The sequence below is a fragment of the Chiloscyllium plagiosum genome, chromosome 34, assembly GCF_004010195.1.
Source record: "Chiloscyllium plagiosum isolate BGI_BamShark_2017 chromosome 34, ASM401019v2, whole genome shotgun sequence".
Lineage (NCBI taxonomy): Eukaryota > Metazoa > Chordata > Chondrichthyes > Orectolobiformes > Hemiscylliidae > Chiloscyllium > Chiloscyllium plagiosum.
The window spans coordinates 731,470-803,558 of NC_057743.1; the positions used below are offsets into that span (position 1 = coordinate 731,470).

General features: G+C 42.5%; 1 protein-coding gene across 2 annotated transcripts; it reads right to left on the reverse strand.

Moving 5' to 3' along the window:
• Window positions 1-23,695: 23,695 nt before the first annotated feature.
• LOC122540172 (zinc finger protein 501-like) lies at window positions 23,696-55,957 on the reverse strand. Of its 2 annotated transcripts, none has more exons than XM_043675505.1 (6): window positions 55,910-55,957; window positions 54,817-54,914; window positions 43,237-44,553; window positions 28,073-28,183; window positions 25,823-26,569; window positions 23,696-24,324 (listed from the first exon to the last, which is right to left on the reverse strand). In XM_043675505.1, the coding sequence occupies exons 3-5, from the start codon at window positions 44,436-44,438 to the stop codon at window positions 26,557-26,559; spliced, it is 1,326 nt and encodes a 441-aa protein (XP_043531440.1). In that variant the 5' UTR covers window positions 44,439-44,553; window positions 54,817-54,914; window positions 55,910-55,957; the 3' UTR covers window positions 23,696-24,324; window positions 25,823-26,556. The 2 variants fall into 2 exon arrangements, with proteins under 2 accessions (XP_043531440.1, XP_043531439.1); XM_043675504.1 differs by having other exon boundaries at window positions 25,665-26,569.
• Window positions 55,958-72,089: the final 16,132 nt, after the last annotated feature.

Here is a 72,089-nt window from a genome sequence, read left to right on the forward strand (position 1 = left end):
GCCTGTTTATCAGAGAGAACAGCAGTCCCTGTTTACAATAAAGAGAATAGTTGTCCTGTGCATAATATAGCGAAGAGCAGTTCTTGCTCAAAGATTGTGAGAAGATTTGTAGCTCGGGTGCTCGTTGTTGTGGTTCTGTTCGCCGAGCTGGGAATTTGTGTTGCAGATGTTGCAACTATACATAAGGACTGCTGCCCTCTATATTATACACATTGACTGCTGATACAGGGACTGCTTTTCCTGATATGAGACGTAGGGACTGTTGTACTCTTTATTAAACACAGGGACTGGTGTTCTCTATATTAGAAGGACTCATGCCCGAAATGTCGATTCTTCTGCTCCTTGGATGCTGCCTGACCTGCTGCGCTTTTCCAGGCACACATTTTCAGCTTTCTTCTCTATATTATACGCAGGGATAGCTGTTTTCTGTATTATACACAGGGTCTCATGTTCTCTATATTAAACACAGCAACTGCCGTTCTCTGTTTCATAGACAGGTACTACTGTTCTCTATATTATCAAAAGGAACTGCTGTTCTCTATATTTTCACGGGGATGTCTGTTCTCTGTATTAAACACAGGGACAACTGTTCTGTTTATTGTATACAGAGACTTCTGTTTTTTTATTTAACACTATGGGCAATTTAGCATGGTCAGGTTAGCACTGCTGCCTCACAGCGCCAGAGACCCGGGTTCAATTCCCGACTCAGGCGACTGACTGTGGAGTTTGCACATTCTCCCCGTGTCTGCGTGGGTTTCCTTCGGGTGCTCCGGTTTCCTCCCACAGTCACAAAGATGTGCGGGTCAGGTGAATTGGCCATGCTAAATTGCCCGTAGCGTTAGGTTAAAGGGGTAAATTGGGTTGCGCTTCGGCGGGTCGGTGTGGACTTGTTGGGCCGAAGGGCCTGTTTCCACACTGTAAGTATTCTAAGTAATCTAAGTAATTCGGGAATAGACACAGCGACAGCTATAATACATATTAAACAGAGCGACTGCTGTTCTCAATATTATACACAGGGACAGCTGTTGTCCATATTATACACAGGGACTGCTGTTCTCTTTCTCATACACAAGGACAGCTGATGTCTATATTATACACAGGGCATGCTACTCTCTATATGATACACAGGGACAGCTGTTGTCTATATTATAAGCAGGGACGGCTGTTCTCTACATTTTACACATTGGCTGTTTTTCTCTATATTATACAGTGACTGTTGTTCTCTGTGTTATACAGGTACTGCTATTCTCTATCTTCTACACAGTGGCTGATGTTCTCTGTACTACACATAGTGACTGCTGTTCTCTGTACTACACACAGGGACTCCTGTTCTCTACATTATACGTGGTGACTGCTGTTCTCTTTAATGTACGCAGGGACTGCTGTTTTCTATATTAGACACAGGGACTGCTGTACTCTTTGTAAAACACAGGGATGCTTTTCTCTACATTATACACAGAGACAGCTGTTCTCTGCATTTTGCACAGGGACTGCTGTTCTCGATAGTGAACGCAGGAACTGCTGTACTCTTTATTATACACAAGGGCTGCAGTTCTCTATATTATACACATGGACAGCTGTTCTCTGTATGAAACACAAGATCTCATGTTCTCTATATTAAACACAGCATCTGCCGTTCTCTGTTTCATAGACAGATACTGCTGTTCTCTATATCATACGCAGTGACTGCTGTTCTCTATATTAGACACAGGGACGCCTAAACTCTATAGTATACACAGGGACTGCTGTTCCCTATATTGGATACAGGAACTGTTGTTCTCTGTATTATACACAGGCAGTGCTGTTCTCGAAATTAATCACAGGGACTGCTGGTCTCTATATTATACACAGGGACTCGTTCTCTGCATTATACTAAGTGACTGCTGTTCTCTACATTTTCACAGGGACTGCTGTTGTCTGTATTAAACATCGGGACAACTGTTCTGTTTATTGTACACAGAGACTGCTGTTCTCTATACTATTGCTGTTCTCTGTTGTTCTCGAGAATAGACACAGCGACTGCTGCTCTCTACATTATACACAAGGACTGCAGTTCTATATATTATACATGCTGTTCTATAGATTATACACAGGGTCCGCTGTTCTCTGTATTATATACAGGTACTTATGTTTTCTATAATAGACAGAGGGACTGCTGTTCTCTATGTTACACATCAGGACTACTATTCTCCTTTTTCTACACAGGTACTGCTGCTCTGTATATTATACAGAAGACAGCTGCTCTCTTTATTATACACGTGGACTCATGTTCAGAGAGTGCTTCCCCAAAGATTGCTCACAGTGACTAGACAAGTGAGTAGACTAGTTAAGAAGACATAGGGGACAGTGTGCATAGCCTTTATTCATTAAAGCATAGATTATATGATCAAAGCACGACTTACTGATGGAATACTGTGTGTGGTTCTGGGTGTCACATGATAGTGATTGCAGTGGAGGGAGTACAGAGGAGATTTGGCAGGATTTTCCTTGGGCTGGAGCATATGAACTTTGAAGAGAGGCTGGATAAATTTAGCTTGTTTGTTTTGAGCAGAGAAGACTGAGGGGGACATAATTCAGATGTACAAGATTATGAGGGACATGGACAAGATGGATTTACAGCAGCTGTTCCTTTTTTGTCAAAGTGCTAAGAAAAAAGGCAGCACATTTTAAAAGTGAAAGTTTTGAGGTTTAGAGAAAACATGAGTTTTATTTTTCAGCCAGAGTGTGTTGGAATTCTGGGATGCACTTCCTCAGAGGATAGTTGTGGTGGGTAACCTCACAAACATTAAAAAGTACTTGGACAAGTGCTGGAAATGTCTTAACTTTTACGGCTACGGGCATCATGGTGGAAAATGGGATGCATGCAGACTGTGCTGTATTGTAGACAGTATAGAGTCTCTGCTTCTGTGATTGTGTGTTTGTGGAGCGTCAATAATTGAGTGGCTTATGGTAGGAAATGATGGTTTTCTGAAGAGTATAGTAACAACGGTTATAAAAGTGAATTTTTAAAAATTAATTAATGGAATGAGGGCATTGCTGGCTAGGCAGAAGTGCCCATTTCTCTTTCCCCAGGTGGCAGTTAAGCGTCAATTACATTGCAGGGTATCTGTAGTCATTAGCAGGCCAGACAAAAGTGGCACCTTCCTTCTTAGAAGGTCATTACTGAGCCACATGTTTTTCCTTTTCAGCAATCAATTTACGACCAGCATTAGATTCTTAATTCCACGTTCCTTAAATTCAACCATTTCCCTTGGTGGGATTTTCACCTGCAGCTCTAGAATCTTATTATGATTAATAAGTCAGCGATAACATCGCTATGCCATCATCTCCCTTCCGCTGTAAGAGCTTCTAAAGGTATGCCAGTCACAAACTGTAGAATTGAGCTTGGAGAACAGGGAGAACTATTTAGCAACAACATCAGTTCTTTCTTTACAGGAGAAAACAAACCAAAACAAAGCAAAATCTTCTCAGTAATTCTAGAAACCCAAGTCTGGTGAAAAAAAAAGAATATACTCAGCTAATAAACGGCTTTGAAGAAATTACTGGGACTGAAAGTAATGGACAAAGTCAATGTAGATTTTTAAATGAGAAGCACATTTGAGACATAGTCTGGTAGATAATTAATGGTGAAGTAATGGATTCAAAAAGGTTTTTGATAAAGTCCCAACCCTAGTGTGCAAAATGAAATCTTCTGTGATTGGTGCTAAAATATGGACATGGTTTTAGAATTGGAGAGCTAACAGGAATGTGTGAGTAAGTATAAAAACAATGTTCTTGATGGAGTGGAAACCTCGAGTGGTGTTGCAGGGATCTGTGCTTGGCCCCAGCTGTTCACAATATATTTCAAAATTTTGATTGAGGGATGCAAATGTAATATTTCCAAGCCTGTTGATGGCACTGAACTATGCAGAATTGTGAATGCTGAGCATGGTGTAAAAAAGCTCTAAGGTGATTGAGCCAAGTGGAGTGAATGGACAAATACATGGCAATCAAACCAAAGTGTGGTTAGACATGATTTTGTGCACTTTTGAGGAAAAAATAGAATGGAAGTGTATAATTTTTAAAAGATACTGTTTTAAAAATGTTGATGTCTAAAGGGACTTACGCTTTTTTTTCAGTTTAATTCTGTGCAGACCTCCGAGGTCCATGCAGGATAGCGACTACTGATGCCAAAACTCAATACTGGGAATTGTAAAGACAAACTCATCAGTGTACATGGAAGCAATAGCGACTCTTGAGAGGAAATAAATTTTGTGATACAAGCAGATTTCAGTCACATGGTCATTTGTCCAAGCATGACCCAGTGGATTGCAGGGAAAAGGCAAAGACCATCCAGAATCTAGCCTCAGCATAAGTGTTCAATTATCCCTTTAAACTTTAGCTCTGATCAGAACAATAGGCAATGACGCTGTAATTTTAACTGCAAGCAAAGTTTGTTTTATACATTTTCTTGTTACTTTAACAAGGCAGCACAGACTCACTCTCTTGTAAGCAATGTTTCATTAGTGCTGGGATGTCCAAAAAGTATTGGGTTTTTAGTCTGTCACTCCTTATTAGTAACTGCTCGTTGCAATGATCTGATTGAGCCATGTTAGTATGTGAATAGTTGAACTCTGCCTGATTATTAGTGGCCATTATCCCTCAGCTCTGATGTCTTTGTTTGTTTATTAAGCTAGCTGTTTTCCTTTCTAAAAGAGAAAGGAACCTTTTTCGTATTTAGTTCTAAATTTTTCTTTCTAATTTTGTTTTAGCTATATATATCTACTTTGGAATCAATATCTATGATTATCTTGAAGAATCTTAAGTAAATCCTGTATGTAATATTATAGCTGATTGATTTGAAAAAAAAAGAGGGACAACTAATCATTGTGAAATGTTCTGATCTTTAGGTTAGCAGAAAATACTGCACGTCCAATCGTATAAAAAAAAGATAGCGATTGTTCATTGTACCGAGACCATATAAAGAAAGTGTTTTCCACACTCCATAATTTCTGTTAAGCATGTACTGCAAAGCTTCTTAGGGCTTTCATCGGCTGTTTTATGTGGTTTGTCATGGACAGCCCAAACAATAGACCCCATCAAGTGGGTATCTGTATTATTGAAACAGATCTGGATCACCTAGTACACCCGTCATTGAAAGCAATATTGCCGGACCAGAAAGTGGTTAGGGAGTCATACAGTCATAGATGTACAGCATGGAAACAGACCCTTCGGTCCAATCCGTCGATGCCGACCAGATATCCCAACCCAATCTAGTCCCACCTGCCAGCACCCGGCCCATACCCCTCCAAACCAAACCTATTCGTATACCCATCCAAATGCCTCTTAAATGTTGCAATTGTACTGAATTTATTACATGGGGATTGGAGTACAGGAAGAATGTTTTTATATTTCAGCTGTGCAGGACCTCGTCGAAAGCTCATCTTGAACATTGTGCAGTATTGTGAGCAGTTTTGGTCTCTTTACTGAATAAAGAACAAACCTGACACTGAAAGCGTGCAGCTAAGGATCGCAGAACTCTAGCATGATAGGCTTTTTGTGAGAGTAGATTTTGGGTCAATGGGGCCTGCATTCCATGATGTTGAGGAAAATGAGTGCAGAGCTCAGTGAAATATATAAAGCCCTGACTGGGCGAGACAGATTAGAAACAGGGCTGACATGCCCCCTAGGACGATGTAAATGAGGGAACACAGTATTACATACAGGCAGCCCACTCTGCATTGACAGGACAATAAATGTCAGCACTGAGACACTAGTGAACATGAGGAATTCTAACCCACATAAGGCCGTGAAAGCCAGGGCACTGAATATTCATAAAGATTTCTAGAGAACAAATGATTCGGGAGAGACCAGGAATATAGAGTAATAGAGTCAAAGAATAAAGCACAGCACAGAAACAGACCCTTCGGTCTAACCTGTCCATGCCAAACAAATATCCCAACCCAATCTAGTCCCAACTGCCAGCACCCGACCTATATCTCCCCAAACCCTTCCTATTCATATACCCATCCCAAATGCCTTTTAAATGTTGCAATTGTACCAGCATCCACCACTTCCTCTGGCAGCTCATTCCATACACGTACCACCCTCTGTGTGAAAAAGTTGCCCCTTCAGTCTCTTTTATATCTTTTCCCTCTCACCCTAAACCTATTCCCCTCTAGTTCTGGACTCATCCACACCAGGGAAATGACTTTGTCTATTTAGGTAAAAACAAGGACTGAATATGCTGGAAACCAGAGTCTAGAATGGTGCTGGAAAAGCACAGCAGGTCAGGCAGCATCCGAGGAGCAGGAAATTCGACATTTCGGGCAAAAGCCCTACAGCAGGAATAGAGGCAGGGTGCCTGCAGATTCTACCCATGACTCTCATAATTTTGTAAACCTCTATAAGGTCACCCCTCAGCCTCCGACGCACAGCCTGTTGAGCTTCTCCCTGTAGTTCAGATCCTCCAACCCTGGCAACGTCCTTGTAAATCTTTTCTGAACTCTTTCAAGTTTCACAACATCTTTCCGATGGGAAGGAGACCAGAATTGCAGGCAAATACAGTGGCTGAACCAATAGCCTGTACAGCTGAAACGTGACCTCCCAACTCTTTTACTCAATACTCTGAGTAAAGGAAAACATACCAAATGCCTTCTTCACTATTCCATCTACCTACCATTTTGAAGGAGCTATGAACCTGCACTCCAAAGTCTTTTTGTTCAGCAACACTCCTGAGTGTACACTATTAAGTGTATAAGTCCTGCTAAGATTTGCTTTTCCAAAATGCAGCACCTCATATTTATCTGAATTAAACTCCATCTGCCACTTCTCAGCCCATTGGCCCCATCTCATCAAGATCCTGTTGCAATCTGAGGTAACCCTCTTTGTTGTCCACTATACCTCCAATTTTGGTGTCATCTGCAAACTTACTAACTATATCTGTTATGCTCACATCCAAATCATTTACATAAATGATGAAAAGTAGTGGACCCAGCACCGATCCTTGTGGCATTCCACTGGTCGCAGGCCTCCAGTCTGAAAAACACCCTCCAACACCACCCTCTGTCTTCTACCTTTGAGCCAGTTCTGCATTCAAATGGCTAGTTCTTCCTGTATTCCGTGAGATCTAACTTTGCTCACCAGTCTCCCATGGGGAACCTTGTCGAATGTCTTGCTGAAGTCCATACAGATCACATCTACTGCTCTACCCTCATCAATCCTCTTTGTTACTTCTTCAAAAACTCAATCAAATTTGTGATACATGATTTCCCACACACAAAGCCATGATGACTATCCCTAATCAGTCCTTGCCTTTCCAAATAGATGTACATCCTGTCACTCAGGATTCCCTCCAACAACTTGCCCACCACTGATGTCAGGCTGACTCGTTTATAGTTCCCTAACTTGTCCTTACCGCCCTTCTTAAACAGTGGCACCACGTTAGCCAACCTCCAGTCTTCTGGCACCTCACCTGTCACTGTCGATGATACAAATACCTCAGTAAGAGGCCCAGCAATCACTTCCCAGCTTCCCACAGAGTTCTAGGGTATACCTGATCAGGTCCGGGGGATTTATCTACCTTCATGCATTTCAAGACATCCAGCATTTCCTCCTCTGTAATATGGACATTTTGCAAGATGTCACCATCTATTTCCCTACATTCTATATCTTCCATGTCCTTTTCCACAGTAAATACTGATGCAAAATACTCATTTAGTATCTCTCCCCAATTTTCTGCGGCTCCACACAAAGGCCGCCTTGCTGATTTCTGAGGGGCCCTATTCTCTCCCTAGTTACCCTATTGTCCTTAATGTATTTGTAAAAACCCTTTGGATTCTCCTTAATTCTATTTGCTGAAGCTATCTCATGTCCCCCTTTTGCCCCCCTGATTTCCCTCTTAAGTATACTCCTACTGATAGAAGATCAGCCGTCATTATATTGAATGGGGGTGCAAAATCGATGGACCAAAAGGACGGTTGCACTTCCTATTCTATATTATTCCAAGTATGCCGAACCTGCGGGAGGTCAGGCCACATGGCGGTGGATTGTAAGGTGATCGTCTGCCGAAACTGCAAGCAGGAAGGCCACCCGACCAAGGAATGTAAGGAGGCCAAGAACTGTAATCTGTGTGGAGAGGCCGGCCACATGTACAAGGCCTGCCCAAGACAAGGGGCCACCACCTACGCACAGATGGCTGGAGGTGGCAACACGAACATGCCTAAGACCAGCAAGGTACCATAAAACAGCACGGGAACGGTATCTGGAGGCACCCAGAAGGAAGGGCAGGCTGTAGCGGAGCAGACGGCAGACAGCGGGGAGATGCAGCAGCTAATCCAAGCTCCTTCAAGACAGATGGAGGAAATGGAAGAGGAGGGATCAAAGGAGGCAGAGGATTGGATTACTGTCAAAAGCAGGAAGAGGAAATCTCTTAAGGCCCCCAAAGCCACCCAGCGAAGGGGAAGCGACACTTACACGACGAGGATACAGGCAGCTCTTCCGACGGTGAGGACGGGCGCAAGGAGGGTCGTCACCAGAGGAAGAGACAGAGCGCCGTGGGGAAAAAGAAGGGCACCGCCCAAAGCAGGAAAAGACGATCCCTCTGAGGGGATGGGTAGAGGCCTCCCGCCACCCGGTGAGAACCAAGAGGTACCCACCGGCCCACAGCTCCAGGTAACTGGGAGCAGGGGTCCTGTGACAGCCCCGCTGTCAGATGGAGAACTGGACTGTGCGGACCCTGGGCCCGACCCGAAGACACCAGAGCGGGGAAATGGCTCCAGCGTGGAGCCGGACAGCTACCTCAGCCCTGGGATGATCCAGCAGTTTGCCGTCACCACAGGGATGCACACAGCTACCCCAGAGGGGCAAGACCAGCAGCAAATGGACACTGTTAACCTCGTAAACTGTTAAAATGGGGTTAAAAATTGCCAGCATCAATGTGCGTAGCATCAAATCGGCTACGTGATGTGTTTCTACGATGGCCTTCCTGGCCAACGTTAAAGCCGACGTCCTGTTTCTGCAGGAGTGTGGGATACTGCACCTCAGCAGCTACAGGTGATGGTCGAGCCTGTGGGCCCATGGGCCGTCAGTTTGGTCGGGGGACAACGATAGCCGCGCCTCCGGCCTGGGTATCCTGTTGCGAGGAGGCAACTTCACCATCTCCGAGGTTAAGGAGGTGGTGGGCAGGCGCCTCCTCATCATCTTGAGACTGATTAATGTGCACGACCCAGTGGGTAAGAGCAAATGGTTGGCTGTCCTGTAGCAGCTTCCACTGTTGCTGGCTACGTCATTCTAGCCGGAGACTTCAACTGTATCATTGACGCAGATGGACGATCCGGCGGGGGGGGACAGTAAACTGGATGCCACGTCCAGAGCCCTGATGGACACGGTAAAAGATGCCAAGCTGCACGACGTCTTCAGCACCCCTGCAGATGGAGCGCAGCGTAGATACACCTGGTCACGGGCAGACGGGTCTATCCGCTCAAGGATAGATTACCTGTTTGTGTCCCGAACGCTCTCGGTCAGATCCACCGACATCTAGCCGGTGTTCTTCTCTGACCACTACCTCCTGCTGGCCGACTGTCACCTACAGTACGAGCAGCGGGCTGGTAAGGGAACGTGGAAGCTGAACACAAAGCTGTTGACCCCGGGAAACATTGAGGAGCTCAAGAAGGACTACGCAGGTTGGAGAACCGTGAAGCCCCTCTTTGAGTCCCCAGCGGACTGGTGGGAAACAGTAAAAGGGATCATCAAGAGGTTCTTCATCCTCAAAGGTGTTCAGGAGGCTAGAGAGAGGCGGGGAAAACTGTCCCAGCTCCAGGAAAGTATGCAGAACCTGCTCCTGCTGCAGAGTCCCAGCTCCAGGAAAGTATGCAGAACCTGCTCCTGCTGCAGACGATGCGGGTCGATGTCACAGAGGACCTCAAGGAGGTGAAGGGCCAGCAGGCCTTGCTCTTTGCCTCGGAGGCCTCCAAGATAATCTTCCGGTCCAGGGTCCGCTTGGTGGAGCAGGACGAGACGTGCTCACATTTCTTCTTCCAGAAGGTGACAAAGAGAGCTCCGTGCTCAGCAGCCTGAAGGAAGAAGACATCTCAGGCTGACGTCATGAGGATCAGTAAATCCTTCTATGCCAGTCTGTATGACGCGAAGCCGACTGACAGCGCAGCCTCCCAGTCATCCCTGTCCTCTATCATGGAGGTCTTAGATGACAGAACATGCGAGAGGCTGGACTAGCCGCTATCTCTGGACGAGCTGACCAAGACCCTCTAGTCCTTCGAAAAGAATAAAACTCCCGGAAGCTTACGCTCTATTCCGCTCTGGGGGACTTGATTGGCCAGGACCTGCTGGAGGTGTATGTCAGTATGCTTTGGGCAGGTACCATGAGTGAATCCATGAGGAGAGGCATCATCACCCTCATCTACATGCGGAAGGGGGAGAGAGAGGAACTCAAAGATTGGAGACCAATCTCACTGTTGAATGCGGATTACAAAATTCTGTCAAAGGTAATCGCCAACCGGGTCAGGTCTGCTCTGGGGTCAGTGATTCACCCTGACCAAACCTGTGCTGTACCGGGCAGGAAGATTGCTGACAGTCTCACACTCCTCAGGGATACGATCACCTACATGCAGGACAGAGAGTTGGAACCTGCCTGATCAGCCTGGACCAGGAGAAAGCCTTTGACAGGATATCACACAGGTATATGAGAGATGTTCTCTCCAAAATGGGCTTTGGGGAGGGAATCTGCAATTGGATCAGACTGCTCTACACCAACATTGTCAGTGCAGTCTCAATCAATGGGTGGGAATCAGATAGCTTCCCAGTCAGATCTGGAGTCAGGCAGGGCTGCCCTCTCTCTCCTGCCTTGTTTGTGTGCTGCACAGAGCCATTTGCCGAGTCCATCAGGAAGGATGGACTCAGGAAGGAAGGAATTCCATCGCCGTTTTCTGCTCGGATCCATTGTCCGTGCGCAGACTCATGTGCAAATGTGACCAGTTCGAACGGGCCTCGGGGGCCAAGGTAAACCGAGGAAAGAGCAAGGCCATGGGCCGACCTCGATCCCCTTTACCGTCAGGACCGACCACCTGAAGGTGCTGGGTATTTGGTTCGGGGGGGTTGGGGCGTGCGCCAAGTCTTGGGAGGAGCATATCAGCAAAGTGAGGCAGAAACCTGGTCATCAGGTGTGAGGCACTGTCATTGCTATTATACATGGCACAGGTCTGGCTGATTCCCAGAACCTGTGCCGCTGCAGTCACCCGGGCCATCTTCCAGTTTATATGGAGGTCAAAGATGGACCGGGTCCGAAGGGACTCGCTGTACAAAGATCTGGGCAACGGGTGAAAAAATACACCCAATGCCACCCTCACCATGATGGCCACCTTTGTATGTGGCTGCATCAGGCTGTGCGGGGATCCCTGGTACGCAAACACCAAGTGTTGCTAAGTACTGAGGTTCTACCTGTCCCCGGTATTGCGAAGGATGGGCCTGGCCTCGCTGCCGCGGAATGCTCCGAGTAGTTGGACCGTTCCGTATCACCTGTCCTTCGTGGAGAAGTTTATGAAGAAAAACACCTTTGACTACAAGTCCATCAGGAAATGGTCAGCACGTAGTGTCCTTGAAACCCTTCGGGAAAAGGAGAGGGCGGATCCTATCGAGCGGTTCACTGAGCAGACTGTCAAAGCCATTTGGCAGAATGCCTGATCGCCAGAAATTTCCAACAAGCACCAAGAATTGGCTTGGCTGGTGGTGAGAAGGGCACGCTGCCCTCGAAGCGGCTGCAGGGGGGACGAGACTGTCACACACCTCCTTCTGGAATGTGCCTATACAGAAGAAGTCTGGAGAGGAATGCATTGGTGTTTGTCGAGGTTCGTCCCGAGCAGCGCCGTGACGCGGGACTCCGTGCTCTATGGTCTGTTCCCCGGGACGCATACCGAGACGAACATCAACTGCGCCTGGAGGATCATCAACTCGGTGAAGGACGCTCTCTGTCCGAAACCTGTTGATCTTCCAGCTGAAGGAGTTGACCCCAACTGAATGTTGCAGACTGGCACATTCCAAGGTCCAGGACTACGTTTGAGGGATGTGCCGAAGCTTGGGGCAGCTGCTGCCAAGGCATGGTGGGGAAAGACCACCGTGTAACATCTGCCTGCCTAAAGAAGAACAGTCATTTGGGCTCTGCTGACGCCTCAGCTAAAAATGTAATCGTACAGACCTGTAAATAGGAATTATTACTCTGTTTCGGTATGCAAAGAAATGGAATGTTTACTTATGTATGGCATGTCCAACTGTACAGACCATCAAATTATTTTATGAATAAAGTATATTTTTGAAATTAAAAAAATGGTGCCTCCATTGCAGCCTGGAAACAGTCACCTGCACTGAAGAGTGGATTGTTGTGGGTCTGGTACGAAGAAGTGCTTAAGATCCAAATGCAACATCTTTCTGTCCTTCCCTCCTTCTCCTCTAAGCAAAAAAAAGGATGTTAGAGAGGTGTACAATTGCAAACTCTGTTGCTAGTAGAGTAAAGGCTTTGGCTCAAAAGGCTTCAGAGGGCTGCGGTTTAGCAAAACGTGCAGGGTAGCTCAGGTAAAGTCAGGCTTTTTTCTTTCATCTCACAGCAATTAATATAGCAGTTAGGGCAGTCACATGTTCCTCCTGCAGGTTATGAGAGCTGAAGGAGACTTCCGTTGTTCCTGATGACGACACCTGTGGGAAGAACACCCAGCTGCAGCTCCTGAGAGACTGTGTTAGGGAGCTCGAACTGAATGCAGTCAGGATCATCTGAGATGCTGAGCATACCAATAGGTAAGAGTGTTAGTGAGGTTAGCAACATCTAAGCTGCAGGCAAAGAGTGTCTGGGTGACCACCAGAAAAGGGAAAAGGAGTAGAGTGACAGTGCAGGAAGCCCCTGTGGCAATTCTCCTCGGAAATAAGTGGACAGCTTTGGATACAGTTGGCGGGGGGTGACCGTTCAGGGGAAGCATCAGTAGCTAATTTGGTGGCGCTACGCCTGGATTTAGCGCACAGTGGGAAAAGGTGAACTTAAACAGGATCTCAGTGATAGGAGACTGGATAGTCAGGGGGATAGATGGGACGTTATGTGGCAGCTAATGGGAATGCAGGATGGCGTACTGCTTCCTGGCTGCCAAGATCTAGAATGTCTCAGACCGATCGCAGGATTTTCTCACGAGGGAAGGTGAGAAGCCAAGAGTCATTGTGCATATTGGCACAAATGATATCGGTAGAAGTAGGGATGAGGTCCTGCAGAGTGAGTATACAGAGCTAGGGAAAAAATATAAACACCAGTACCTCGAGCATGTTAATCTCTGGATTGCTTTCAGTGCCACTTTCTAATGAGGGTATGAACAGGAAGATGTGGCAGGTGAATGTGTGGTTAAAGAGTAGGTGCAGGGAACAGGGATTCAGAATTTTGGATGTAGGTTTGCTCGCTGAGCTGAAAGGTTCATTTCCAGACTTTTCGTTACCTTACTAGGTAACATCTTTAGTAGACCTCATGCAAAGCAATACTGAAAATTCCTGCTTTCTATTTATAGTAAGGTAACAAAACCTCTGGAAATGAACCTTTCAGCTCAGTGAACAAACCTACATCCAAAACCTCAACCTGAGCAACAAATCTTCTCAAAACATAGAACATTACAGCACGGTACAGGCCCTTCGGCCCTCGATGTTGCGCCGACCTGTCATACCAATCTGAAGCCAATCTAACCCACACTATTCCATGTACGTCCATATGCTTGTCCAATGACAACTTAAATGTACTTAAAGTTGGCGAATCTACTACCGTTGCAGGCAAACCACTCCTTACTACTCTTTGAGTAAAGAAACTACCTCTGACATCTGTCCTATACCTATCACACCTCAATTTAAAGCTATGCCCCCTTGTGCTCGCCATCACCATACTTGAAAAAAGGCCACCGTATCTAACCCTCTGATTATCTTATGTTTCTATTAAGTCACCTCTCAATCTTCTGACCTGTTCAAGAGGGATGGCATCTGAAATGGAGGGGGGAACAATATCTTGCCGTCCAGGTTTACAAGTTACAAAGGAGGGTTTAAACAAGATTGGCGCGGGGTGAGATCCTCAACAGTGGGAAGGCTAGTGTGAAGCTGGAAGGAGATACAGTAAGCAGAAATAGTAAAGTGAAGAGACAGGTCAGGCTGGAACACAACAAGGAGCAAGCAATGTCAGTTGCATTAAATTGCATGGCCGATGAACTCAGGGCATGGATAGGTACATGGGACTGGGATATTACAGCATTCCAGAAACATGGTTAAGGCAGGGACAGGACTGGCAGCTTGATGTATCACGGTACAGATACTTCAGTCAGGACAGAGGTGATGGAAAGAAGGGAGAGTGAGTTGCGTTTTTGAGTAAGAGGGGTATTGCAGCAGTATTCCAAGATGAAATAACTGAAGGATTATCTGGTGAGTCCTTGTGCGTGGAGCTAAGAATTAAGAAGGCATGGTGATGTTATTGGGTTTGTACTTTCAGCCCCAAGTAATCAATGGGAATTAGAGAAACAAGTATGAAGGAAAAGTGGGGAGACTTGCGGGAGCAATAGGTTTGTTATAATAGGGATTTCAATTTTCCTGATGTGGATGGGAACTGGCAGATCGTTCGGAGCTTAGAAGGAGTGGAATTTATTAAGTGCATTCAGGAAAGCTTTTCAAGCAATGTATTGAGGGTTCCACTGGGAAGGGGCAAAACTCGATGTACTCTTGAGAAATAGGGCAGTACAGATGACCAAGGTGACAGTGGGGAGCACTTTTGGATCAATGACCATAACTCTATTGAATTTACAATACCTATGGACAGGGACAGACTTGTTCTAAATTGAAGCAAGTCAAATTTTGATGAAATTAGACATCAGCTTGCATAGGTTTACTGGAGCAGTTTGTTTGCACGCAAAGAGATCTCCAGCAAGTAGTGGGTCTTTAAAAGTGAAACAGCTAGAGTTCGAGATCTATGTATTCCTGTCAAGTTGAAAGGCAAGGTTGACAGATATAGGGAATGCTGGCGAAGAAGAGATATTGAGGCTTAAAAAAAAACCAAGTAGATGTAGCACAGGTACTGTTAGCTGGGATAAAGGGAATCTTTCGAGACATTTAGGAGATTCAGTAGTTTGCTGAAGTAGGAAATCAGCAGGAAGAAAAGGGTGCATGAGCTGGCCTTGGCTCAAAACATTAGGGTGAATTGAAAGAGGTTCTTTATGTTTCTTTAAAAAAATTGAACAACTAGAGAATAAAGTGGACATGTATGAGCAGAACTATAGGAGATGGACAAGGTCCTCAATTAATAGAACTCCTCTGTGTTTAAAGTGGAGAACACATGACGACTCGGAATTTGAGAAAGTTAGTAGTCATATATTGCGGACAGTTCATATCACTGTAGAGGAGGTGTGGGACTATTAGAAAGTACGAAAGTGGATAATCCTCCTGCTCATGACCAGATATATAGAAGAAAACTGCAGGAGGCTTGAGACAAAACCGCAGGAGCCCTGGCTGATATTTTTGCTTTATTGTTAGACATGGTTGAGGTCCTGGAAGATGAGAGCCAAAGTTTTTCTCTTATTCAAGAAGTGTTGGAAAAAAAAATCTGTGAACTTTCGACGAGTAAATTTAACATTGTGGTAGATAAGTTACTTCAGAAACTTCTGAGAAATAAGATATACATGGGTGTGGAAAGGCAGGGTTTAATTGGGAATAGTTAGCATGGTTTTGTGTGTGGGAGATCATGTCTCACAAATTTGTTACAGTATTTTGAGAAAGTGACCAGGAGGGTTAATGGGAGCAGTGTCGTTGATGTAATCCTTGCATTCATTGGCATTTAGAAGATGAGAGATGATCTTACTGAAATATATAACTTCACGTAGGAACTTGATCTGGTGTTTAATGAAAGCATACTTCTCATTGTGAGACAGACTAGAACTAGAGGACAATTTTGAAAATAAGGGGTCTCCTATCTAAGATGGAGATGAGAAATCGCTGTCCTGATAGTCAGGGTGTACATTCCTACCAGTGCCAATGCTAAGAAAGCACTCTGTAAACTGTATGGGTTTATTAATGGACTGCAGAATGTACAGCCTGATGGACTGTTTATTTTTGCTGGTGATTTCAACCATGCAAATCTCCAGACTGTGCTCCCTAAATTCCAGCAGCATGTGTGGACTTTGTGACAGCAGGGGGAAACACCCTGAAATCTTGTTTATACAAACATCCCTGAAACATATGGGTGAGGACCCGCCCTCACCTCAGCTCCTCAAATCACATCTCTATTATGCTAATCACAGCATACAGACCGCTCATCAGACATGTCTAACCATTCTGAAGCAGGTGAAAACCTGGCTGGCACAAGCCATTTCTGCTCTTTAGCACACTGACTGGCATGTGTTCAGGGCAGCAGCAACTGATGGCGATTCCATCAACTTTGAGGAGTACATGGCGTGAGTGATTTGCTGCATTAGCAAGTGTATTGACGATGTCACTGTGCCCAAGACCATCAATTCTCTCCCAAACCTGAAACCATGGACAACTGCAAAGGCGTGTTCACTGCTCAGGACCTGTCACTCAGCCTTCAGAGTAGTTGACAAGACAGCCCTAACAACAGTGAGGGTCAATCTGACCTGGGTCATTAAAGAGGCAAAGTGAACCATTTTCAGGACAGTGGTGGTATGTGGAGCATGCGGAAGGACATTCAGGCCATTACCAATCACATAACAGCATTTCCTGCTTCTGCTAGTGATGCCTCCCTCCTGGATGAGTTGAACACATTCTATGCATGGTTTGAGGCACAAAATGAAGTGGCAACGAGGCTGACCACCCCCGCCATGACCAGGTGCTGTGTCTTACCACGACTGACGTGAGGAAAATCCTATGCAGAGTCAACCCACGAAAGGCTGCTGGACCAGATAACATGCCTGGCAGAGTACTCAGAGGATGCTCTGACGTACTGACAGATGTTCACACAGACATCTTGAACATCTACCTGAGCTGCGCCATAGCTCCAACATGCTTCAAACTACCAGCGTCCTGTCTTACCACCCTGTTGTGCTAACATTCATCATCATCATCATCATCATGAAGTACTTTGAGAGGCTTGTGATGAGGCATATTCAGATCCCGCTGCCCCCCACCCCTGACATCACTGGACTCTTGACTACTTTCGACTGTTAACACTTCTTCCGAACTGAAAAGGATTGGAGATGGGTTTTTAAGTCCCTTAACAGAGGTGGAGGAGGGGTTATGGGAAACAAGGGGTTAGAGGCGCAGTGCAGAAGACAAATGCCCATTTAATCATTGTGAGAGAGGAACAAATGCATAATGGGTGTAAATTAAGGTGTGAATGGGGGAAGTGGATTCTCACTATTGATTGCAAGATAAATAAGACATAAATTGATAAGTTCATAGGGAGATCAGAAAGAAAAAAATGGAGAGCAGTCATGATGGAGTCAGGCTGTAATTTCTGGGACTGAATGTTAAGTAGTGCCAACTGTAACATACCAAAGCGTAAAATGATGTGTTACTCCAGCTTGGGTTCTGCTTCATTGAAACATTGCAGCAGCCCAAGAGCAAAATGTTAACATGAGAGTAAGTTTGGTTATTGAAATGAGAATTAAATAGAAGTTCAGGGTTGTTCCTAGAGTGGAAATAATTGGGGCTCTTTCTGGGGTAGGTGGGATGTCTACAAACAGGATGGTCTTCACCTGAAATGGGCTAGTACCAACATCCTGGGGCAGGGTGGTGGGGGTTGACATTTGCTAATGCTCTTCAGGAGGGTTTAAACTAATTCAGCAGAGGGATGGGGACCTAAATTGTAGTTCCAGTCTCCAGGAGGCTGGGAGTAGTGAGGTCAGAAATTAGGTTTCAAGGTCGAAAGAAGGCACTAACAAGCAAGAAGTTAGTTTGAAGTGTTTTACTCAAAAGAATACGTCAGGAGATGGAAAGGGAACCAATAGGCAGAGCAGGGATCCTTTGCAACTGTTGCTCTCAACAAAAAGGATACTTTTTTTGGATAATTTTGCGTGGGACGACATACTAGGGACAAGCAAAAGGACATGGGTCTCTTACACACAGTCTGTCCCTTTTGCTCAGAAGGAAAGCGGGAATAGGAGTAGAGCATTGGGAACTCCACAGTTAGGGGTACAGACAGGAGATTCTAAGGGAGCGAGAGAGACTCATGGGATCAGTCCAAAGTCTTGTTCCACACAGGTAACAACAACATAGGTAAGAAGATAGATTTAACAGATCCAAGTCAGATGCCATATCACCTGCCCTTCACTCCTCCCTTGACACCAAGAACAGCTACGTAAGAATTCCACTCATTGACTACAGTTCAGCCTTCAAAACATAGAACACAGAACATAGAACAATACAATGCAGAACAAGCCCTTCAGCTCTCAATGTTGTGTTGACCTGTGAACTATTCTCAGCTCATCCCCCTACACTATCCCAAAATCATCCATGTGCTTATCTAAGGATTGTTTAAATTTCCCTAATGTGGCTGAGTTGACTACATTCCACACTGCAGGTAGGGCATTCCACGCCCTTTACTGCGTAAAGAACTGCCTCTGACATCTGTCTTAAAATCTATTACCACTCAATTTGTAGTTATCCCCTCTCGTACAAGCTGATGTCATCATCCTAGGAAACAGACTTTCGCTGTCTACCCTATCTAATCCTCTGATCATCTTGTATGTCTCTATCAAATCCCCTCTTAGCCTTCTTCTTTCCAATGAGAACAGACCCAAGTCTCTCAGTCTTTCTTCATAAGATCTTCCCTCCAGACCAGGCAACATCCTGGTAAATCTCCTCTGCACCTTTTCCATTGCTTCCACAATCTTCCCGAAATATGGGGACCAGAACTGTACACAATATTCCAAGTGTGGCCGCACTAGCATTGTGTATAGTTGCAAGATGATATTGTGGCTCCGGAACTCAATCTCTCTACAAATGAAACCTAACATACCATATGCCTTGTTAACAGCACTATCTACCTGGGTGGCAACTTTTAGGGATCTATGTACATGGGCTCCAAGATCCCTCTGCACATCCATACTACCAAGAACCTTTCCATTGACCCAGTACATTGCATTTGCCTACCTAACTGCTAAGTGAACTTACATGTTAATCTTAACCAAATCTTGAACTAGGACTCTAACATCACTTTGTGCTTCAGATTTCCAAAACCTTTCCCCATTTAGAAAATATTTCACACCTATATTCTTCTTACCGAAGTTTGAAACTTCAGTTTCCCCACACTGTACTGCACCTGCCACTTCTTTGCCCAACCAGCTGTGTTCTTTCTTCCAGATTATTAATACAATACCATTAATGGTTGTGGCTCCAAACAGTGACCCTCTCATCTGATCTCTACTTGTCACCAGCTGCCATACTGAAAAAAAAACCTTTATCCCCACTCTGCCTTCTTCCAATCAGCCAATCCTCTACCCATTTCAATACCTTGCCTCGAACACCATTTGCTCTAATGTTATTTAGCAGCTTCCTGCATGATGCCTTGTCATAGGCCTTATGGAAATTCAAATAGCTGACATCCCCTCGCTCTCCCTTCTCAATCTCACTCATTACCTCCTCAAAGATGCTGACAGATTTGTCAGGTATGACCTCTCCTGGACAAAGCCATGTTGATTCAGTCTTATTTTAACATAAGGTAATGCTAATTGGCTTGTAAATTCTCATGTTCTACCTTCCTCTCTTCTTAAACATGGGGATTACATTTGTCATTTTCCAGTCCTCGGGGAGCCTCCCTCAAGCCAGTGATTCCTGAAAGATCACCACCAATGATTCTACAATGGCTGCAGCTATCTCCTTCGGAATCACATCCAGTCCATGTGATTTATCCACCTTCAGTTTCCCCAGCATCTTCTCCTTAGTGATGGCCACTACCTCATCTCTGTCCCAAACTCTGTTCATGTTCTGGCATGCTTCTGGTGTCTTCCACTGTGAAGTCTGATACAAAGTCCATATTCTTTTCTTCTTTCATTTCTTTGTTCCCCATTACTACTTCTCCATCCTCATTTTCCAGTGGTCCAATGCCCCTCTCAATTCTTGCCTCTCTCAACTTTTTATGTACCTATATCTCTTGCAATATTATTTTCTGCTACTAGCTCACTTAAATCTTATTTTTCATTTTCTCCCCCCACTTATTGCTTGTTTAAGTCACCATCTGCTGTATCTTTTAAAGGACTCTCAATCCTCTGGCTTCCCACCAGTCTTCACCACTGTATCACTTTCCTTTTGTTTTTGTGCTGTCCCTGACTTTCCTTGTCAGACTCTGTTATCTTGTCCTCCCTTTAGTAGATTTCTTCTTCCTTGGGATGAATTTCTTCTAAGTCTCCTGAATTACTCCCAGAATTCCATGCCATTGTTGCTCCACTGTCTTCCTTGCTATGTTCCCCTTCCAATGAACTCTGGCCAGCTCTTCCTTCCTGTATTTGCTCAAATGTAATGCTATTACAGCTAATTCAAGCTTCCCCCTGTCAAACTGCAGAATGAATTCCATTGTATTATAGTCATTGTCCCCAAGGGTTCTTTCACCTTAACTTCCCAAATCAAGTCTACAGCTCCATAGATCAAGTCCAGACTTGCCTGTTTCCTCGTGTGCTTGACAAGCTGCTCCAAAAATAAATCTCGTAGACATTCACAAATTCATTTTTATTGTATCCACTACCAATATAATTTTCCCCGTCTACCTGCATATTCAAGTCCCCCGTGATTATTGTAGTAGTATCTTTCTTGTGTGCCTTTTCTACCTTCCGATTTATTTTTGGCTCCACATCCAGACTACTGCTGGAAGGCCTGTACATCTGAATGTCATTGGTCTTTGTGGAATGAAAAAAGGTTTGTCTGTTTTGTCTTTGGTAAAATAGCTCAGGTATAGGTCTGAGCATAAAAGCATTGAGATATTCATTATCATTACCCTGGTATTCAGTATTGGCACCACACCTGAGGAAGAATAGTCTGTATTGGTCACGAGTGAATGCAGAGCAGATTTATCTGAACAATTTCTCAAAACTGGGCAGGATAAGATTAAGAAGAATCGTTCATCAATGATTCATAAATTCCTTTTGTCAAGAGGCCTTTTCACTCTTCAAATCCATGTCAGCTCTCTGTACAACAATTTGTCTTGTGTCATTAACTGAAAATATTGAAATCAGGCCCAAGACGTTGAGGCTTGGTCAGTAACATATATATCAGGAAAAGATAGATCCTAACACGCAGTTCCTTTAGATCCCTTCCACTTGACAGTCATTAACCAGTCACCTGTTTCCTTTCAGTCAGTCTATTTCAAAACCATTTTGCTGGTGTCCCTTCAAATCCATGGGAACAAATGTTTGCGCACAATTCTCTCATGTGGTACCTTAGTAAGTTTGACTTTTTCATTTCAATTCCCTTTCTTACAATATCCACTCAACAAATGTACTCAATGAAATACTAATTGATGAGAAAACATTGCATAGCCAGTGTACTGCTCTGTTGTGCCAATGATGATTCAGTGGGATGTATTTGGAGACAGCCCATTTTTCCAGCTGATCAAGGTCCTGCTGCAATTTCTGATAACCAAAAGACCATAAGACATAGGAGTGGAAGTAAGGCTGTTTGGCCCATCGGGTCCACTCCGCCATTTCAACTCCACTTACCCGCACTCTCCCTTAATTCCTTGTGAGATCAAGAATTTATCAACCTCTGCCTTGAAGACATTTAACATTCCGGCCTCCACTGCATTTTGTGGCAACGAATTCCACGGGCCCACCACTCTCTGGTTGAAGAACTGCCTCCTCATTTCCGTTCTCAATTGACGCCCTCTAATTCTAAGGCTGTGCCCACAGGTCCTAGTCTCCCCGCCTAATGGAAACAACTTCCCAGCATCCACTCTTTCTAAGCCATGTATTATCTTGCAAGTTACTGTCAGATCTCCCCTCAACCTTCCTCTGTACACCATACCACCTATTTTCTTATCATCAGCAAACTTACTATTCACGCTTTGTTCCATCTACTAACAATTTGATTCCTCTGCACCTTATCCTTCATTCCTGTTTACATTTTTTTTCAATTTAGGAAATCTAACACATTTTTATTTTTGTGTTTAATTTCCCTCAATTTATTACCTTTCCATTTGAATTAAAGAATGGTGATGGGTGAACAAGACTTGGTGTGAGTTCACAGACGGACATCAGTGTTTTAGATGAGCTCAAGTTTACAAGGAGATTGAATGTGGGTGGCCGGATAGGAATGCGTCATAATAGTTAAGTCTAGACATAACAAATGAATAGGTGAGTGTTTCAGCAACAGATAAGCTGAGACTAGGGTGGGGCTGGATGTTACTGAGGTGGACAATGGACTTTGTGGTGTTGAACTATTTCCCGATGGTTGTGAACAGTCTGGGTCAACCTCAAAGTTATCAATAGGATGATGAGATGAAGTCACTGCTGAGGTTGTGGAGACCAGAGATAATGGCTTCAAGCTTCCCAATATTTAATTGGGAGGAAATGTCTACTCACCCAGTACTGAATATTGGACAAGTCGCCATGACTGGGATGTCATTGAGTTCACTTGGTCCTTCTTGTTGGCAAAGGTGAAGGTTTGGGAGAATTTTGTCAAAAATATAGTTGAGTTGTTGAAATAAAAACTTTTAGAAACAATCATTTGGAACATTATTGACATCCACATGGACAATTACTGTTTAATTAAGGAAGTTAGCATTAATTTCTTCAGGCAAAATCATGTTCAACTAATTTGTTGGAGAGCTTTGAAGAGCTAACAGATTGTGTTGGAGTGAGTGCTAATGTGGTGCACATTAACTTACAAAATTTAATGCCCAACCTCTTCACCACCACAACCACCACCTAATCTATTAATTTCTCTCTGTCCTTCCATTGAGGTTCCTGCCTTGTGTAAATCCAGACCATGTGGCATCTTCATTGCTGGAAGGATATTCATGAACTAGTTGGGTTTTACTCTAAGCCAACAGCTTGTATTACCATGTTTTCCCAACTTCAGCCCCACAAATTACTTAATTCATTCAGCTCAGCTTCACAACCTATCATTATGTTTTTATGGACTCTCTCTGACTGCCTTCTGTTCCATTTTCGTTTCATTTCACATGATATAAGAAGAGGTAGATTTGCAATCAGGAAACTGAAATCAAACATCACATAAGTACCTAGCAGAGTTGCCCAATTTTATGTGAACAGAATATCATCAGATTTTCAATAATGAATGGAAAAAAACCACTGTTCCCAGTAGGCAGAAACCGTACATGTGGTGTGTGTGGATCAGAATTCAGCTGCCCATCTGATCTGTCAAAACACAAACTCAGTCACCAACTGGAAAATCCATGGAAAAACAGGGACTGTGGGAATGGATTAAATTCCCATTGAATCCAGAAATTCATCTGTGTATTCACACTGAGGAGAGACCATTTATCCACTCCAAGTGTGGGAAGAGATTCACTCAGGCATCCACCCTAATGGGCACACCAGCATATTCACACTGAGGAGACAGCACTCAAGTGCTCTCACTGTGACACTGGGTTCAAGGTCTCATCTCACCACACTATAAACCTGAGGGTTCACACTGGGGAGTGGCCATTCAACTGCTCCTCATATGGAAAGGGACATACTTAGTTAGCCCACCTGCAAATTCACAAATAACCACAGTGATTGTACACTTAATTGCTGGGTTTATCATTTATTATTAGGAGGTATTGGATAGGTTGTCCATCCTTTAATAAGGCGTTGACTGGTTGAGATGCAGCCCAACTGAGGAAAGGGGGAGCTGAAATTGCACATTATGTTTGTCATAATATATCAATGTTCTTTAATTTCAGGGTGGTGTTGGAGGATTGAAGGATTGAAAAACACTATGCCTTAGTTGTGAAATAATAGTGCAAAGATTACCCTCGCTGCTACAAGCCAGTCAGGTTCACTTGGGTTGAGAAACTTTTAGAAACACACAATAATTCCAAACATTATTAACACCCGCATGGACAATTGCAGTTTAATTAAGGGAATTTATTTCGGCAAAATCAATTTCATCTAATTTGCTTGAGCGCTTTGAAGAGCCAACAGAAAGTGTTGCAGTGAGTGCTAATGTAGCACATACCAACTTCCAAAAAGCATGAGACAGTGCCACACAACAGACTTGTGAACAAGGTCAGAATTCCTGAAACAAAAGAGACAGCAACAACATAAATATAGAAGTGACCGAATGACAGGAAGAAGTCAAAAATTGATGTTTTACAGGTGGAAGAATATTTGTCGTGGAGTCTTCTGGAAATCAGCATTGGTGCAGTTTCTTTCTGCATATACACTGTCAAAAATAGATCGTAAAAAAAATTAATACAGAGATACTCAGTGATTGTTGAACATTATATCATCATACACGTCTTCTATACTTATAGGACTGGACCTAATGACAACTTTTCAGAAATGTTTTCTGAAGTTAAAGTTAGCTGGAATACTTACATCTCATCTCAGTCCAAAGGGACTGGAATGTTGAACTATTGTGTTATAAACTGCCACAGACAGATGGTCAAGTTTTAATGGCTCTATTCCCACCACCACACCAACCAAAAAGCAAACTTTTCCATGACTCCAATAGTGTTGACCTCAACTCCCTTCAACAATTTTGAAATAGCTCGTGGTTAAGTGGACAGTGAGACTTCAAACAACATCTGCAGTCGAAACCTAAATCTCCAACTCCAAGCAATGACCATGAAGCTTCTTGCCTGTAAACAGCAGCAGGAAATCTGTACAAGCAATCAACATCCTTACATGGAAACAGTGAAATTGAATGCATATTTCTCAGATGTCATTCGAGGGAAATTTAATGGGACTCCCACAAAGGAATTCCAGACTGCTAACTCCAGTTTTGTAATTTTGAACACTACATCAAAAGCACAGATGTTTTGAAGCTGATGGTCTTGCAAATTGAATAATGGTTTCATTCTTTAGATTTGTATTTATTCTGGCATATATGTGAGTGTACCATCAATTTAAACAATTCCTTGAGTATCTAAGAGTGTGCTGCATGAACCACATTTCTAGGTTAACTTTACAAGTGTCATTGCAGTCCTGACAAAGTCAGTGCCTACAAACAGAGAGAAAGGGGAATTACAAGGAATTTCATCAGCATTTCCTGACTGGAGATTCTAAACTGCTACAGATCCAGAAGATTAAACTCCAGCCTAGTGATAGGAATCACTAGCATCATGCCTAGCAAACGGGAGAATTCCCGGCGCTGTGAATCTGCCCGTTAATTCTGGCCATCACACTGTCCGTTGTCAGTCTGGAGGCAGTAGGATCAATAGGGAAGTGACTCAGGAACAATGGAGGAGGTCACCAGCTCCCAAGTAGGCCGGGACAGACAGCATGTCCTGCATTCCAAGACCATGACCAAAAATTAAATGAAGCAATAAAACAGAAACCATGCTGAATCACTCACCCCATTATTTTGCCTGCACTCCATCCATGTCACGCAATACCTAGTTGATTTTAACCCTCTCCCTACCCACATTCATCCTCATCTGCTACACCAATGTAACGCTTACATCCATTTAGCATCATTTCCCCATCACCTACCATGCCAGCTCATCCAGTCTTCACAAATACCCCCATGCACACAACAGAAAACAAATTCAGTTCAATTACTCAAGGTTCAACATTGCAGGTGGCATACTGTTGAGGAACGTGCTCTCATTGATAGAAACACTTCTTGATAGGTCTTGGCATGTTTGCAGGATTTGACAGTTGTAAGTATTTTGTGCATCTTGTATCTTCATGGTGAGCAATTCCATGTGGTATCTTACCCTCCTATCAACAGCAGAATCCAGTGCTGAGTGTCACTGGTGAGCTCGCTGGTGTCTCCGCAGGTGGGATGAAGTAGTGAATCCCTTCCAACACATGGAGCAGATGAATGGCCTCTCCCCAGTGTGGACTCGTTGGTGTGTCAGCAGGGTACCTAACTGACTGAAACCCTTTTCACAGTCAGAGCAAGAGAATGGCCTCTCTCCAGTGTGAACTCGCTGGTGTGTAATCAGACTGTCAGAATGCCTGAAATTCTTTCCACACTCACTGCAGATGAACGGTTTCTCATCTGTGTGAACTCGCTGGTGTGTCAGTAGATGACCTAATTGAGTGAATCCTTTCCAACAATGGGAGCATTTAAAAGGTCTCTCCCCAGTGTGAATTCGCTGATGTGTCAGTAGGTGAGGTAACTGGGTAAATCCCTTCCTACACTTGGAGCAGGTGAATGGCCTCTCCCCAGTGTGACTGCGCTGATGAATTTCCAGCTTCGATGGGGAAGTGAATCCCTTCCCACAGTCCTTACATTTCCACGGCTTCTTCATTTTAGTGCCTGAGAGGTCAGAGGATTGGCTGGAGCTTTTTCCCCATGGAATGCGTACAGTTTCTCTCCACTGTGAACAGTGCTCTTTCCTGCCACGTTCAAAACCCAATGATGTTCACATCTCAATATGCTTCCTGATTCCGTCAGATACTGGGTTGGAATGCTTGGTTTGGAGATTTGTGACTGTCAATCCTCTCATTCTAAATTCCTGTGGAATTGATAAAAAACAGAAAAAATGGGAATGAGTGCGAACCTACAAAAACATGGGTGGCAGGTTGTGAAATTGAGGTAAGTAGATCTTAAAATATGTGGGGCTGATAATTTCAAAAAGCAACCATGGAAGAGGCTTGATTATCAGAATATCCAACTGGGACACTGCTGTTCAACATAGAAGGGCCCTGCCACTGCCTCCATCTCTCTCTCCCTAATAAATGTCAAAGTTGAATCAGACTGTTCATAACTATAGCAAAGTTTTTCAACAAAGTCAAGCATCCAATCACATAACTTCATCATCACTAAGACCGACTATTTTCACCTCAGTAACTTCATCCAACTCCACCTTCATCTCAGCTCACCTGCTGCTGAAACTCTCATCCATTCCTGTGTTATCTCTGCACATTAATATTATAACACATTCCTGGCTCACCTCCCCCATTTAACTGCTGTGTAATCTTGGAGTCATACAAACCTCTTCTTCCTCAGTCTTCAGCTTTGTCTCTTGCATTGTTTTACTGGACAGCCTCATCATTGAGGATGGGGATATTGGTGGAACCTGAACTAAGTTGTTTAAATTGTCCATCACAATTCACGACTAGATGTGACTGGTCTGAGGAGCTTAGGTCTGTTTCATTGAGTGAGGGATAGCTTAGTGGGTTTTGTCACTTCACCAGGTTGACACCTCATTTTTAGGAATGCTCAATGTTGCTCCTGGTATACCCACCTACACTTTACGGCAAATCTTTGATCTGATAATAATTGTCACATGTGCTGAGATACAGCAAAAGAATTGTATCACATGCTAACCAGACAAATAGTATCTTACATTAGTACATCAGGGTCAGGGTAACAAAACAGAATGTATAATAGCATTACAGGTACAGAAAAGATGCAAATAAATGCAAACTCGAATATATGAGAGATTGGTTCAGTAGTCTGATAACAGTGGGGAAGAAGCTGTTTTTAAATCTGTTGGTACAAGTCCTCAAACTTCTGTACCTACACCTCCGCATCAGCACAATTGATACTGATGGGGGGGGGGGGGGGTGTCCTCTACTCCCTTTCCTGAATCAATGACTGGCTTCTTCATTTTGCTGACATAGAGGGAAATATAGTGGCATTGTGTAAAGACAATAAAACTGTCTATGTCCTTTCTGTACTCTCTGTCATTTTTGTTTGAGATCCATCCCATTATGGTGGTGTCATCAGCAAATTTGGAAATGGAGTTAAGGCTGAATTTGGCTACACAGTCAGGAGTGTACAAGGACTATAGTAAAGGGCTTGATACACAGCCTTGCAGAATTCCAGTGTTCAGGATTAGTGTGGATGAAGTGTTCTCACCTATAGTTCAGTCAGGAAATCAAAGGATCCAGTTACAGAGGGGGAAGCAGAGTTTTGGAGTTTTCGCTTGTAGTTTTCTAATCCCTTCACGATTTTGCCTTCTCCATCTGCATGTGTGAAAAAAAATCTTACACAAAGAAATGGGGAAACAAACCTGAAACTTCTACACAAAAGGTCGATGATATTCGAAAGTGATGAATCGAGTGGTCCCCGAATGAGATGTGTTTCTGAGTTTCCTGTCTGCAAATCTTCCGCTTTTAATGTGCTGCAAACAATTTGTATTAAAAAAATCCATTACTGTCAGTGCAGATTACAAAACCAAAGGGGTATGATATTCCCCTTGGTTTGAGTTTGCTATGTGCAAATGTTTTTCTGCAGCAATATGCCTCCAATAGACACCTGGCAGCATGCTTCCTGCAGAACATTGTCCCAGGAGATGACATGACCCGCAGCCATGTATGCTGTAAATGTGGGACCGCAGTGTTGACATTTTGAGACAGTACCTGAGATGGGGTGTTTATAAAAACTGACCACTCAATAAAGGTTCAATTTCACCATCTCCTTCAGCTGCAACAGACTACTCTCAGATGGGGGTTGCGGGGAGGCGGGAGCAGGGAAAGAGCAGGACACATGACAGTCTAGATTAGAGTGGTGCTGGAAAAGCACAGCAGGTCAGGCAACATCCGAAGAACAGGAAAATCGACGTTTCAGGCAAAAGCCTTTCATCAGGAATAGAGCAACATTTATTCAATTCAAATTCCACCATCTGTCGTAGCAGGATTTGAACCTGGGTCCCCGGAACATTGCCTGGGTGTCTCGGTTAAGAATCCAGCGATAATAACTTTAATAATGAGTACATGAACAATGTGCAATCTACACACAGTCACCCGAGGCGGGAATCGAACCCGGGTCCCTGCCACTGTGAGGCAACAGTGCTAACCACTGAGCCAGGGCTTTTGCCCAAAACATCGATTTTCCTGCTCCTCGGATGCTGCCTGACCTGCTGTGCTTTTCCAGCACCATTCTAGACTCTGGTTTCCAGCATCTTCAGTCCTTGTTTACCTAGGACACGTGATAGTTATGCCCACCTCTCTCTCATGCCCATTGGCTGTGAAGCCCACTCCTCACTCACTCCCATTGGTTGCAGAACAGACTCACCCCCTCACCCCCATTGGATGCTGGGGAGGCCCGCCCCCACATTGGTTTCTGAACAGATTCGCCCCTCGTTCACTCCCATTGGTTGCAAGGCCCGTAATTCACTTCTATTAATTGCTGGACACACCCTCCCCTTTTTCATTCCCATTGCATGCTGAACAGGCCCGCCACCTTATTGATTCCCATTGGTTGTTGGACTGATCCGACCCTCATTCACTCCCAATGGCTGCTGAGCCCTCCCCACCCCTCATATAATCCCATTGACTACCAGTCTCACCGCGCCTCTTAGTTCATTCCCACTGGCTGCTGGACGGAGCCGCCCCGTTCCTGGTCAGTCAGAAAAGTACGTGACGCAGGTTCTGGTCCAGCAGTTTATTGACAATCACCAGCTTTCCCAGCGCTCATCCTTCGACAAACCAACCAATTTTGTCGCATAACTCTGTTCTGAACTGAACTGGTGTGCTTTCTGCAGGAAATAAACTTCCTTTTGTCAAACCAGCAGATTAGAAATTACATTTCAGTAACATTCCTCAGAGTAGCTCCGTTTTTAAATTTTAAAGAAATTAAACTGGCTACTGCCCTTAAGTATTTGCCTTTGTTGCAAAGTGGCAGATTTGTCACATCAACAAGCTGCACTGTAAGAAATCCAAACTCCTTTGACAGTATGTTCCAAACCGTGACCTCCACCACAAGGACAATGGCAACAAACACGTAAACCTTCCGACAAACCACACACTAGCCTGACCTGTAACTAGATCAACATTCCTTTAGTGTTGCTAGGTCAAAATCCGGGCACCCCTTCCCAACAGTTTGTGGGTATTTCTACAATCTAACGACTACAACATTTCAAGAAGGTACTTCAACATCACCTCCTCCAGAACTGGGGACCAGCAATAAATGCTGACCCAGTGACAGATAACACGAATGAATAAATTAAGGACCTCAATTCAACCCAATTTCTTAATTATATTCAAATGTTAACCCCAGAACTGGAAACAATACTGCACTCTGGTAGCATGTATTACAATTTCAAAGTAAGTCGAAACTTAGGCAAAAGTCCCACAGCTTGAAATGATCCCCCCTTCTCCCCGTGCCTCTCAACACACACACACGTGGAAATACAAACTCATTTTAAAAAGTGAGAAATTAATGGTCACTGTTTTGAGTGTAGTGTGAGGCAAGAAATTGCAGCTTGGGAGAATAAAAGAGGGAAAAAAAAGATATTCCACAACACTGATGATCACCTGCTCTAAATTTCTATTATTTACTTACAGTTAAGTGTTACAAGGAGCCCCAGTTCAATCCCCACCCTGCTCCAGTGGTGTGTAATAATGCATGTGAACAGACTGATAAGAAAATAGGTAATGAGGAGTTAAGTCTTTGTGGTTCAGTAACAGCACTATTAGTGAGTGAATGGGAATTTTTTTCTACTTTATTTCAATGTATCATAAATGTCATTCACATCAGTCAAATTTCTCCGACATTCCTTGCTGAATCCATACTGATAAATCTCTTCTGTCACTACACAAAAACCTTCACATATTTCCTGATTATTTGGGGCCAGAAGTGGATGCAATCGAGCTTTGGCCAAACCAGAGATTTCTAAATGTTTGCTAAGTCTTCTTGCTGTTATTCTCAAAACAACTGTTTATGAAACCCACGATCGAGATTACTTTACTCAACAACTCCCTTAATCTGTCCTATCATCCCCAAAGATCTTTGCAAATATGATAATAAGGTGTGTCAATGGCATGTGAACATTGAGGAAGTTTTTTATAGTATTAAAGACATTGTATACTTGTTCACTGTTGTTATTGATCCTAGCTGTGGCATGACACCTTTGCTATGTCATACTGAACTCCAATATAAAGAGAAAATGCTAGTGAAACTCCATAGGTCGGACAGAGAGTTACATCGGACTCAAAATGTTAACTTTATTTCTGTCCCCAAAGATACTTCCTGACCTGCTGAGTTTCTCCAGTATTTCGTCTCTTTAACACATATTTCCAACATCAAGAGTATTTTGTCTTCTATTAACCTGAAAGCAATGTGTGCAATGCCATCAGGGAGACGATTTCCACCTCTGATTGTGGAAAGGCATTCTGACACATCCTATCAACTGAACAAGTAGCACAGTGACCACTCAGATATATGTGTGAAAGTATTACATTTTCCAGCTCCAAATACACCAACTTGGCAAGTTTAAATTAGTTGAATGTATATTGCACACGTTTCCAGTGTTGATTTTTTTAAAGAGTTCTGTGTGTTTGCTGCGGTTCCTTCGTTCTTATCAAACCTTGGGACACTGATTTTGTCAAAGACTCAAGATTGTAGATTCTGTTCTGTTGAAAATGCTTAATTTTACAGCAGTTCTGATTCTCCTTCTTGTAAGACGTGAACAGCCATACAGTTGCAGTAAAATTGGGGATTGTTTTTAAATTTGAGAATCTCGCCCAAACTGTCACTGAAAAGTAACAACAACCAAATGCATGGTGGTCTGATTACCCAGCATTCACCATGGTTCGGTATGTCTCCTATCCACACAACAGTAGAGTGAGTAGTGGGCAAGCGCAGTGCCGATCACTGTAGGGAGCATGCGCTGAACGGCGCATGGTGATGAACAAACAATCTTTTCTCAGATCCGCAAACGGTGAGATGATGCGGGGGCGGATGGAATGATGGATTTGCAGGTTGGAGAAGGAGGCTTCGTGTTCAACTTGTGTAAACCAATAACCTCATAATCTACTATTTGCACCAAACGGACAAAGGTTCTGGGCTTCTTTTTAATGGTAGGCCCTGAGACACTTTCTCATTGGGCGCGCAGCGCAGCAGGATGCATGGGTGGACTCCACGTTGTAAAGGGAAATCATTAGGATGGCAGGAAGGAGCTTGCTTCAGAATGGAGACAACTTGTTCATTGAGCTGCACATGTTATTGATAAGGTAGAGAAGAGAAATGACTCTTCTGAGGTTTCACACTCCAACTGACGTGTAAAAGAAAAGACCGATTCTGAAACAAAGGTTATAAAATGCTGCAGAAATTAAGCAGGTCTGGCCACATTCATAGATAGAAAAAAAGTTAACGTATAAATTCCAGTGACCATTTGTCAGAGTTTTTGACAACTAAGTTTCATAAACTTCTGTTCATCCAGCCACTGTTCACTTCTTATTTTCCTCCAAGTTTATGTATTTGTTTATGTCCTGAAACAGAGAGTTGGTGTCACAGACTCGAATGGTGTGCACTCATCATTGTGGCTGTTAGATGTTCTTTTTCTACAATTCATTCAAGGTCTGTCTATCTTCTGTACCCTTGTCTATGCTGAGATGGCTTTGGCAAGTGATCTCTTCCACATCAGTCAGTATTTAAGATGGCACAGTCTCATACAAACATGAAGAACAGTTTTTTGCTTTAGCTGGAAATGTTCTCATTGCTTTACTTGTTGATTCTCTTTTTAGTTGGAATTCACCTTGTGTTTGGGGAAACCAGTAAGATAAGAATGTTCTAGCAAAATAAAACAAATTCAGTCTGAATGTCTGTCCTGCACTTTCAATGATAATTTTCTGAACTTCATTATCCAGACAGATGGGAAATTTAAATCAGACATCAAGATCTGATAGAGACCATCAGTTCATTAAGGCTTGAACATCATCAGCCTTTTACTGTTGAAGCAGAAATAATTATCTGTTCTGTCTAAGGGGAAACATAATCACTGTTACGAGAAAGACATCAAGACACAGTCACATCCGGGTGAAAGTGTGACTGATTCAGAGTGTTCCAGTGAAGAGCTTTAACTAGTTATAGAGCGTGATTGAGAGTGTAGCGGTGAATTGGCTGTGGATAGAACATCAAACAGTTACATGGACTGAGTGACTGTTTAAGTGAATTGGTAGTGAAATCAGTTTTAAGCACTTCCAGAGTCAGTAGAAGACAAAATAGTAGTCCTATTCCAAACTGGGAAAATTAATGTACCCATTCTGTATGTTTGCTTAAGGTTTCAATTGATATTCAACCTGAAGTGACACAAGGATAGGTAAAAACAAGGACTGCAGATGCTGGAAACCAGAGTCTAGATTAGAGTGATGCTGGAAAAGCACAGCAGGTTAGGCAGCATCTGAGGAGCAAGAAAATTGACATTTCGAGCAAAAGCCCTTCATCAGGAACAGAGGATTCCTCTGTTCCTGATGAAGGGGTTTTTCCCAAAACGTCGATTTTCCTGCTCCTTGCATGCTGTCTGACCTTTCCAGCACCACTCTAACCGTGACACAAGGATACCCTCACCATGGAGAAACCCTGGAAATGCAGGGAGTGTGGGAAGGGATTAATTTATCCATTCTTGCTAGAAATGCATCAGCATAGACGCACTGGGGTAAGACCATTCACTTGCTCTGTTTGTGGGAAGGGATTCACTCAGTCACCTAATCTGCAGAAACATCAGCAAGATCACATTGCTGACAGGCTGTTTAATCGTTTGGACAATACAGACAGTCTTAAAATCTCTATAGACCTGGTCAAGCCCCAGACTGGCAGACACTTCAGTTGTTCTTACAGTGGGAAACTAAACACTCATACATTCTCATTGAACATGAACACAAAAAGACATTCACCTGCATTGTCTGTAGGGGTCTGAAGGGGTTCACACATGGCTACTCTGATAAAAGATGTTTCAAATGTTCTGGATGTCTTGGTAGTGTGGTTGTGCAGAGGGATTTTGGAGTCCATTTACATAGATCCCTGAAAGTTGCCACCCAAGTTGATAGTGCTGTTAAGAAGGTATACGGTGTGTTAGGTTTCATTGGTAGAGGGATTGAGTTCCGGAGCCACAATATCATGCTGCAACTATACAAAATGCTAGTGCGGCCACACTTGGAATATTGTGTACAGTTCTGGTCTCCATATTTCGGCAAGGACGTGGAAGCATTGGAAAAGGTGCAGAGGAAATTTACCAGGATGGGAAGGTCTTATGAGGAAAGACTGAGAGACTTGGGTCTATTCTCACTGGAAAGAAGAAGGCTAAGAGGGGATTTGATAGAGACACACAAGATGATCAGAGGATTAGATAGGGTAGACAGTGAGAGTCTTTTTCCGAGAATGACGCGTCAGCTTGTACGAGGGGGCATTACTACAAACCAAGGGGTGATAGACTTAAGACAGTTGTCAGAGGCAGGTTCTTCACTCAGAGAGTGGTAAGGGCATGGAATGCCCTACCTGCCAATGTAGTTAACTCAGCCACATTATGGAGATTTAACCAATCCTTGGATAAGCACATGGATGATGATGAGAAAGTGTAGGGGGACGAGCTGAGAATAGTTCACAGGTCGGCGCAGCATTGAAGGTCGAAGGACCTGTTCTACGCTGCAATGTTCTATGTTTTATAAAACCAGGAGTGAACTAGTAAGAGACCAGCGAGTTCACACAGGAGAGAGGCTGTTCACCTGCTCATTGTGTGTAAAATCTTAACTTGATCCTCCAAACACCAAATCATTCTCTAAACACCAAATCATTCATTCTAATAAAAGGTTTTTCAAATGTTGTGAATGAAAGAAAAGTTATAAGACCACAAGTGACCTGCTGACATACCCGTGGGTTCACCATCAGGAGAGGCCATTCAGATGCTATGTGTGTGGGCAGGGATTCATCATGTCATCTACCCTAGTGACACCCTAGCATGTTCACAGTGGGAAAAGACCATGTCAGTGTGGGAAGGCATTCATTCACTCATCCCACCTTTTGAGACACCAGCGAGTTCACAGGTGATGACCAATATTGGATTCTGCTGTTTTTGTTGCTATCAGTCATGTCAGGACTGAGCCATGGTTATGCCGACAAATTGAGTGTGCTCATTCTGATGTTAGTAATCCAGTAACTGAGCTCAGATTTAACATTAAGGGACCTGTCAAAGAAACGGACTTTGTTTCACTCACTCAACTGAGATCCTGACATCACTAGGGAAGGAGCAGACAAATTGCTATACCGTTAGCGACTGTTCCATTTTTGGATTTTTAATGACAAATCATAGATGATATCATTTCTCTTGGCTTTTCTCTGGATGAATGAACTATTCTGTATTATTAGAGCTGAGAGCTGAATCATCTCTCTTCTCATGGTAGGATGGATATCAAACAATGATGAGTCACAATACAGAAGGAATTGGAGTGCTTGGTTATGTGGTGCAATGATAACAGACTCTCAATGTTGGAAAAACTAAAGAACTTATCACTGACTTCAGAAAGAAAGGAGGAGAACATGCCCTCATCTACATCAATGGAGCAGAGGTTGAGAGAAGACATCGCATCAAGTTCCTCAGAGTGACAATAACCAACAATCTGTCATGGACTGCCCATGTAGATATGACAGTCAAGAAGGTATAATAGTGCTATTTCTTCCTCAGATGGCTCAGGAAATTTGGCATATTCAGAAGGACCCTCACCAACTTCTACATATGCCCCAATGAAAGCATACTGTCTGGGTGCACAACAGCCTGGTATGGCAACTGCTCTGCTCAAGACTTAAGAAACTACAGAAGGTGGTTGTGCACAGCCCAGACTATCACAGAAACCAACTTTCCATCCATGGAGTCCACTGCTACTTATTACCGCAAAAAGGCTGCCAACATCTTCAAAGACCTGTCAATGATCGCCTCAAATCTCTTCTGTCAGGCAGAAGATACAGAAGCTTGAACACATTCAACAGACAGGTTCTCTGCTGTTATTAGACTGATAAATGCATTCTCTAACTTCAAATAATTCTGATGTTGCTAATACTGATCTTGCTTACTGCCATTACTGTATGACGTAACTGTATGTCTGTCTCAGTTTTATTTTCCACCCTATGATCTGTATGTCCTTGCTGACTACGATCTGCCTGTACTGCACTTAAAAAAAGCTTCTCACTCTATTTAGGTACACATGACAATAAATCAAATCTAATCAAATTTAATCTGATTGGTATCCATGCTTTGTTCATGAAGTCAGCAAACAACAATCTGTTATTGTGAGTTTTGTTATCTAGTGTTAAAACCACAAGTTGCAGTATTTAAAGCCAAGATGGAAACACATCAAGGCTGAAAGCCCCAACTTAATATTCATCAAAAGTTTTTCTCCATCACCTCAGGTGGACTAAGTAAAAGAGGATCCTCTAACTTGTCACATCATTTTTCAACTGTCAGTCTTCATAACATTGAAGCAAATGGGAGGTTAGAGAGCAGTTATTCTTGATCTGTAACAAAAACACTGGCAGGAAGGATGTGACTGTATCAGAGTGCACAGTGGAGATTTATCAGGGTGAAGTTCACAGTGAAGAGTTTTAACAATCTGGAAAATTTGGATAGGCTTGAGCTGATTTCACTGGAACAGAGGTGGTCATAAAGTTATGATGGCCCTAGACCAACAGGAGAGCAATAACCTAATTCATTGACAGAGAGGTCAGTCACCAGGAGGGAGAGATCCAAAGTAATGGGAAGGATTAGCGTAAAAATTGAGTAATGGCTTCACTCAGAGAGTGTTTGGTTCTGGAACTCACTGTCTGAAAGGGAAGCAAAAGCAGAAACGTATGTCACATTTCAAAATTACTCCATTACACAGTAGAGCTATTGTAACTCCCAGCGTAACAGGACAAGTGGTTGGAACTTGGGATTAGACTGGAGAGCTTTTTTTCAGCACTGCAGAACTACCTGCTCTGTTCTGCAATTTGTCATGATTCAGTGACAATATTTGGTCCTCATCCTTTCAATCAAGACAGGCTTCAGGCCAGTCATCAACTGATGATGTGCTCGTTCAGTGAGTGACGCTGGATATAATTTTCAGTTGCCACAGGAGAGGTGCCAGAGGACTGGTGGACACCCAATGTGACACTGTAATTTAATAAGGGAGCAAGGGATAAACCAGGAAACTGCAGGCCTGTCATATTAATATCAATGGTGGGGAAGCTATTGGAAGCATTCCCAAGGTACAGAATGTATCTGGATTTGGAAAGGCAGGGATTATTCAAAAACATTCAGCGAAGTTTACTTGAAGAGGTAAGTAGGTGCATAGATGACATCAATGTATTTCACATAATCTACTTGAACTTCAGCAAAGCTCTTGAAAGAGTCCCATGCAGTAAAGGTAAGAACACTTGAGATCCAAGGAAATATGGTAAATATGATCCAGAACTAACTGAGGAAACAGAGGATGATGGTTGAGAGTGTTTTTGTGATGAGACACCTGTTTCCACAGGGGTTAGTGTTGGTTGGTCAGATAGGGTGATTGGAGCAAACGAAATTCAATCAACGTAAATGTGAGGTGATGCACTTGGGAAGGACAAACAAGGCAAGGAGGTACATAACTAACAGTAGAACCATAGAAAGCACTGAGGATCAGAGAGACCTTCGTGTGGGGTACATGCCTTTATTAGCTGAGGCAAAGATTCTAAAAGTGGGAGATTAGCTGGAAGTGTATGAAAATTTCATGAGGCCACAATGAAGATATTGTTCTGGAAGGAGGAACATTATGATTGCACTGGAGATGATGCAGAGATTTACCAGGATGTTACCTGCCTGGAGAGACTGAAAAGAGAGGTTGGAAAGACTGTGGTTGTCTTCCTTGGAACATAGGACACTGAAGGTGTACATGATTGCAACGAACGAAAGTGTGAGGGGCATAGAGAGAGTATACAGTAAAAGAACTTTTCCTGTTTTCACCACGAGAATGACAAGGACAGATGAAACACCAGACTTGAAGGCTATTGAAAGCAACTTCTTCAGAGTCCACTTCCTGAGCTTATAAACTTCAGTGAGGTCAGTAAAAGAGTTCACAGCAGGTTTGATCCCAGATTGACTGTCAGAATCACATTCCTCCTGGATATTCCAGGATGTGAATCTTCATGTGTGAGGAAACCAGAGCACCTGGAGGAAGCCCATATAATCTATAGGAATAATGCGCAAACTCCATACAAAGTTGGAATCAAAACCAGGTCGCTGGCATCATGAGGCAGCAACGCTAAGCACTGTGCCACCGTCTGGAGAGCACATATCTGTTGTATAGGCCTACCAGCAGCTACCAAGCTCCTGTATAATCCTCCATCTGCAATTACAAGGCAGAGTTTAAACAATTCATTTAAATTTGAGGGAAGTAACATCTATTTTAAAATATGGTATGGCTCAGGACTACCAAACAGGTATATTACAGCTACACACATTATGTACTTCCTTACATCTTACATCAGACCGGAAACCTAAACCTCCCGTTTCACATTCAGTTAGAAACCAACTTCTGATTTGCCAGCCCCCTGCATCATTCCCCATTGTACTTTCTGAATCTGAACCCAGTTGCAACGGAGCTTGTGTCCAGGGTCTAGGAGCTGTGAACCATGGAGGAGAGCGACTCAGACACTTTGTTCCCCATTTCAAGGTGAACTCTCAGAAGAACTTTCCTGTTAGTGAACAGAGAGGAGAAAGACCTAAGACTTGTTTGTCATTCTTAATGTCATCCTTGTGTTTAGGCTGACGTTCTATTTCTGTTGTACTGCCCCCAGATTGGTCTGAGCTGCAGTCAGGTGATGAACAATATTCAGGTGGAAAAAAAAACAGAAGCCAACAGTGGTGTCATTCATCCAAGGCTGATTTATTTGATACCTGTCTAACTTATTACACACCAGCCCAGTTACTGGGATTATTAATACAAGCAGATAGAAACACCAACCATCAGAATGAATATGATTCACACCTAGATGTGACAACAGTAGCAGTTATAACAGACTGGAGTCACTTGTGAACTCACTGGTGGCTCAGTGTTATAGGCGAATCCTTTCCCCCTACAGAGAGTAATGAACGATCCCTCCACCGAGGTGAATCAGTTCATGCTGCAGCAGATCTATTTTGCTTTAAAATCATGAAGAGCTTTGAAGCAGGTTTTTATCACTGAATACGTTGTTGTGTGCTGAAATGGGAAGCAGTGACTGAATTTCCTCTCACACTGGGAGCTGCTGAATGGCTTCTCCTCAGTGTGAGTGCTCTGGTGGACACTGTGTGTGAATTCAGGGATGTGCAAGTACATCTGATGAATTAGTGAATCTGGGCGAGTGACCTCTCCCCAGAGTGAACTCACTAGTGTTGCTACAGCTCAATGGAATGGAACCACAGTGACTGTGGGTTTAATAAATGCCATAGGCAAAGTATTGCCACCCCCTCTCTTCAGTATCAACTTGCTGGTGTCTATAGAGTCTGGATAGTGAAAGGTGAAAATTCATACCTCCAGCATGGGGGACAATGAGAGACAGTTTCGTCTGGTAGACAGGAAAAGGGTAGCAGCCAATCAGATTTTGTCAATCTCAGTGAGAAAGACACTCCAGGAGCTCTTCACACTGATCGTTGGAGGGGAGGATGAAGAACACATGGGAAAGGGACTAAACTGGTTAGAATTTGAAAAACATTCAGTGCATTGGTTATAGAAAGCTGATTGATTGGAATTTTATATGGACGATTAACATCTAAAACTGAGCTCGAGTTAAGAATTGTGATGAGAGTATCACTGGACAACTGATCCAAAAGTTAATGCTCAAGGGATACAGGATCAAAACACCACGGTGGCTGGTGGAATTTAGATACCATTCATAAGACGGGATTTGAAAGCTAGACTCTCTGGTCAAGCCATAAAACTACCAATGACAACGGGAACAACTGATCTGGTTCAGCAAGTCCTTGACAGAAAGAAATCTGTCATTCATACCTTGTTTGGCCTACATATGATTCCAAACCAACAGTAATGTGTGTGACTCCTAACTGCCCTCTAAAATGGCCCACTGAGCCTCTTTTTTGGACAACAAGTAACAAAGAACAATACAGCACGGGAACACGTCCTTTAGCCCTCCAAGCCTGTACTGACACATAGAACATTACAGCGCAGTACAGGCCCTTCGGACCTCGATGTTGTGCCGCCTTGTCATACTAATCCATGTACGTCCATATGCCTGTCCAATGACGACTTAAATGCACTTAAACTTGGTGAAACTACTACTGTTGCAGGCAAAGCATTCCATATCCTTACTACTCTCTGAGTAAAGAAACTACCTCTGACATCTATCTTATACCTATCTCCCCTCACTTTAAAGTTGTGTCCCCTTCGTGTTTGCCGTTCTCTGGCAGTGCGTTCCACACACTCACCACATTCTGTGTGAAAAACTTGTCTTTTAAACATCCCCCCACTTGCACCCTGAACCTGTGTCCTCTAGCAACTGACTCCTCCACCCTGGGAAAAAGCCTCTATTTTCCACTCTATTCATGCCAGTCACAATCTTATAAATTTCTATCAGGTCACCCCTCAAACAACTGCGTTCCAGTCAATCCAACCTTCCTTCATAGCTAAAAACCCCCATACCAAACAACATCCCGGTAAACCTTTGTGTAGCCTCTCTGAAGCATCCGCATCCTTCTGGCAGTGTGGTGATCAGAACTGTACACAATACTCCATATATGTCCACTTTAAATAAAGTTCTATAAAGCTGCAATATAACTTATACTCTACACCCCTTCCAATGAAGGCAAGTATGCAGTGAGCCGTTTTTACTACCTTGTCTAGTCACGCTGCCATCTTCGGTGTCTGTGGACCTGCACACCCAGATCACTCTGCATATTACTACTCGTAATGGTTCTACCATTTACTGTATAATTTCCACTTGCATTTGACCTTCCAAAATACATCACCTCATATTTGCCTGGATTAAGCTCCATCTGCCATATTTCTGCCCATGCCTCCAACTGCATACATATCCAAGTGCATCCTCTGACAGTCCTCCTCACTATCTGCAACTCCACCAGTCTTTATATTATCTGCAAATTTAATAATTAGGTCACCTACATTTTCCTCCAAATCATTTATGTAGATCACTGTTACGGACTAAACCAGACCCCTCAAAACATTTTTAAGCAGGTAGCCCAGACCGTAACTTTATTATGTGTTTAGCTGGGTGTACAGTGGATATTCCCGGAGTAAATTAGCTGGGTTGACTGCCAAGTTTTAAATAAACAAAATTTATTTCCAAATTACGGACTGAAACACGAATAAATGAAAACAGAATACCGGATAACTTATCCTATCCAAACGCACGTGAATGATGCTGTTCTGAAAAAGGCTTGCAACACTCCCAATGCACACATCCCTTAGCACAGGCACAGGCAACTTACACTTCAAAATCATAATGGCAGAAGGACAGAGAGAAAGCTTCCTGTTTCCCCTGTGACTCTTACTCAACTCATTCCTGAACTGAATTGAACTGCACAGGTGGGGAGCTGGCCATGCCTGTTTGACTATACTAGTCTTTCAAAAGACCTTTCAAGCATTTGGCTTGTTAGGATAAACAATAAGGTCCCAATGAACCATTCAAACTTCAGACACAATGGAGCCTGGCCAATTACCCTCTCTCTGAAAAAATACTCAAAGGCAAAGTAACTTTGTACCAGACCAGCATTGTGATGATCACAAACAGCAGAGGTTCCAGCACTAAACCCGGTGGGACACCACTAGTCACAGTCCTCCATTCTGAAAAGCACCCTTCCACTGCTATTCTCTGCCTCCTATGACTAAGCCAGCTCTCTATCCATTTTGTCTACTCACCCCTGACACCATGTGACTTCACCTTTTGTACCAGTCTGCCAAGAGGGATGTTGTCAAAGGCTTTACTCAAGTCCACGCAGACAACATCAACTGCTTTTCCCTCATCTATCCTCTTCGTCACATCCTCAAAAAACCCAATCAAGTTAGTGAGGCACAACCTCCCTGCACAAAACCATGCTGTCTATCACTAATAAGTCCATTTGCTTCAAAATGCAGATAGATCTTGTTCCTAGTTCATAGAATAGAAAAGTACAGCACAGAACAGGCCGTTTGGCCTACGAGGTTGTGCCAAGGATTAATCCTAATCTAAAATCAAATACCCCCCCCTCAATTCACTACTGTCCATGTGCATGCCCAGCAGTCGCTTCAATGTCCCTAATGACTCTGCTTCCACCACCACCGGTAACATATCCCATGCATTCACAACTCTCTGTGTAAAGAATCTACCTCCAACGTCTCCTCTCTGCTTTCCTCCTAACACCTTAAAACTATGACCCCCTCATGGCAGTCAATCCTGCCCTGGGGAAAAGTCTCTGGTTTTTGACTCCATCTATGCCTCTCATTACCTTGTACACCTCGATCAGGTCACCTCTCCAGAGAGAAAAGTCCGAGCTTAGTCAATCTCTCTTCATAAGACAAGCTCTCCAGTCCAGGCAGCATCCTGGTAAACCTTCCTTGCACCCTTTCCAAAGCCTCCGCATTTTCCCTTCAATAGGGCAACCAGAACTGGACACAATATCCCAAGTGTGGCCTCACTGGGGTTTTGTAGAGCTGTTCTTAAACTCGATTCCCCTGTTAATCAAAGCCAAAGCACCATGTGCTGTCTTAACAACCCTATCCACTTGGGTGGCAACTTTGAGGGATCAATGCACCAAGATCCCTCTGTTCCTCCACATTACCAAGAATCCTGTCTTTAATCTTTAAGCTTTCAAGTTCGACCTCCCAAAATGCATCATTTCTCATTTATCCAGGTTGAACTCCATCTGCCATTTCTCAGCCCAGCTCTGCATCCTATCAATGGAACGCTGCAGCCTACAACAGCCCTCAATACTACCAATGGCATCTCCAACCTTTGTGTCAGCCGAAAATTTACTAACCCACCCCTCGACCACCCCATTCAAATCATTTATAAAAACTACAAAGAGCAGAGGCCAGAGAACAAAGAAACTTGATCCTGAGAATCTTTTCCAATAATTTCTCTACCACTGATGTGAAATTCACAAGCCTGCAATTTCCAGGATTATCTGTTACCCTTCTTAAACAATGGGACAAAATTGGCTTTTTCTCCAGTCCTCTGAGACCTCATCTGTGGCCAAACAGGATACAAAGATGTCTGTCAACGCTCCAGCAATTTGTTCTCTTGCCCTTCTCAAATTCTAGGATAGATTCCAACAGGATCTGGGGACCTATCTATGTAATACTGTTTAAGATGCACAATACCTCTTCCTCTTTAATAGCATCATACAAGCAGCCACACCAAGCCATACTCAAAAGATCCTAGTTTCCTAAAATCTGCAGAAACAAACCAATAAACATGATTCACTTCTGGAGGACATTAACAGCAAAACTCATTTACTTGTGAACTCGTTGGTGTCTCATCAGATTAGATGAGTGAGCAAATCCTTTCCCACACTCAGAACAGGTGAATGGCTTCTCCCCAGTATGAACTCGCTGGTGGACAGTGAGTTGAGATGATCGCTTGAACCCAGTCCCACAATGAGAGCACCTGAATGGTCTCTCACCAGTGTGAATTCGTTGATGGGTCATCAATTCCCAGGAAGTTTTATAGCACTTCCCACAGACTGGGCATTTGAAAGGTCTCTCTCCAGTGTGAACTCGCTGGTGTATTAACAGGTGGGATGACAAAATGAATCCTTTCCCACACTCAGAGCAGGTGAATGGTCTTTCCCCAGTGTGAACTTGCTGGTGTCTCAGTAGAGCAGATGAATCAGTGAATCTCATCTCACACTCAGAGCAGGAGAATGGTCTATCCTCAGTGTGAATTCGCTGGTGTCTCAACAGATAACGTGACTGACTGAATCCCTTCCCACACTCAGAGCAGGTGAACGGTCTCTCGCCAGTGTGAATTTGCTGGTGTACAATGAGTCGAGATGAGTGCCTGAAGCCGCTCCCACACTGAGAGCATCTGAACAGTCTCTCCTCAGTGTGAACACATTGATGGGACATCAGCTCTCTGGAACTTTCAAAGCAATTCTGACAGTCTGGGCATTTAAAACGTACATCCACAGTGTGAGCTCGCTTGTGTGTAAGTAAGCTAGATGATCGAGTGAACCCCTTCCCACACTCGGAGCAGACGTATGGTCTCTCTCCAGTATGCACTCTCTGGTGTACAATGAGTCGAGAGGGGTATCTGAACGCAGTCCCACAGTGAGAGCACTTGAATGGTCTCTGGTCAGTGTGAACACGTTGATGAGACATTAGTTCCTTGGAACGTGTAAAACATTTCCCACAGTTTGGACATTCAAGTGCCACTTCCCCAGTATGAATTTGCTGGTGTTTCAGAAGGTGGGATAACTGAATGAATCCCTTTCCACATTTGGAACAGGGGAATGGTCTCTCCCCAGTGTGACTTCGCCGATGTCTTTCCAGATCAGAGGGGGATTTGAAATTTTTCTCACAGTCTCCACATTTCCATGGTTTTTCTCCAATGTGACTGCATTTATGTTCTGTGAGTCCAGATGATTGTCTGAATCCTGCTCCAAACGCAGAACATATGCATGTTTTCTCCCCACAGTAATTGGTGCTTTTACCTTGCATGTTCAAAATTGATGATCGTCAAGTTAGAATAAATTGTGTGACACCATCAGATCCTGATGAGGTGATTGATGTAATTTCCCAACTGCAAAGCTTCCCCCTCCAATACCCTGTGAAACTGATTTAAAACAGAATAAGCTAATGAAAAAGTTGCAAACACAAAATTGGGGAATTGACTTAGTGAGATTCTACTAAAGCTTTGTATGAATGCATGGGGTGCCTATAAAAGTGACCATGAAGGTTGCAGGTTTGTCATCAAATCAGTGAAGGGCAAGGGCAGTAAGTCCAGGGAACCCCGGATGTCAAGGGATATCGAGAATTTGAAAAACAAAAGTGCATATGTTTGATACAGCGCAATAAAAACAGGGGAGGTCCTTCAGAAGCACAGTTTGTGTGAGGGGCACAATGCTTAAAAAATAAATTAGATGGATAAAGAGTGGCCACGAAATATCTTTGGCAGATACAATCATAGCATTTTACGGGTATATTTAGAATAAGGGTACTGTAAGCAAAGGAGTGGGACCTATTAGAAACCAGAGGGACAACCTGTGTGTTGAGTCAGAGCTTGTGGGCAAGATTTGAAATCTATGTCTATGGTCTATGTTGAGAATGTCTATAGCCTTAAAACTTGTCTTTAAACATTTAGACTAAGATGTAATGCTGAATTATAGAACAATAGAAAATAGACAGGCAGGAAGGCTCAGAAAAAGGGGAGAACTTGAAGAATTCAGAAGATAGGGACGTCTGGGCTCACCAAGTGATAACAGGATGCTGATAGGCAACTAAGAACATTTGCATCGACATTCACAGCCTTTCCCTTGTGAAATTGATTCTGTAAATGAAATTTGGTACTATCAAAAGCTTTGTAATTAACAATCAGATGCTGCCAATTATAATGGATCCTTATTACCCCTTGCAAGCAGGACAGACACAGAGAAAAAAAACCTTTACTGACTTGAAAGTTCAAAAGGACACTAGAGAGAGAGAGACCAGTTTAGTGTTGGAGCCAGTAGAAAATTAACTCTTAGTGGTTATCTGCTATGGATTGAATTTAATTGCATTTTGGGATTTTATGATGATATTGAGTACGCATTACCAGTGACTAAATACAAACTCTGGAAAAGGTAATATTAATGAAGTTTTAACTTACTGGTTGTTCTTGAAGACCATTCTACAGACCTTACAGACTGTACACTGTCAATTCTAACTAATCAGATCTTATGTCTTATTTGAATTTGAATCAATTCATGAAAAGAAAGCATATTAATTCAAAGACTAATGAGTCAGTTTAAATGCAACCTTATGGTAACATCTCAGCCTCAGGTACAGAATGATGCAGTGCTTAAAAAGCAGGAGTCTGCTCCGAGCTTAGAAACTATTCTAAGCCTAACATTGAAGAGATTCTGACACAAATGTGTCAGGAAGCCATTTTATGATCAAAAGTTTGCCCTTCTTGCTAAGAAGCTATTTTGTAAAACAATTGTATCTGACATGTAAGCTGTGCAAGGTTACCTGATGAAGGGCTTATGCTCGAAACGTCGATTCTCCTGTTCCCTGGATGCTGCCTGACCTGCTGCGCTTTTCCAGCAACACATTTTCAGCTCTGATCTCCAGCATCTGCAGACCTCACTTTCTCCTACCTTATGAACTCTCCAATTAACTCAGAATGGTACCTTTTTATGATAGGAGTTTATCTTGCCAACAGGGGCCTAACTTGGCTGGGTATGTTTTTCCCACCTGGCCTAGGGACTGAGTCAAGCATACACAAACCTAAAATTAACTTTTCTTCTTTCAATAGAATGGTGCTGGAAAAGCACAGCAGTTCAGGCAGCATCCGAGGAGCAGTAAAATCGACATTTCGGGCAAAAGCCCTTCATCAGGAATTCCTTTCAATTATGGTCTTTCACTGTTATTCGTCTAATTAACAATGTTTTTGTAAACTTTTGTATATAGGAAGCCACTTTGTATCAGTACATCGGAGTAGCCTGCTGGGGCAACGGAAGAGCTGGTACCCTATTCTCCTTGGTTATTAGAACCTAGTTAGATTAACTTGTAGTTATCAGTGTTATGTTGTAACAGTCATGCTATTGGTGAATAAAAGGGGATGACTAAAATTAAATAAACTGTCTTTAAGAGGTTTTTATTCCAGACTTCCAAAGATTACGATCTCCAGGATGAACCAAGAGAGAGGTTTACAGGTCTGAGTTCATAAGGGATTCCCTGGGCCGTCTCAAATTTCAACTTTAACAATGTAGCTGAACATTCCAGTCAAGATGTTAAGGTTTTAGAACATGTTCAGATTAAAAAGGCGGTATTAAAAATTTTAACAGGCATCAAAGTGTATAAACCCCAGGAACTGATGAGTTATAGAGATATAGTCATAAAGATAAACAACATGGAAGCAGACCCTTCGGTCCAACTTGCCCATGCCAACCAGGTATCCTATGTTAATCTCGTCCCATTTACCAGGATTTGGCCCATATCTCTCTAAACCCTTTCTATTCATGTACTCATCCAGATGCTTTTTAAATGTTGTAATTGAACCAGCCTCTACCACTTCCTTTGGCAGTTAATTACATACAGGCACCACCCTCTGCATGAGAATGTTGCCCCTTTGCTCCTTTTTAAAACTTTCCCCTTTCACCTCATAGTCAGAATATACAGCATGGAAACAGACCCTTTGGTCCAACTTGTCCATGCCAACCAAGTTTCCCAATTAAACTAGTTCCACTTGCCTGCATTTGGCCCATATCACTCTACACCTTTCCTATTCATGTGACTGTCCAAATGTGTTTTATACATTGTAACTATACCTGCATCTGTCACTTCCTCTGGCAGTTCATTCCACATATGAACTACCATCTGTTTGAAAAAGTTGCCACTCAAATCCCTCTTAAATCTTTCTCCTCCTACCTTTAAAATATGCCCACTAGTTTTGAACTTCCCCATCTTATGGAAAAGTCCTTTGTTATTCACCTTATCTGTGCCCCTCATGATTTTATAAGCCTCTGTAAGTCACCCCTCAATCTCTAATGCCCAGTGAAAGAAGTCCCAGCCTAACCAGCCTCTTACTATAACTCAAACCCTCCAGTCCCAGCAACATTATAGTAAATCTTTTCTGAACCCGCTCCAACTTGATAATATCCTTCCTTCAACAGGGCAACTAGAACTTTACACAGGACTCTAAAAGTGACCTCACTAACGTCCTGTACAACTTCAACATGATGTCCTAATTCCTATACTCAAAGATCTGAGCAATGGAGGCAGGTGTGCTAAACGCCTTCTTAACCACCCTATATACCTGTGATGCAACTTTCAAAGAACAACGTATCGAACCCCGAGGTATACTGCCCTTCAGTTTTGTACTTCCCTACCTTGGGAAAGAGACCTTTTGTATTTACCCTATCCATGTCCCTCATGAGTTTATAAACCTCTATAAGGTCACCCCTCAGCCTCCAACGCTACAGGGAAAACAGCCCCAGCCTAGTCAGCCTCTCCTTATAGCTCAAACCCGCCATCCTTTTAAATATTTTCTGAACCCTTTCAAGTTCTACAACATCCTTCCAAGAGCAGGAAGACCAGAATTGAATACAGTATTCCAAAGTGACCTAAATAATGTCCTGCACAGCAGCAACTTAACATCTCATCTCACATACTCAGACAGTCATAGAGACGTACAGCACGGGAACAGACTCTTCAATCCAACTCATCCATGCCGACCAGACATTGCAATCCAATCTCGTCCCACCTGCCAGCACACGACTCATATCCCTCCAAGCCCTTCAAATTCATATACCCATCCAAATGCCTCTTAAATGTTGCAATTGAACGAGCCTCCACCACTTCCTCTGGCAGCTCATTCCATACATGTACCACTCTCTGGGTGAAAAGGTTGCCCCTTAGGTCTCTTTTATATCTTTCCCCTCTCACCCTAAAACTATGCCCTCTAGTTCTGGACTCCCCCACCCCAGGGAAGAAACTTTATTCATCCTATCCATTCTCCTCGTGATTTTATAAACCCCTACAAGGTCACCCCTCAGCCTCTGATGCTCCAGGGAAAACATCCCAGCCTATTCAACCTCTCCCTGTAGCTCAAATCTTCCAACCCTGGCAACATCTTTGTAAATATTTTCTAAACACTTTCAAGTTTCACAACATCCATCCTTAGGAAGGAGAACAGAATTGGACACAATATTCCAAAAGTGGCCTAACCAATGTCCTGTACAACTGCAACATGAACTCCCAAATTCTGTACTCAATACTCTGACCAATAAAGGAAAGCATACCAAACGCCTTATTCACTATCCTATCTACATGCAACTCCACTTTCAAGGAGCTATGAACCTGCACATCCTTGTAAATCTTTTCTGAACCCTTTCAAGTTTCACAACATCCTTCCAAGAGCAACACTCCGTAGGACCTTACCATTAAGCGTATAAGTCCTGCTAAGATTTGTTTTCCTAAAATGCAGCACCTAGCATTTATCTAAATTAAGTTACATCTGCCACTTCTCAGCCCATTGACTCATCTGATCCAGATCCTGTTGTAATCTGAGGAAATCTTCTTCGCTGTCCACTACACCTCCAATTTTGGTGTCATGTGCAAACTTGCTAACTATACTGCTTATGCTTACACCAAATCATTTACATAAATGACGAAATGACCTAGCACTTCACTAGTCACAGGCCTCCAGTCAGAAAAACAACTCTCCACCACCACCCTCTGCCTTCTACCTTTCAGCTAGTTCTGCAAATAGCTAATTCTCCCTGTATTCCATGAGATCTCACCTTGCTAACCAGTCACCCATGGAGAACCGTGTCGAACACCTTACTGAAGTCCATACAGATCATGCCCACTGCTCAGCCCTCATCAATCCTCTTTGTTAATTCTTCAAAAAACTCAATCAAGTTTGTGAGACATGATTTCTCATGCACAAAGCCAAGTTGACTGTCCTTAATCAGTTCTTGCCTTTCCAAATAGATGTAAATCCTGTCCCTCAGAATTCTCTCCAACAACTTGCCCACCTAACGTCAGGCTCACCGGTCTATAGTTCCCGGTTTGTCCTTACCACCTTCTTAAACAGTGGCACCACATCAGCCAACCTCCAGTCTTCCTGCACCTCACCTGTGACTATCAATGATACAAATATCTCAGCAAGGTGCCCAGCAATCACTTCCCTAGCTTCCCACAGAGTTTGAGGGTACACCTGATCAGGTCCTGGGGAGTTATCCACCTTTACGCGTTTCAAGATATCCAACGCTTCCTCCTCTGTAATTCTTCAAGATGTCACCACCTATTTCCCTACATTCTATATCTTCCATGTCCTTTCCCACAGTTAGCACTGATGCAAAATACTTGTTTAGTATCTCCTCCATCTCCTGTGGCTCCACACTAAGTCCGCCTTGCTGATCTTTGAGGAGCCCTATTCTCTCCCTAGTTACACTTTTGTCCTTAATATATTTGTAAAAACCCTTTGGATTCTCCTTAACTCTATTTGCCAAAGCTATCTCCTATCCCATTTTGCCCTCCAGATTTCCCGAAGTATTCTCCTCCTGCTTTTATACTCTTCTAAAGATTTATTCGATCTACCTTTTCTTGACATATGCTTCCTTCTTTGTCTTAACAAAAACTTCAATTTCTTTAGTTACCCTGCATTCCCTACATCTACCAGCCTTTCCTTCCCTAAGAGGAACATTCTGTCTCTGGACTCTTGTCATCTCAGTTCTGAAGGCTTCCCATTTTACCTATGAACATCTGCCCCCAGTCAGCTTTTGAAAGTTCTTGCCTAACACTGTCAAAATTAGACTTCCCCCAATTTAGAACTTCAACTGTTAGATCTGGTCTATCCTTTTCCATCACTATTTTAAAATTAATAGAATTATGGTCGTTGGCCCCAAAATGCTGCCCCATTGACACCTCAGTCACCTGCCCTGCCTTTTTTCCAAGAGTAGGTCAAGTTTTGCACCTTCTCCCTTAGGTACATCCACATATTGAATCAGAAAATTTTCTTCTGCACACTACACACATTCCTGTCCATCTAAATCCTTAGCACTATGGCAGTCAATGTTTGGAAAGTTCAAATCTCCTGCCATAACCACCATATTAATCTTACAGATAACTGAGATCTCCTACAAATTTGTTTCTCAGTTTCCCATTGGCTATTAAGGAGTCGAGAATACAATCCCAATACGGTGATCATCCTTTTCTTATTTCGCAGTTCAACCCAAATAACCTCCCTGGATGTATTTCCAGGAATATCCTCCCTCAGTATAGCTGTAATACTATCCCTTATCAAAAACGCCACTCCTCCTCTTCTCTTGCCTCCCTTTCTGTCCTTCCTGTAGGATTTCATCCTGGAACATTAAGCTGCCAGTCCTCTCTATCCCTGAACCACATTTCGGTAATTGCTATGATGTCCCAGTCTCATGTTCCAAACCATGCCCTGAGCTCATCTGCCTTCCCTGTTAGGCCTTTTGCATTGAAATAAATGCAGTTTAAATTATTAGTCCTACCTTGTTCTCCACTTTTTCCCTACATGCCCTGACTGTTTGACTTGCTTCTTTTTTCAACTGTACCAGTCTCAGATTGATCTCTTTCCTCACTATCTCCCGAATCCCACACCCCCACCTAACTAGTTTAAATCCTCCCGAGCAGCTCTAGCAAATCTCCCTGCCAGTATAATAGTCCCCTTCCAATTCAGGAGCAATCTGTCCTTCTTGTACAGGTTATTTCTACCCCAGAAGAGATTTCAATGATCCACGTAATGCACTGACCAATTAAGGCAAGCATACCAACCATCTTCTTCACCATTCTGTCTCCCGGCAATTCCATTTTCAAGGAACAATGAACCTGCACTCCAAGGTCTCTTTAGTCAGCAACACTCCCCAGACTTTATAAGTCCTGCCCTGATTTGCCTTTCCAACATGCAGCACTTCACACTTGTTTTAAATTAAACTCCATCTTCTAACCTTGGCTCATCCTCCCATTTGATCAATGTCCCATTATACTCTGATGTAGCCTTCTTCACTGCCTAGTACACCACCAATTTTGATGCCATCATCTGCTAACTTATTCAGCATCCGTCCTATATTCCCATCCAAATATTTCTATAAATGATAAAAAGCAGGGACCCAGCACCAATCCTTGCAGCACACCACTGGTTACAAGCCGCCAGTCTGAAAAGTAATCGTCTGTCTCCTCCCTTCAGGTCAATGCTGTATCCAAATGGCTAGCTGACCTTTGATTCCATGATATCTAAAGGAGCAAACTCTCCCAAGCTGCAATGGGAAGCAAGGGAGGAGATTGTGGGGGCTTTGACAGAGATATCTCATGGTTCACTGGCTATAGGTGAAGTGCCAGATAGCTGGAAGATAACTAGTGTGGTTCCTTTGTACAAGGAGGCAGCAGGGATCAGCCAGATAATTCCAGACCAGTTAGTTTGATGTCAGTGGCAGGTAAATTATTGGGAAAAACTCTGAAGGGCTGAAAATGTGTTGCTGGAAAAGCGCAGAAGGTCAGGCAGCATGAGCCGTTCTTCAGGATTCGTCGATTCTCCTGCTCCTTGGATGCTGTCTGACCTGCTGCACTTTTCCAGCAACACATTTTCAGCTCTGATCTCCAGCAGCTGCAGTACTCACTTTCTCCTAAAAACTCTGAAGGACAAGATTATGGAAAGGCAGCAAGGATTTGTTAGTCATCCTGTCTGACTAACTGAATTGATATTTTTGAAAAGGGGACAACATATATTGGTAAAGGTTGTGCTGTCGATGTGGTCTTCACTGAGGAGCCCACGAAATGCAAGACAAGGTGGCAAACTGGAGCCCAAACTAGCTTACAAATGGGAGGGAAAGGATGATGGTGGAGGGAGTTTTTGTATTTGGAAGTCTGTGATGAAGTCTGTGAACAGTGGTGTACCATGGGGATTGGTGCTGGGACCCTTGTTATTTGTGTGTACATGCATGACTTAGATGTGAATGTAGAAGGTACAATTAGTAATTTTGCAGATGACAAAAAAAAAAGTGCTGTTGATAGCGAGGAGGATGGTCTTAGGCTACAGTCCGAAAATGATCAGCTGGTAAATTGGGCAGAGCAATAGCAGATAGAATTTAATCCCAATAGGTGTGAAGAGATGTATTTTTGGTATTTACAAAGAATATGCAGCATAAATGGTCAGTCCCGAGGGAGTGCTGAGGAATAAAGGGGCTGTACTAGAGAGGTCCATCGATCCCTGACAGTAACAAAAATAGACAGGGTGGTGTAGAATACAGGGGCAAGGAAGTCATGTTACAAATTTATAAACCAATGGTTAGGCCACAGGTGGAATACGATGCGCAGTTCTGGTTGTCACACTATCAGAAGGATGTGATTGCATTGGGGAGGGTGCAGAGGAGGTTCACCAGGATGTTGCCTGGGATGGGGAGTCTCAGTTATGAAGAGTGACTGGACAGGCTGGGTTTGTTTGCCCTGGAGCAGAGGAAATTGATAAGGGGTCTGATTGAGGTATACACTATTTTGACCGGCATTAGACAATCTCTTTGTCATGTCAAATGTGCTAAGACCAGAGGGCATTGTGGAAAGGAGCAAGATCTGAGTAAAAACTTCACTCAGGAGGAGGTAGATGTAGACATTATGCTGCCCGAGAGACTGGTGGACACAGGTACTATCAGAACATTTAAGACATATGTGGATGAGTGCTTAAAATGCCAGGCCATAGTTGGCTATGGACCAAGAGAAGGTAAAAAGGATTAGTGCAATCTGGTGTTTGTTGGTCAGTATAAATATGGTGGGCTGAAGAGCCTGGTACTATGCTGTATGAGTGTATTAAGGTAAACTGATTCACTAAGGTCCTTGAGGGAGGGACCTTGCTAGCGGGTCTGGGCCTTTACAAGGCTCTGGTTTCTATTGGAGAACAGAGCAAGAAATGGAAGAGACAAGGAAAGGGATTTTAAATATTTACAACTCATCCAGAACTGTGTCAGAATTTCCCAGCCGCCACTCTTCCAAAATCTCAACCTCCACCATTTAAAGGACCACACTATCAGGTGTTGTGTGACAACTATCATAACTCAGTCACACACCACCCTCACTTATCTAACACCAGTATTGAGTAAGCAGAAATCACCTTTATTTAGATTTTGTAAAGACTGAAGGCATTGGCTTCACTTTCTGTTACAAACCCCACTCCACCTCACTGGACCCTTCCCTCTCCCTGATAACTGTCTAAAGCTGAACCACCCTGTTCTCATCCAATATTTCATCCAATGTTGAGCATCCAACCACATATCCCCATCATTACCAACATCGCCTCTTTCCACCTCAGTAACATCACCCGACTTCATCTTCGTCTAAGTTCACCTAATACTGAAATTCTCATCCATTTCTTTTTTAGCTCTAAAAATAACTAGCCTTGCACATTTCTGGAACATTCAACATCCCAGTAAGCCTAAGGTCATGCAAAACTCCCATGTGCTTACTCACACCCTGCCTTCACGCTGACCTCCCCATTTTCTGGATGGCAAAGCACGAAGGATATTGAAATCCTTATCCTTATTTTCAAATTTCTACGTAGCACCTCCCACTCCAGCCTCACAACTCTGAGATACAGTTTACCTTAAATTCCAATCTTCTAAGTATTCCTGATTTTAAGAGCCCCATCTTTATCACCATACTTTCAATTTCCAAGGCCATAGCTCTTGCATTACTCCCTAAACCACTGATTTTCATCCTTACTTTCTTTCATTCACTTTGCTCCTTAAAACCGACTTCTTTAGCCTAATTTCTCGTTACCTGCCCTCATATCTCCACATGGTCTGATGTCAAACATCGTTTTATGAATACCAATACCATGTGTAATATCACATCATTTTATTACGTCAAAAATGAGCAAAAAGAAACTGTTGTTAATTTGGACATAAAACCCTGGTCCTTCACGGTCATTTGGTAAATATTTACCGAACAGCACAGTCACCACAGGGACTGCTGTGGTTCAAGAGGGTCAAACACCATCTTCTGCATGAGTAACTGGGGACTGACAATATTTACTAACATGAATGGAGGGAGAGAGGGAGAGAGTTAATGTTTCAGGCCATACTAAAGGAACTACAGAGAATATACACGGTGTAGTATTTGATACTGAACATAAGCTCACAAACAGAAAAGGACTGCAATACAGGAAGAAAGAAATTGTGGGAAGGTAAAGCTTGTAAGTCCACAGTTTATGGTCAGGAGATCACCAGAACATAAACTTGAGAGGGTGCAGAAAAGACTTACAAAAATGTTGCCAATGGGATATAAATTTAAGATCTTGGACATTTGTGGGAGAGAGGATGTGATAGAGAAATCATATACAATTCATGGTAATGAGTGGGAAGACAACACTTACACTCAAACACCAATCATATCCAGTAGCTGATGAAGCTACTCATTCTGTCAGATTTGTATGTGATGTTTGGTTGGAGCTTCCTGTCCCCTTCAAATATTCTACAAAAGAAGTTTAGAAAAGACATTGTCAAGCAAGGTTACAATTCAGAACATATATTCCATTTCTTTGAGTTTTCAGTGTGTGCCCTTTCAAATCTCAGTGAAATAAATTTCTGAAATCAATCACTAGCAGTCCAGGATAGAAAACAGCAGTATTATTTTGTAAGTGTTAACATAGTTTCTCTCTCCATCAAAGCTGCTGGGTTTCTGCAGCACGTTGTTTTTCTTCAGAAATTCACAATATCCATTCCTCATGTATGCTCCCTGCTGCACACTGCCCCTCAATCTATGACTCTATGTGATCAGCAGTCCCTTGAGTTGATGGTGATGTCTAATCACGGTCATCAGCAACTGCTCTGGATCTTCAGGTTAGAGACAAAAAAAGCTGCAATTGCTGGAATCCAAAGTAGACAGGCAGGCGGTTGTAAGAACATAACAGGCCAGGCACCATCTGCACTTGGAGACGTTGACTTTTTAGGTGTACACCGGAAACATCAACGTCTCCACCTGCTGCCTGGCTACTTTGGGTCTTCAGGTGACTGACCAGAGCCAGGAATCTTGTGAAACATGGGACAGGATGTCTCATGAGGTAATGGAATCTCGATGACAGGATTTGCTTCCTTCTCTTTCCTTGTCTGCTGCTCATCAATAAGACATGGGATTTAAAGACTCATACAACTTGATGGACAAGTCCTCTCCATTCTAAACAGTGAGCTTGAAGCTCCTCCCGGTCATTTCAAACATTGACCCTGACAGAGATGGCGCCAACACAACCCCCCACCTCTACCCCACCACCGCCCACCCCGGTCCGCGGCCTGTCTCAGCGGGAAATCCTGGAGCCCTCGCCACATTTGGCACAAACGCGGCACCAGGAGTTTAATCTTCAGGTTTCGAGATTTGGACAAGATATTCACAAAGTCTCCGGCTCCACCTACGAGATCTACTACACTCTGCAAGCCACCTCATTTTCACCAATTCCGGAGCCGAAAACAAACCTTCCGTCCGCTGTCAACTTCGCGCACGCTCCCTATGCGTTCCATCATGCGCATGCGCATTGCTCCCTGTGCTGCAGATAGAAGACACACAGAACCCCGCGGAATTCTGGGTAGTTGTTCCGCCGTGCGTCTTTATTTTCTCCTCAGTTTTTTATTGTTGCTGAAACGTCTCTTGAGGGATACCTTGAGGGGAGGTGGTGGTATTTTTGGTGGACGATCAATTTAGAGACCTAGGTAACGTTCATGGGACCGGGTTCGAATCCTGCTGCAGCAGATTTAGGAATTTGAATTCAATAGAGACCATTGTCGATTGTCGGAATAATCCACCTGCTTCAGTCATGTTCTAGTCATCCTGACCCGGTTTGGCCAACATGCAAGTCCAGATTCGCAGCAGTGTGGTTGATTCTGGCAATGAAGGAATAGACAATAAATATTGTCCGAGCCAATAGTGTCCTCATCCTGTCAATGTTTTTTTAAAATCCTCTGTCAAAACATGTTCTCGTCTGGAGAAAACACAATACACTTTAGGGTGCTTTGCATCACCAACACATTATACAGAGGAAGAACAACAAATTAAATTAATGTCTTGGTGAATCCTGAGGGTTTGATGAGTTGCAGCTTCTGACTTTGTTTTTCCTCTTTCAATCATCATTCAAATTCGAATGTATCCTTTATGTTCCTATGATCTTAAAATAAGAAAATCAGTCCTGGTCACTCACGGTTCTGACGAAGGGTCACTCGACCCGAAACATTAACTCTGCCATATCTGCTGAGCTTTTCCAGCAATTTCTCTTTTGCTTACGATTTACAGCATCCACAGTCCTTTTGGTTATTAAGTCCTTCTGGATGTTTATAAGTAGCACTAGTTAACATTCTCATACAAATACAGTGTTTTTAAAAATATGTTTGAAGATTACATATTTATATTCAATCCCGTAGTGTGAAAGGGATAGCAACTCAGTATTGTGGGCCTTTAGGAATATGTTTAGTCCAGAATAGACAGCAAACGCAGAAAGAGATTAGCAGTTGTGGTCTTCGTCTTTTTTTTTGTTCTGGAATGAAGATGGTCTGATGAAATGTGGAGTCATTTTTTACTCGCCCAAGGGTTGCCTCCATGATGCTGAACAGACTTACCTACCTAAACTTACCTGCCCTATTTCCCACAGCGCTACCCTTACCATATTTTTCCATCTCGGAGCCATTATCGGGTTCCCTTTGACATCACTTTCCTCACAACCAGGCTAACTTCTCTTGCTGCTAATTCCAACATGCTGCCACAACAAAACAAATTCCCTTCCCAATCTGGACAATCAGAGGAACAAACGAATCAAAGTTAATTCGTTGATTGAACAAATGCAGTTTGATTCGTTGAATGAATGAACACAGTTTGATTCATTGATTGACTGGATGCACCTCGTTTCATTGAATGATCAGGAGCACTTTGATCCATTGAATAAATGAACACAGTTTGATTCATTGATTGACTGGATGCACCTCGTTTCATTGAATGATCAGGAGCACTTTGATCCATTGAATAAATGAAAAAGTTTGATTCATTGAATGAATTAATACAAGGTAATTCGTTGAATAAATGAAGGCAATTTGAATCCCTAAAGGTTGATTCTCCTCATGAACGAATGCCGTTTGATTCAATGATGATTCATTGAAAATATGAATGAAGTTTAGTTCATTGCATGATGAATGAAGTTTGATTCATTGATTAAATGAATACAATTGAATTCGTAGAATGAATTAATATCATGTGATTCAATGAATGAACAAATTACGTTTGATTTACTGAATGAATGAATGCAGTTTGATTCATAAAATGAATGAATGAAGTTTGATTCATTAATTGAATGAATTCACTTTGGTTCATTGCAGAAGTGCATGAAGTTTGATTCATTGAAAGAGTGAATGCAGTTTGGAAATTTGAATGAATGAGTGAAGTTGGATGTGATGTTTGATTTATTGAATGAATGAATGCAAATTGGTTATGTGAAATAATCAATTTGGTTAGATTCATTGAATTAATGAATGAAGTTTGTTCCATTATAAGAATGAAAGAAGTTTGATTCATTTAATGAATGAATGCAATTTGATTCATTGAATGGATGAACACAGTTTTATACATGGAATGAATGAATGCCATGTGATTCATTGAAAGAATGAATGAAGTTTAATTTATTGAATGAATGAATACATTTAGTTCATTGATTGACTGATTGCAGTTCAATTTATTGAATGAACGAATGCAGTTTGTTCCATTGAATGAAATAACTTAGTTTGATTTATTAAGTGAATGAATGAGGTTTGAATCAATGAATGATTAAGTTAAGCTGTATTCATTGAATGAATGAAGCTTGATGCATTGAATGAATATATGGACTTTGATTCATTGAATGAATGAATGAAGTTTGATTCATTGATTGAATGATACAGGTTAATTCGTTGAATGAATGAATGCAGTTTGATTCCTTGAATGGATGAATGAAGTTTAATTCATTGAATAAATAAATGAGGTTCGTTTCATTGCAAGAATGCATGATGTTTGATTCATTGAATGAATGAATGTGAATTGATTCACAGCACGAATCAAGAGCAAGTGGATGGATTCATTGAATGAATTAATTAAGGTTGTTACAATGCAGGAATGGATCAATATTGATTCATTTCATGAATGAATGCTCTTTGATTTATTGAATGAATGCATGCAGTTTGACATGATAATGATTGAATGCACTTTGATTCATACAATGAATGAATGAAGTTTGATTCATTGAATAAATGATTGAGGTTTGATTCAATAAATGAATGCAGTTTGATTCGTAGAATGAATGAATTAAGATTGAATCATTGAACGAATCAATGAATTAAGTTTGCTGCATTGAAGGAATGAATCAAGATTGATTCGTTTAATGAATTACTGCTCTTTGGTTTATTGAATGAATGAATGCAAGTTAATTCATTAACTGATTAAATGCATTTTCATTAATTGAATGAAACATTACAGTTTGATTCATTGATTGACTGAATGCAATTCGTTCCATTGAATGAACGGATGCTGTTTGTTTCATTGAATGAATTAATAAATTTTTGTTCTTTGAATGAATTAATATAATTTTATTGCTTGAATTAATGAATAAAGTTTGATTACTTTAATGCATGGATGCAGCTTGATTCATTAACTGAATACATGAAGTTTGATTCTTTCATTCAATGAATACACCTTTATTTATGGAATGATTGAATGCCGTTTGATTTATTGAATGAAAGAAGTCTGATTTATTGAATGCATAAAGGTTAATTTGATGACCAAATGAATGCAGCTTGATTCATGAAATAAATGTAAGCAGTTAGATTCATTTATTGATTGAGCGGAGGCCATTTCGTTGAATGAACAAATGCATTTTTTGTTTAATTAATGAGTAAATTCTCATTTGTTAAATGAATTAATGCACCTTGATTCCTTGAATGAATGAATAAAGTTTGATTCTTTTAATCAATAAATACTGTTTGATTTATTTTGAAGAATGAATGCATTTTGATTCATTGCAAGAATGAATGCAGTTATTCCGTTGCATGAATGAATGAATTTTGATTCATTCATTGAAGGAATACAATTTAATTTGTGGAATGAATGAATGAAGTTTCATTCATTGAATGAATATTTTCAGGTTAAGTCATTAAATGAGTGAATGCAGCTTCATTCAATGAATGAATGAATGAAGCTTGTTACATTACAAGAATGAATGAAAATTGATTAATTGAATGAACAAATACAGTTTCATTCGTTGAATAAATTCATGCAGTTTGATACATTGAATAAATGAATGCAATAATTGAATGAATGAAGGAAGTTTTATTCATGAATGAATGAGTGAAGCTTGATTCATTGAGCAATCAATGCGGTTGGATTCAGGGAAATAATTAATGATGTTTTAAAATTTCAGTAATGAAATAAGTTTGATCTGTTGAATGAATGCAATTTGAACATTTGACTGTTTGAAAGCAGTCATTGAATGGATGAATGAAGTTTGTTTCATTGCAAGAATGAAGGAAGTTTGTTTAATTGATTAAATGAATGCTGTTTCATTTATTGAATGAATGAATAAAGTTTGATACATTGAAAGGAAGAATGTGAACTGAATCGTTGAATGAAGAAAGGAAGCTTGATTCAATGAATAAATGAATGCAGTTTGATTAATTGAATGAATGAAGTTTGATTCATGAATGAACGAATGCAGTTTGATTTGCTGAATGAATGAATAAAGTTTGGTTTACGCATGAATGAATGAAGCTTGATTCATTGAGCAATCAATGCAGTTTGATTTAGTGAAATAATCAAAGACTTTTTTAAAAATTCAATTATGAATGCAGTTTGATCCATTGAATAAATGCAATTTGAATCATTGAATGTTTGAAAGCAGTTTCATTCTTTCAGTGGATGATTGTAGTTCGTTTCATTGCAATAATGAAGGAAGTTTGATTAATTGATTGAGTGAATGCAGTTTCATTCATTGAATGAATGAATGCGGTTTGATACATTGAATAGAAAAATGTGGACTGAATCGTTGAATAAAAGAAGCAAGCTTGATTTAATGAATAAATGAATGCAGTTTGATTCATTGAATGAATGAATGAATTTTGAAGTTTGAGTCAATGAATAAATGAATGCAGTTTGTTTCACTGAATAACTGAAGAAAGTTTGATTCATTGAATGGATGAGTAAAGCTTCAATCATTGAATGACTGTATAATGTTGAATTGATTGAACAGATGAATGAAGTTTGATTAATTGAATGAATGATTGCAGTTTTATACATTGAATGAATGAATGCAGTTGGATTCGATGACTAAATGAATGAAGTTTGAGTCATTGACTGAATGAATGAACATTGATTCATTGAATGAATAATTGCATTTGATTTATTGCAGGAATGCATAAAGTTTGATTCGTTGAATGAATCAATGAACGAGTTTCATTCATTGAATGAATGAGTATGGTTTGTTACGTTGAATGAGTGAACACAGTTTGAATCTTTGAATGAATGAACGATGCTTGAAACATTGAATGATTGATGTTATTTGAAACATTGAACGGATGAATGAGGTTTGAATCGTTGACTGAATATATGCAAAGTGATTCATTGAAAGAATCGATGTGATTGCATTCATTGAATGAAAGAATGAAGTCCATTTGAATTGCAAGAATGAATGATGTTTGATTCAAATAGTGAGTGAATGCTTTTTGATGCGCTGAATGATTGAAAAAATAAAGCTTGATTCATTGAATGAATGAAGTTGCATTAATTGAATGGACAAATGCAGTTTGATTATTGAAAGAATCAATGCAGTTCAGTTCATTGAATAGAGGAATGAAGTTTGTTTCATTGCAAGAATGAAAGAAGTTTGATACATTTAATGAATGAATGAAGTTTGATTCCTTGAATTCCTGAATGCAGTTTCATTCATTGAATGAATGAATGAATGAATGCAGCTGAATCATTCAATTTATGAAGGAAGTTCTAATCATTGAATTAATGCAGTCACTTTGATAGGTTGATTGAATGAAAGTAGTTTGAAACCTTGAATGAATGAATGAAGTTCAATTCATTGAATGAATATGTATATTTTGATCTATTGAAAGAATGAAGGTGGTTTGTTTCATTGCATGAATGATTGAAGGTTGCTTCATTGATTGAATCAATGCAGTTTAATTCATGGAATGAATTATTCCAGTTTGATTAATTTAGTGAATAAATGAAGTTTGATTTATTGATTGATTGAATGAATACAGCTTGTTTCGTTGATTCACTGAATAAACTTCAAATGCTTGAATGAGCGAATAATTTTGTTTCATTGAGCGAAAAAAGGTAGATTGGTTCATTGAATGAACGTGTGAATTCATGCAGTTTGATTCATTGAATGAAAAAATACAGGTTAATTTGTTGAATGAATGAGCATATTTTGGTTAATTGAAGAATGAATGAAGTTTGATTCAACGAACAAACAAAGTTTGTTTCATTGCAGCAATGAATGAAGTCTCATTCATTGATTGAATGAGTGCAGTGTAACTCGAGATTAGAGTGGTGCTGGAAAAGCACAGCAATTCAGGCAGCATCTGAGGAGCAGAAAAATCGATGTTTTGGGCAAAAACCTTTATGCAGGAATAGAGGCAGAGTGCCTGCAGGCTGGAGAGATAAACGAGAGGAGGATGGGGGTGGGGAGAAAGTAGCATAGAGTACAATAGGTAAATGGGGTGGGGATGGAGGTGATAGGTCAGGGAGGAGGGTGGGGGAAGGTAGCAAAGACCCTCCTCCCTGACCTATCACCTCCATCCCCACCCCAACTATTATACTCTATGCTACTTTCTCCCTCTTCTCATTTATCTCTCCACCCTGCAGGCACTCTCCCTCTATTTCTGATGAAGGGCTTTTGCCCCAAAAGTCGATTTTCCTGCTCCTTGGATGCTGCCTGAACTGCTGTGCTTTTCCAGCATCACTGTAATCTAAAATTTTGTTTCCAGCATCTGCAGTCCTTGTTTTTACCCGGATGCAGTGTAATTCATGGAATGAAAGATTACAGTTTGACACTTTGAACAGATAATGCAGATTGAATCATTGATGAAAAGAGGAAGTTTTATTGCTTGAATGACTAAATGCAGTTTTATCGTTTGCATGAATGAATGAGGATTGATTCATTCAATGAATAACTGAAGTTTGATTCATTTAATGACTCAATGTAGTTTGAATCATTGCATGAATGAATGCAGTATGATGTGTTGATTGAATGCAATTTGATTCTTGGAATGAATGAAGAAAGTTTGATTGATTGAATGAATGAAGCTTGAATCATTGAAAGACTGAATGAAATTTGATTCATTGAATGAAGGCATGAAGTTTGATTCATTGAATGAATGAATGCAGTTCGATACAATGAACGAATAAATGAAGTTTGATTCTTTGAATGAATGACAGAGGTTTGATTCAATGAATGAATTTTACTCAGGAGTTCTGTCAGCCCAGGAGAGGGGTAAATTCAAATAAAAAGTTGCTTTTCTTCATACATTGCTGTAATTTAGAAATGCCAGCTTGCTTTGTAGAAGCAGGAAACAGAGAATTCAATTAGAAAGAATCTGCAAGTTTCTATTGATTAAGATGCTAATTGCAGGATCTGTTGAAAGCTATTGCCATTAGATAATTGTATGTTTCCAGCAGTGTCTATCTAACTTCCCAAACTTCAAAGAGGCAAATCCACAAATATACAAATATATAAATATAGGCAAATAGAGGCAAATATACAAAAGGTGGCATGTCAGTCAGCTCCTGTCTTGCAGGTGTACAGCCTTGTTTAGAATGTGTCTCAGAGTTTGACCTGCAGTCAGACTTGTTTTATCACGAAACAGGAAATTATCAAAGTCCAAATGGAATCAGCCTGACTCAAGGTGGAGATACAGACAGACAGACACTAACCTCACACCTTTAATGCATTGTCTGAGTTGAAATGTTACTTTTTTTTTAATGTATAAAATCTTATGTTATCTCCAGAATGTGACTTTAAAGAAGTTCTGGGATTTACGTGTTAATGAACCGAAACCTGCAACCTATTCAATAAGATGAAAAACGTAACAGCAATCTAGGTTTGCTCAATTTATCGTGTCAGTTGCATGACACTATAATATTTTGCTAAAAATTCTGTGTCTTATGATCCTGTTCCACAGCTACCTAATGAAAGAGCAGTGCTTTGAAAGCTTGTACTTCCAAATAAGTCTGTTGGACTATAACTTGGTGTTGTGTGACTTTTAACTTCATTCATCCCAGTCCAACACTGACATCTCCACATCAAAAAAACAACAACATGGGATTTGCAAGTTCACAAACCTCCTGGACATATAGGTCCATGTGAGGGAGTGAATGTAACTGTGATGGAGTTTTTGTGAAAAGGAGGGTGTGACAATGATATGGAGGGAGTTACTGTAAGGGGTTCAGTGTGACAGTGAGGGGTTGAGTGTGAATACATGAGTGTAACTGTGAGCATGACAGTGGTGGAGTAAAAATGACAGTGGGGGAGTGTGTGTGACTGTGAGGGAGTGGCTGTGAGGGAGTGAGTGTGACAGTGAGGGAGTGACTGTGAAAAAATGCATGAGTGTGATAGTGATGGAGTAGGTGTGATAGTGAGGGGTGAGTTTGAGGGATTGGTATGATAGTGGGAGAGTGTGTGGCACAGTGGGGGAGTGATGTGAAAGTGAGGAAGTGAGTGACACTGTAAGGAGATGAGTGCAACTGTGAGGGAAGGAGTGAGAGTGTGAGGGAATGTGTGTGACAGTGAGGGAGCAATAGTGACAGTGAGGCAGTGAGTGATAATGTGAAGATGTGAGTAAGGCAGTGAGGATTTGAGTGAGACTGTAAGGGGATGTGTGCAACTGTGAGGGAGTAAGTGTGAGTGTGAGAGTCAGAGAGCGAGTGTAAGCAAGTGAGTAAGACTTTGAGGGAATGAGTGACAGTTAATGATTATGACTAACTGTGAGAGTGTGATTGAGACTGTGAGGGAGTGTTTGTGAGGGAATGAGTGAGACTGTGAGCAAGTGATTGAGTCTGTGAGGGCATGAATGTGACAGGGGGGATTGAGAGTGACAGTGAAGGAACGAATGTGACTTTCCGGGAATGATTGTGAGGGATTGAGGGAGACTATGAGGGAGTGTGCATCTGAGACTGTGAAGGGATGAGTGTAGCTGTGAGGGAGTGAGTGTAACTGTGAGGGAGTGAGCGAGACTGTGAGGGAGTGAGTGTGACTGTGAGGGAGTAAGTGTGACTGTGAGGGAGTGACAGTGAGTGCGAGAGTGAGGAAGTGACTACAAGGGAGTGAGTGTAAAGGAGTGAAAGAGACTCAGAGGTTTTAAGCTTGACAGTGAACATGTGAGAGTGGGGTAGTGAGTCTGACAGTGAAGCAGTGTTTGTGACAGTGAGAAAGAGACTATGAGGGAATGAGTGTGGCAGTGAGGGAGGGAGTGAGTCTGTGAGGAAGTCAGTGTGAGGGAGAGAGTGTGACTGAACATTTGAGTGAGACTGAGGGAGTATAAGACTTTGAAGGAGTGAGTGTGACAGTGAGAGAGTGATTGAGATTGAGGGAGTGACAGTGAGTGTGAGAGTGGGGGAGTAAGTCTTACATTGAGTCTGTGTGTGACAGTGATGCAGTGTGCTTGGTAGTGATGAAGAGACGATGAAGGAGTGAGTGAAAATCTGAGGGAGTGAGTCAGACTGTGAGAGGTTGTGTATGACTGAGAGAGTAGAGTGAGTTTGAGAATGTGAGTGTGTGTGTGACTGTGAGGGACTGAGTGAGATTGTGAGGGAGGAAGTGATACTGTGATGGAGTGAGTATGAGTAGGTGAATGTGACATTGAGGCAGTGAGTGAGAATGTGAGGGAGTGTGTGTGACTGTGAGGGGTGAGTGTGACTGTGAGGGAGTGAGAGTGTGCGAGTAAGGGAGTCATTATGAGGAAGTGAGTATGAGGGAGTGAGAGATTCTGTGAAGGAGTGTGACAGTGAAGGAGTGAGAGTGGGGGAGTGAATGTGAGAGTCTAATGGTGTGAGAGTGTATGCAACAGAAAGGGAGTGATGACAAGAGACTGAATGTGGCAGTAAAGGAGAGACTATGAAGGAGCGAGTGAAACTGTGAGTGAATGAGTGAGACCATGGGGGTTTAAATGTGACTGAGGGAATGGGAGTGCGCGTGAGAGTGATGGAGTGACTGTGACAGTGAGGGGGTGAATGTGAATTTGAGAAATTAGTATGACTGTGAGGTAGTGAGTGAGACTGTTACTGAGGGAGTGTTAGGGGATGAGTTGAACTGTGAGGTATGATGTTTGAGGGAGAGAATGAGCTGTGACGGAGTGTGTTTGACAGTGAGGAAGTGACAGTGACAGTGAGGGAGTAATTGAAGCAGTGAGGAAGGGAATGAGATTGTGAGGGAATGATTGTGACAATGACTTTACAAATGACTTGGATGAGGAGGTTGAGGTATGGGTTAGTAAATTTGCAGATGACACAAAGGTTGGAGGTGTCGTCGATAGTATACAGGACTACTGCAGGCTGCAGCATGACACAGACAGGATGCAGAGCTGGGCTGAGAAATGGCAAATGGAGTTTAACCTGGTTAAATGCGAAGTGATGCATTTTGGAAGGTCGAACTCGAATGCTGAATATAGGATTAAAGACAGGATTCTTGGCAGTGTGGAGGAACAGAGGGATCTGGGTGTGCAAGTACATAGAACTCTCAAATAGATCTCTCAAAGTTGCCACCCAAGTGGATAGGGTTGTTAAGAAAGCATATGGTGTTTTGGCTTTCATTAACAAAGGTATCGAGTTTAAGAGCCGCGAGGTTTTGCTGCAGCTCTACAAGTCCCTGGTGAGACCACACTTGGAATATTGTGTCCAGTTCTGGTCGCCCTACTATAGGAAAGATACAGGGGCTATGGAGAGGGTGCAAAGAAGGTTTACCAGGATGCTGCCTGAACTGGAGGGCTTGCCTTATGAAGAAAGGTTGAATAAGCTCGGACTTTTCTCTCTGCAGAGGAGGAAGAGAGGAGACCTGATCGAGGTATACAAGATAATGAGTGGAGTAGATAGAGTCAATAGCCAGAGACTTTTCCCCAGGGCAGGATTGACTGGTACAAGAAATCAAAGTTTGAAGTTATTAGGTGGAAGGTATAAAGGAGACATTAGAGGTCGGTTCTTTACGCAGAGAGTTGTGAATGCATGGAATGCATTGCCAGTTAAGGTGGTGGAAGCGAAGTCATTGGGGACATTTAAGCAACTGCTGGACATGCACATGGATAGCAGTGAGTTGAGGGGTGCGTAGGTTAAGTTACAATATTGTACATTCGGAACAACATCGTGGGCCTAAGGGCCTGTTCTGTGCTGTACTTTTCTATGTTCTATGAGGGAATTAAGTTAAAAATCACACAACACCAGATTATAGTCCAACAGGTTCATTTGGAAGCATTAGCTTTTGGAGCGCTGCTCTTTCATCAGGTGGCTGTAGAGTATAAGATCGCAAAGCACAGAATTTATAGCAAAAGTTTACAATGTATTGTAACTGAAATTATATATTGAAAAAGACCTGGATTGTTTAAGTCTCTCCTCTTTTAGAATGAACATGTTGGTTTCAGTTCTTTTGCATGTATATCACAGAATCTTTTTAAAAAGTTACATTCTCAAGTGAACTTTAACAATTTGTGTCATGTCGTCCCAGATAATGCATTGAAGGTGTGAGGTGCCCTGTGTGAGGCCCCAATGTTCAGACTGATTCTAATCTAAAAAAGGGATTTACAGAATCTTACATGGATTCATGCTGTTTTTGAGTAAAATAAAATGTAATTCTGCAAGTACAAATTCACCCCACAAACTTTTATGCGTATATGTGAATGTGGGTGTGGGTGTGTGTATGTGTTTGGGGGGGGTGGGGGGGGGGGTGGTTATGAGTGTCTGTGACAGAGTGTGTATATGTGTATGCGTGTGAGTGTGAGTGTAAAGGGGTATGAGAAGGTGTGGGAGTGTGGGAGTGTATGTGTGTGCATATGAGAGAGGGTCTGCATGAGTGTGTGGGTCTGAAGGAGTGTGCGTGTGTTTGTGTTTGTGTGTGTGTCCAAGTGTCTGTGTGTGTGTGTATAGTGCAATGGGGTCACCTGTAGTGTGACATGAACCCAAGGTCCCAGTTGAAGCCATCCCCATGGGTACCAAATTTAGCTTTCAGCCTTTGCTTGGCCAGTTTTCGTTGTTGTCTGTCCTGAAGTCCACCTTGGAGGATGGTCACCTGAAGGTCCTAGGTCGAATATCCTGGATCGCTGAAGTGTTCCCCAACAGGGATGGAGCACTCCTGTCTGTTCATTGTTGTGCGGTGTCCATTCATCCATTGCCATAGCCTCTGTTTGGTCTCACCAATGTACCATGTCTCAGGGCATCCTTGCCTGCAGTGGCTGAGTCGCATGAGTACCTCCCACAAATCATGAGAGAATGGGAGTAACAATGAAAGACTGAGAGTGCCTGTGAGGGTGCAAGCGAGACTGTGAGGGAGTGAGTGTGAGTCAATGATGGTGACAGTGAGAGAGTGAGTGAGATTGTGAGGGAGCAAGTGTGAGAGAGAAAATGAGGCTGTGAGGGAGTGAGGATGACTGTGGGGGAGCAACAGTGACAGTGAGGGAGTGAATGTGACTGTGAGGGAGCGAATGTGCCTTTGAGGGTGTGACTGTGAGGGGGTGATTGTGAGGAGATGAGTGTGATTATTAGGGAATGAGCTAATATTGTGAGGGAGTGAGTATGATGAATTGAGGGAGAATGTGAGGGAGTGTGTGTGACTCAGGGGGTGAGATTTAGTGTGAGGGAGAGTGAGGGAGTAACTATGTGGGACTGCGTACGAGTGAGTGAGAGAGGCTGAGGGAGTGTGTGTGAGATTGGGGGAGCAATTCTGACAGTGAGGAAGAGAGGGCGAGCAAGTGAGTGTGACAATGTGGGATGTAGTGCAATAGCAAGTGAGCAAGAGTGAGGGCATGACTGTGAGGGAGTGTACATGCGAGAGTGTGAGTGTCTGTGAGGGAGTGAGGGAGACAGCAAGGGTGTGAGTTTGTGGAGTGAGTTTCACTGTGAGGGAGTGAGTGGGACAGGGTGTGAGGGGGTGAGTGTGAGAGGTGAGTGTAACGGAGTGATTGAGACTGTGAGGGAGTGAGCGTGAGAAAGTGAGAGTGATTATGAAGGAATGAGAGAGACAGTGAGTGAGTGAGCGGAAGTCTGAGGGAGTGAATGTGACTGATGGAATAGTGTAACAGTGAGGGGTGAATGTGACTTTGTATGAGAGTTAGTGTGAGAGTGAAGGAGAGTCAGTGTGAGCGAATCTTATGAGATTGAATGGATCGGTTGGAGAGACAGATAGAAGCAATGAGGAATTTGTAACAGCAACAGTACATGATGGATGGCAGTTATAGGAAGGGGGAAAAGTCTCAAATACAGTCACATAGATGGGTTAACTCCAGGAAAGGTAAGAGAGTGCAGGAGTCTTCTGTGGCTATACCCATTTCAAATAAGCATGCTGTTTTGGAAAATGTAGGGGGTGATCGATTCACAGGGGAACGTAACACGAACAACCAAGTTTCTGGTATTGAAACTGGCTCTAATGCAATGAGGAGTATGTCGGGTTCCAAGAGTTCAATTGTGTAAGGGGATTCTCTAGCCTGAGGTACAGACAGATGTTTCTGTGGTCAGCAGTGAAAAATCAGAATGATGTGTTGCTTCCCTGGTGCCAGGATCAAGGATTTCTTAGAGAGGGTGCAGAATGTTCTCAAGGGGGAGAGGGGTCAGCAAGAAGTCATTACCCACATTGGAACCAATGACATAGGGAGGGAAAAGATTGAGATTCTGAAGGGAGATTACAGAGAGTTAGGCAGGAATTTAAAAAAGAGGTCCTCGAGAGTAGTAATATCTGGATTACTCCCAGTGCTATGAGCTAGTAAGGGCAGGAATGGGAGGATACAGCAGATGAATGCATGGCTGAGGAGCTGGTGTATGGGAGAAGGATTCACATTTTTGGATCATTGGAATCAATTTTGGGGTAGAAGTGACCTGTACAAGAAGGACGGATTGCACCTAAATTGGAAGGGGACTAATATACTTGCAGGGAGATTTGCTAGAGCTGCTCAGGAGGATTTTAACTGGTAAGGTCGGGGGAGTGGGACCCAGGGAGATAGTAAGGAAAGAAATCAATCTGAGACTGATACAGTAGAGAACAGAAGTGATTCAAGCAGTCAGGGCAGGCAGGGACAAGGTAGGACTAATAAATTAAACTGCATTTATTTCAATGCAAGGGGCCTAATGGAGAAGGCAGGTGAACACAGGGCATGGTTAGGAATATGGGACAGGGATATCATGGCAATTACAGAAACATAGCTCAGGGAAGGACAGGACTATTCCAGGATACAAATGCAACAGGAAGGATAGAAGGGGAGGCAAGAGAGGAGGGGGAGTGGCATTTTTGACAAGAGATAGCATTACATCTGTGCTGAGGGAAATATTCCTGGAAATACATCCAGAGAAGTTATTTGGGTGGAACTGAGAAATAAGAAAGGGATGATCACATTAGTGGGATTGTATTGTAGACCCCCAAACAGTCAGAAGGAAATTGAGAAACAAACATGTGAAGAGATCTCAGCTATCTGTAAGAATAATAGGGTGGTTATGGTAGGGGATTTTAACTTTCCAAACATAGACTGGGACTGCAATAGTGTTAAGGGTTTAGTTGGAGAGGAATTTGTTAAGTGTGTACAAGAAAATTTTATGATTCAGTATGTGGATCAGTACCTATTGGAGAAGGTGCAAAACTTGACCTACTCTTGGGAAATAAGGCAGGGCAGGTGACTGAGGTGTCAGTGGGGGAGCACTTTGGGGCCAGTGACCATAATTCTATCAGATTTAAAATAGTGATGGAAAAGGATCTAAAAGTTGAAGTTCTAAATTGGAGAAAGGACAAATTTGATGGTATTAGGCAAGACCTTTCAAAGGCTGATTGGGGCTGATGTTTGCAGGTAAAGGGACGGCTGAAAAATGGGAAGCCTTCAGGAATGAGATAATGAAAATCCAGAGAAAGTATATTCCTGTCAGGGTGAAAGGGAAGGCTGGTAGGTATAGGGAATGCTGAATGACTGAAGAAATTGAGGGTTTGGTTAAGAAAAAGAAGGAAGCATATGTAAGGTATAGACAGGATAGATCGAGTGAAACTTGAGAAGTGTATAAAGACAGTAGGAGTATACTTAAGAGGGAAACAGGAGGGCAAAAAGGGGACATGAGATAGCTTTGGCAAATAGAATTAAGGAGAATTCAAAGGGTTTTTACAAATATATTAAGTACAAAAGGGTAACTATGGAGAGAATAGGGCCCCTCAAAGATTAGGAAGGTGGCCTTTGTGTGGAGCCGCAGAAAATTGAGGAGATACTAAACGAGCATTTTGCATCAGTATTTACTGTGGAAAAGGACATGGAAGATATAGACTGTAGGGAAATAGATGGTGGCATCTTGCTAAATGTCCATATTATGGAGGAGCAAGTGCTGGATGTCTTGAAATGTGTAAAAGTCGATAAATCCCCAGGACCTGATCAGGTGTACCCTAGATCTCTGTGAGAATCTAGAGAAGTGATTGCTGGGCCTCTTGCTGAGATATTTGTATCATCGATAGTCACAGTTGAGGTACCGGAAGACTGGAGTTTGGCTAACATGGTGCCACTGTTTAAGAAGGGCAGTAATTACAAGCCAGGGAACTATTGGCCAGTGAACCTGACGTCGGTGGTGGGCAAGTTGTTGGAGGGAATCCTAAGGGACAGGATGGACATGTATTTGGAAAAGGTAAGGACTGATTAGGGATAATCAGCATGGCTTTGTGCGTGGGAGATCATGTCTCCCAAACTTGATTGAATTATTTGAAGAAGTAACAAAGAGGATTGATGAGGGCACAGTGGTAGATGTGATCTATATGGACTTCAGTAAGGCATTCGTCAAGGTTCCCCATGGGAGATTGGTTAGAAAAGTTAGGTCTCATGGAATACAGGGAGAACTAGCCATTTGGATACAGAACTGGCTCAAAAATAGAAGACAGAAAAGATTGTACACAGATCTCTGAAAGTTGCCACCCAGGTAAATAGTGTGGTGAAGAAGGCATATGGCGTACTGGCTTTTATTGGTAGAGGAATTGAGTTCCGGAGTACTGAGGTCATGTTGCAGTTGTATAAGAGTCTGGTGCGGCCGCATCTGGAGTATTGTGTGCAGTTTTAGTCGCCATACTATAGGAAGGATGTGGAGGCACTGGAACGGGTGCAGAGGAGGTTTACCAGGATGTTGCCTGGTATGGTAGAAAGATCGTATGAGGAAAGGCTGAGGCACTTGGGGTTGTTTTCATTGGAGAAAAGAAGGTTTAGAGGTGACTTGATAGAGGTGTACAAGATGATTAGGGGTTTAGATAGGGTCGACAGTGAGAATCCTTTTCCACGTATGGAGTCAGCTATTACAAGGGGGCATAGCTTTAAATTAAGGGGGGGTAGGTATAGGACAGATGTTAGGGGTAGGTTCTTTACTCAGCGAGTCATGAGTTCATGGAATGCCCTGCCAGTAGCAGTGGTGGACTCTCCCTCATTATGGGCATTT

What these genes read in the sequence shown, in the direction of transcription:
- LOC122540172 (XM_043675505.1), bottom strand. Translation starts at nt 44,438, where the DNA reads ATGCAAGGTAAAAGCACCAATTACTGTGGGGAGAAAACATGCATATGT. An exon ending in AGACACCAACGAGTTCACAA is followed by an intron (nt 28,184 to 43,236) that starts GTAAATGAGTTT and finishes AATTGTTTGCAG; the next exon opens with CACATTAAAAGCGGAAGATT.